The sequence below is a fragment of the Hyperoodon ampullatus genome (genome assembly GCF_949752795.1).
Source record: "Hyperoodon ampullatus genome assembly, chromosome: 14".
Lineage (NCBI taxonomy): Eukaryota > Metazoa > Chordata > Mammalia > Artiodactyla > Ziphiidae > Hyperoodon > Hyperoodon ampullatus.
This window is the reverse complement of record NC_136927.1, coordinates 54025433-54097521: the sequence shown is the minus strand read 5'-3', so window position 1 is coordinate 54097521 and position 72089 is coordinate 54025433. Positions and strand designations below refer to the sequence as shown.

Here is a 72089-nt window from a genome sequence, read left to right as displayed (position 1 = left end):
TTTAAAAAGATCACAGTTTAAAAAAAAAAAGGAATAATGGCATTTAACAAGCAGAGCCAAGTCCCCTGAGTCTGCCCACCAACAGCATTGAGATCCAGGCCTTAACACAGAGAAGCACCGAACAACAGAACAAGAAGAGGTCCTAGAGATGATTTATTTCAGAATTTTTCATTTTACAGTTCACAAAGTCAGTAGTAAACAACCTGGAGTATTCCATGGATTCTAAAACACCATGGAATTATAAGACGCACCATTATTTTTTGTGCCACCAATAAAGAAAAAACACTGCCAACTAAATTATGACATAATATTTTATTATCACTTTGACCTTTTATTTCATGTTATTAATAGATCCCTTTTAGACTTACTTAGACATAATTTTAATCAAACATTTAAAATATGACGCTTGTACTCACATAAAGAGGAAAATAAAATGGTTAAGGCATTGCTAAACTCTTCACACTCTGAATCCTATTCTGAATCATTTTTCCACTCAGTGTTGTCTGTGCCCATGTTTTCTTCACCCAGTATCATTTTCCTTGTCACCAAGAATATTGTAATAAAGCAATTCTTAAGTATGTTCCACTATTGTCTCTGGGATTTTCTTCCAAGCTGTTGACACCCATTCTGGTGTGTCTGTGTACATTAAATAATAGAAAAAAATGTATGATCATAAATTGTGGCAATTCTATGCAGAGAAAGAACAGGGTTCTGCAAGAGAATTAATTTGAATTAAAGGGAAGGCTTCTCTGAAGAAGTGACATTTGAACTGAAATCTGAAGGGTAACTAGAGGGAGATATTCTAAACAGAATGTGCAGACTAAGGGAAAGCAAAAGTTTGGGACGTGAGATACTAAAAAGCCCATGTGATCTGAGTATAGAGAAAGGTAGGAAGGTAGCCACAGATACTTCAGGATTGGCAGAGCCAGATTATGCAGGGTTTTATAAACTGTGTTAAGGAGTTTACACCTTACTCCAGGGCAGAGGGAGCCACTGAAGCGTCCTGGGAAGAGTGACATAAACAGATTTAATTTTTAAATCTTCATCTAGGCTGCTTTGAATAGCACAGATTGAAGAAAGGCAAGATTAGATGTGGAGACTGTTCAGGTGACTATGGTAATTTGGACTAGAACGGCAATTGAAAAACAATGGGTTTAGGCTTCCCTGGTGGTGCAGTGGTTAAGGATCCGCCTGCCAATGCAGGGGACACGGGTTCCAGCCCTGGTCCGGGAAGATCCCACATGCCACAGAGCAACTAAGCCTGTGCGCCACAATTACTGAGCCTGAGTGCCACAACTACTGAAGCCCGCACCTAGAGCCCGTGCTCTGCAACAGGAGAAGCCACCCAATGAGAAGCCCGGGCACCGCATCGAAGAGGAGCCCCCGCTTGCTGCTTAGCCCGCACGCAGCAACAAAGACCCAACGCAGCCAAAAATAAAAATAAATAAATTTATTTTTTAAAAAAAGGAAAGAAATGAGACGGGTTTCCCTGGATTTCTGTGAAGAACTAGAAGCTAAAGCCCCGAGTGTTTCTGACACTGTGGGAAGAAGTATCTTTTATCTTGGTTGATCTTTGGCTCCAGGAAGTGGCCCTCCCGGTATAGTACTAACGTTCCTAGGTCCGCACAATCCTCCACTTCAGAGCCAACCTCCCTACTTGCTTCTTTCTCACATCTAACTTTCCTTGTGAACTCATTCCTAACCATGCTTCTTCTTTTATATCTCTCCTATCAGGACAACGGCTGTTCACCCGTGACGATGCTTTTTAAATCAGCCAAAATGCTTTCAACAAAATCAGCACTAGCGCTCGGTGTCCAGATTTGAGGCTTTATTATAAGAAAGAATGAGAAATACTAGGAAAAAGACTATGTGTCACAGGTCCCCATCGCCCACTCCCAAAGAATAATCAGACACTCAAATCACTCTGAGCTTTTAAACAACAGCTTCTCAGTTTATTCAGAAAAGAGACCTATCAGGTGGGGAATGATCTCCATTTCGAGGCCGACAGGAAAGGCCCGCAGTTCTCTCCCCTCGCTCTGCAGGCGCTCCCAGGACAGGCACCGGTGTTCCCGAGTCCTCTGGGAAGTGGAGTCCTTCCGCCGGGACCCCCGACCCGGCGCGGTCGCCTCCAAGTGCGCAGATGCGACTCCAGACGGAGCCTCGGGCTCGAGCCTTTTGTCTCCCCGCAGCTCCGTGGGTCCGGAAGGCGACTGTGTCCGCCCCTCCCAGAGCGCAGCCCGGCGGGAGTCTAGCCCTGGGGCGGGAGCCGGGTCCACAGCGCGTCCGGGGGTAAGAGAAAACCGGGTTAGAGGCGCGGATCTCCGCGACCCGCTCGTCGGGCGTGCGAATCTAATGCCTCCCGCCGCAGCGCGGGCCGGGCTCTCAGGTCCCGGCCTCGGCAGGGTCAAGGCTGGGCCCTGCCGGCGTCCCGGTCCCAACCCCGGGAGCTCCGCGCGCTCCTTTCGGGTATTTCCGGCTGGGTAGCTAGCCGGCTTCGGGAGCCTTGTTCTGAGCAAAGGGGAGTCCCGGAAGCGAGGTTGCCGCTAAGCGCTCTGGGAAATAGAGTCCGGGAGCCTGAAGGGGGCGTGGCACACCAAGGGATTCTGGGAAGGGGAGTGCGGAGGCCTGAGTGCTCGGCTTCCGAGGTGTGGAGGGAGGGAGTGAGTCCCTCTCGTTGGTGTTAGCTTTAGGTTTTGTCACTCCACCTAGGTTCTTAAGGTTCTGAACTTCGGGGACAGAAAGTAAAGAATGGGGTCCGTGTCTTACTCATTCCCCTTCTGTGCTTTGCTCTATCAGAGTTTTTGGGCCTGCCTGTATTTGGGGTTTCACTCAACGTGGAAAGGAATCCCGGCCTGTATGTTTTCAGGGTCTTAATGCGTAAGCAAGGGCCCCATCTATCAATTGCCTGGTGTTTATGAATAGGAAAAGATAAGGCAACTGTGGGAGCCCTGCTTGCAGTTACTGCTACATTATTCACAGGCCAGCTAATGGCCACTTCTGTGCTTGAGGGTCTCATGAGAGTTTGTGCACCGTCTGGAACCAGGTGTGTGACTGAAGCTCACAGTTCACTGCCCCGGTGCTCTCCTGTTTTTGCCTCGGTGTGGAATCCAGTGACTGACCTTAGTACTCCAGAGGAGGGTCTTCCAGCTGTGAAGGTTGATTTACGCTAAATTATAAGGGTTCTAAGCAAAATAATAAGCCTCCTAGGAGTAGAGGTAGAGGGAGATGCCCCAGGGAGTAGGAATCAATTCCAGAGGGGGGCAGGCCTACCCCAAAATCTCTCTCCAGAGCTTTCGGGTAGAGCTGAATGATATACAAAGAAGCAGACTATGTATTGCTGAAAAGTCCATGTTTATCTCATCTAAAACAGTGAATAAGGAGGAAGTCATAGCAATAACAGGACAACAAAGAGAAGCTGATCATGGATTATCTGACCATTGAAGTTGAAGAAAAAGGTAAGAATTACAGAAATAAACATGGAGTTGAAGGTGGGGACAAGTGGAGGAAATACCCTTGATGAGAATGAAAGGGTTAGTTGCCTCTGCATGAAAGAAAAGGGAAGCAGACACATGTCAGGAGAAGGCCCCAAAGTAGAGAAACTCAGTAAGGTACCATGTTTGGAAATCCATAAGTAGGCTCCTTGTATAGCATCCCCCTGTCTCATCTTCCTCTTTCCACATTTCTGTTCTCATCCACATTCCCTTCCCTCTGAATCCGTGGAAGGGAGAATATTCCATAGTGCTTGCTTTTGTGATAAAGAACAGGTCATACTCTTCCACCCCCATTAGATTGTTCCAAAAGGTTGAGATATTATGGGTCCATGAGTTTAACTTTTTGGTCAAAGCACTTTCATGTTATTGTCTTACTCTATCTGAGCTTTTTGAGTTAAGTGGAGTAGGCCTTATGTATATAATTCATCTGTCTTGTGATAGCTTTTGTCCTAGTGAATTTGGAAGTGGGAAGCTATAGTTTATCTCCTTCATGGCTTTTTTCCTACTCCTTCCAGCTATGACTACTGAGGATGCCTCTCTGCCCCAAAAACAGAGCACAGAAGAAGTGGAGCCTACTGTAGAGCCCCTTCCTGTTGAGTTCCAGGCAAGTTTGAATTTAATCTCCCTCCCGTGAAATCTCAGCTTGGTGTTCATAGTGTGTCCTCATTTCTTTCTTTTATCTTGCTGCAGAGGTTCATGGAAATCCCATCTGGAGGACTGAATGAAAGTGAATTTTCCTTGGAAACTCAAAGCTCTGGGAAGAACTCCAGTTGGAACTTTAAATTTGGGAGTAATCTGTGTGAATGGTATTTTAAACTATGAAACTGTGATCACTAAGGGAATAAGTATAGATGGAAAAAAGGTGAGATCTTATTACTGAGGCCTGTAGCTTCCAACACTTCCAGGTCAGGGGTAGTGGAGCCAACAAAGGAGACTGAGATGATGTGGCCAGTGAGGCAAGGGGAAGCCAAAAGTCTGGCATCCTGGTAACGAGTTGAAGAAAGGGTTTCAAGGAGCAGGGGGTAATCAGCTGTGTTAAATGCTGCTGCTAAGTCAAGTAAGATGAAGCCTGAGGATTGACAATTGGATTTTAAAATAGGAAGTTCATTGGTGACTGCCAAGAACAATTTCAGGGATCGGTAGGAGAGAAAGCCTGATTGGAATGGTTTCAGAAGAAAATAGGAGGAGAAAAATTGGAGCCAGGGACTACAGATAGCTATTTTGGAGAGTTTTACTCTAAAGGAGAGAAGTACGGTGATAGCTGGAGGGAATAGTAAGACCAGTAGGTTGGGTTTTTTTTTAAAGATGGGAGAATCAGCAGATTGTTTATAGGAATGTAAGAGCAGATGAAAGAGTAGATGCCTAAGGGCTGGCTCTGGGGAACTCCAATATTTAGAGACACTTTTCAAACATTACTTCATTGATTTTAAATTAATAATCCTGTGAGTTACAGGTGATAATCTATTCTATTGACTGACTTTCCCAGAAAGCATTCTCCAATTAATTTTGGTCAACAAAGTACAGTCGTGTGACTGTCAATATAACATAAGTGTTTGAATCTTAGAACAGTTGATCATTTTCAATTTCAAGTCAATAAATCCACTCATTCAGAGCAACTTTAATTACTAAAGGAGAACTAGAAGTCATGACCCTAAGTACAGAGAAAGAAGAAGCGTCTATTAGAGTAGCATGACTATCTATTCAGTATATCAAGCTGAATTTCTATTAAATCTCAGAACATTCCAGGAATCAAGTATAAATTACATTTCTGAGACTTATCCCATCTATGACATTATTAGTAACTAACATTTGTTTGTCATTCAATGGTTACTTTATATTCAATTTATTTAGTAATATATGTAAGAGACAGAAGAGCATAATTAAGAGTATAGCTTTGGGCTTCCCTGGTGGCGCAGTGGTTGAGAGTCCACCTGCCGATGCAGGGGACACGGGTTCGTGCCCCGGTCCGGGAAGATCCCACATGCTGCAGAGCGGCTAGGCCCGTGAGCCATGGCCGCCAAGCCTGCACGTCCGGAGCCTGTGCTCCGCAACGGGAGAGGCCACAACAGTGAGAGGCCTGCGTACCGCCAAAAAAAAAAAGAGTATAGCTTTGCAGGGGAATTCCCTGGAAGTCCAGTGGTTAGGACTCGGTGCTTTCACTGCTAGGGCCTGGGTTCAATCCCTGGTCAGGGAACTAAGATCCCACAAACCGTGCGTCTAGGCCAAAAAGAAAAAAAAGGGGTATAGCTTTGCAGACACACAGATGTAGAGAATAAACTAGTGGTTACCAGTGGCAGGGGAGGGGCAATATACCCGTGGGGGAGTGGGAGGTACAAACTATTGGGTGTAAAATAGGCTCAAGAATGTGTTGTATAGCATAGGGAATATAGCCAATATTTTGTAGTAACTGTAAATGGAAAGTAACCTCTAAAAATTGTATAAAAAATAAGTTAAAAAAAGAGTATAGCTTTGGAGTCAGGATGCCTGGGTCCAAATCTCAGATCTGATCCTTACATCTGTAAATAATGTTAACAATAGTGCTTACCTAATATAGTTATTACAAGAGGTAGTTCAAAGGACTTAGTACGTGGAAAATAAATTATAGATGTTAGCTATTATTATTTTCCCTATCACAGACTAATACTTAGAAAATTTAGAATATTCCATTAAAATGGTTAAAATAAGCTTTAACCTTCAGATTAAAATACACTTCCTGTTCTAGATTGTTCTCTTCCCTCAAGGATTACCAAGTCCTACAAGAATGTGCTTATTCTTCCAGGAATTGACAACAGTCAAGGATGAGGAAATGAACTTCACCCATGTGGAGGAGGAACAGCTGAATTCTGCCCAGCTGAATTCTGCCCAAAAGTACATGGGCATGGATATGAAAGTGGAGAATTGTGGGAGCCTAGTATTTTGGGCTAAAAAAGTTATTTCATGCATACTGCTTACTGGGACATAAGCTTCTTCTATAACTAATGACATCTAAATGCCATAGTTTTGCTTAAGATCCAGAGAGCCCTGAGCCCCTAGGGGATGCCTGGTCACTTTGAGCTCATAACTGGGTTTGTTTTCTCTTTTGGCAAGTAAAAGCCCACCATATGTGGAACTAAAAAAGGACAGCTTCATTATATATTGATTTTAAGACTTATAAAGCGGTAGTAATTAAAACGATGTGGTATTGGTGAAAGGATAGAGGTAAATCATTGGAACAGAACAGATAGTCCAGAAATAGACCCACGTATATATGTTCAGTTAATTTCTGACAAAGATGCAAAAGCAATTCAATGTTAAAATCTTTTCAATAAATGGTGAAAAGAATCTTTTCAATAAATGGTGAAAATAATCTTTTCAATAAATGGTGCTGGAACAATTGTACATCCACATGCAAAAAAAAAAAAAGAACTTCAATCCATATCTCCCACCGTATATAGTAAGTAATCAAATGTATCACAGACCTAAGTATAAAACCTAAAGCTATAAAACTTCTAGAAGAAACATTAGTGACAGTCTTTATGACCTTTTTTTCAAATAAATTTATTTATTTTATTTATTTATTTTTGGCTGCGTTGGGTCTTCGTTGCTGTGTGCAGGCTTTCTCTAGTTGCAGTGAGCAGGGGCTACTCTTCATTGCAGTATGCGGGCATCTCATTGCGGTGGCTTCTCTTGTTGTGGAGCTCGGGCTCTAGGCACGTGGACTTTCAGTAGTTGTGTCACACAGGCTCAGTAGTTGTGGCTCACAGGCTCTAGAGCACAGGCTCAGTAGCTGTGGTGCATAGGCTTAGTTGCTCCGCAGCATGTGGGATCTTCTTGGACCAGGGCTCGAACCCGTGTCCCTTGCCTTGGTAGGTGGATTCTTAACCACTGCGCCACCAGGGAAGTCCCCTTTATGACTTTTTATAAGGCAAAATTTTATTAGATATGACACTGAAAGCTCAATCAAGTAAAGCCATCTGGGTCTTGAATTTGCTTTATTGGAAAGGTTTTAACCTTGAATCCAGGTCCCTTGCTAGTTATAGGATGATTCAAATTATCTATTCTTTTTTTTTTTTTTTTTGCGGTACGCGGGCCTCTCACTGTTGTAGCCTCTCACGTTGCAGAGCACAAGCTCCGGACGCGCAGGCTCAGCGGCCAGCCGCTCCGTGGCATGTGGGATCTTCCCGGATCGGGACACGAACCCGTGTCCCCTGCATCGGCAGGCAGACTCCCAACCACTGCGCCACCAGGGAAGCCCCAAATTATCTATTCTTGAACTAGCTCTGGTAATGATTTCCCATCTTTCATTCCTGATATTGGTAATCTCTGTCTTCTCTGTTTTAATTTTGTTGGTCTTCCTAGGAGTTTAACAATTTTGTTGTTCTTTTCCAAGAAACAGATTTTGACTTCATTGATTCTATTGTTTTCTGTTTTCAATTTTATTCACTAAGCACTTATCTTTATTATTTTTCTCCTCTAACTTGCTCTCCTTTTTTAGTTTCTCAAAGTGATCATTTGTATAAGATCTTTCATCTCTTCTAATATGAACACGTAATGCTATAAATTTCCTTTGAGTTTAGCTGCGTTCCACAATTTTGATATGTGGTGTTTTCAGTTCCATTCAATTCAAAATAATTTCTGTTTCCACTTGCGATTTCCTCTTTGACTCATGGATCGTTTATAAATTTCCCAAATTCTAGGTAATTTTCAATAAATTTCTGTTTTCAATTTTGTAGTGATTCTGTTGTGGTCAGAGATGCTATGTATGATTTCAATTCTGTTAAATTTTTGAGTTTTGTGGTATTATCCATAATGTAGTCTTGATGAATGTTCCATATGCACTTGAAAATAAATATTAATTAAGTCAGGTTGGTTGACAGTATTATTCAGGTCTTCTGTATCTTTATTGATTTCCTGTCTATTGGCTTCTATTGATTACTGACAGGAGTGTGCATTTTCTAACCATAGTTGTGGGTTATCTATTTATCCTTTTAGTTCTATCAGTTTTTCTTGATGTATTCTGAAACTCTTGTAAGGTACATACTCATTAAGAATTAAGTCCTTGTACACACTGCTACTTTTAAAATGGATAACCAACAATGACCTACTGTATAGCACAGGGAACTCTGCTCAATATTATGTAACAACCTAAATGGGAAAAGAATTTGAAAAAGAATATACACATGTATATGTTAAAAAAAAAGAATTGTTATGTCTTCTTGGTGAATTGACCCCTTTATCATTATACAATGTCCCTTTTTGACCTTGGTAATACTCCTTGTTTTGGAAGTTTACTTTGTCCTATATGAATATGGCCAGTCTAGTTTCCTTTCAATTAGTGTTCACATACTATATTTTCCTGTTCTTTTTGTTTAACTATTTAGAGTGAGTTTCTTTTGGGAAGCGTATAATTGGGTGTGGTTTTTAAATCCATTCTGACAGTCTCTGTGATTTTCAGTTGGTATGTATAGACCATTTACATTTAAAGTAATTACTGTTATTGTTGTATTTAAATTCCCCATACAGCTAGCTGTTTTGTTTTTGCTCCATCTTTTTTTTTTTTTTTTTTTTTTTTGGTGTGTTGGGTGTTCGTTGCTGCATGCAGGCTTTCTCTAGTTGAGGCGAGCATGGGCTACTCTTGCTTGCGGTGCGTGGGCTTCTCATTGCAGTGGCTTCTCGTTGTGGAGCATGGGCTCTAGGCACGTGGGCTTCAGTAGTTGCAGCACACAGGGTCAGTAGTTGCGGCATGCGTGTCCTAGAGTGCGCAGGCTTCAGTAGTAGTGGCACGTGGGCTCAGTAGTTGTGGCTCGCAGGCTCTAGAGTGCAGACTCAGTAGCTGCGGCACATGGGCTTAGTTGCTCCAAGGCATGTGGGATCTTCCTGCACCAGAGATCTAACCTGTGTCCCCTGCATTGGCAGGCAGATTCCTTTTTTTTTTTTATAAATAGCATATAATATTTATTAGTTTCAGATGTACAACGTAATGATTTGGTATTTGTTTATATTGCAAAATGATCACCACAATAGGTCTACTTCACATTGTCCTCATAGTTACAAAAGTTTTTGTGTTGAGAACTTTTATGATTTACTCTCTTAGCAAGTTTCAAACATGCAATACAGTATTATTAACTATAGTGACCATATTCCCTGCCAGCTAATAGAAGGAGGGTGGCTACTGTAATACACATGGTCAGTGACAGAACTCCAGTCACAGACCCAGGCAGGTGTGAAAGTGCAACTGAGTTCACCAAAGTTTCCCACGAACCTGGCCCTTACTGCGAATCTCCCTAGTGAGCATTTCTGGATGTACGAGATGCAGTTTCTGGGGGGTATCTCCCTCACAGGGGCTAATCTCCAGAGCTTTCATAGGTTATTATGTTAAAAAGCCAAGAGCACAGTGGCTGCACATGTAATGTCTTTCTCCAGTGTGAGCTTCCTGGTGCTGAATGGAGACAGACTAGTGGCTGAAGACTGTCCAACATCTGGCAGGTGGATTCTTAATCACTGCACCACCAGGGAAGTCCCTCCATCTTTTCCTTCTTCATTTTTATCTGTTTCTGCCTGTTTTTTTATTATTTTTTATTATTCCATTTTATCTCCACTATTAACTTACCATTAAATATTTTTAAAAAATTTAAACGGTTATACAACAGTTGCCAATATCCTTCTTTATTTAATAACAGTATACCTTTAAAGAATATTATACCACTTCATGTATAGTATGAGGAACCTTACTCTGGTAAACTTCTAATTCCTCCCTCCCATCTTTTGTGTTGTTGTCATGCATTTTACCTTTGCAGATGCTGTAAAACCACAATACATTTCTACTATTTTTGTTTAAGACAGTCAATTGTCTCTTACAGCAATTAAAAATAAGAAAAAATGTATAACTCATTCACTTTGCTATACAGCAGAAACTAACACAGCATTATAAATCAACTATATTCCAATAAAATTTTTAAAAAACACAGCTGTCAACAAAAAAAAGAAATAATGACTTTTATATTTATTTTCATTTATACCATTCCCAACACCCCTCATTTTTTAAAATATAGATCAAGAGTTGGCAGACTTTTTCTGTGAAGGACCAGATAGTAAATGTTTTCTGCTTTGTGGGCCATTTAGTCTCTGTTGCAACTACTTAACTCCACCATTGTAGCATGAAGGCAGCCATAAACAACATGTAAATAAATGGGAGTGGCCAGATTTGGCCTGTGGGCCATAATTTACTGACCCCTAGTTTAGGTCCAAGTTTTTGACTGGTATCAGATATTTTCTGTTTGAAGAACTCTCTTTAACACAAAAAAGAAATAATTGTACAACAATGATAGAAGTGCTAACTATTGCTACAATGGCAATCACATTACAATAAATATATGTGTCAAATCACCATGTTGTATACTTTAAATTTATAAAATGTTGGGGCTTCCCTGGTGGTCCAGTGGTCGAGACTTCGCCTTCCAATTCAGGGGGTACAGGTTTGATCCCTGATCGGGGAGCTAAGATCCCACATGCCTCACGGCCAGAAAACCAAAACATAAAACAAGCAATATTGTAACAAGTTCAATAAAGACTTTTTAAAAAAATGGTCTACATCAAAAAAATCTTTAAAAAAAATAAATAAATTTACAAAATGTTATATGTCAAATATATTTCAATAAAAAAGGCAGTTAATGCCATGGAATGGATGATGTCTTCAAAGAAGACAATGGGAGGGGGCAGGGGCCAAAGAGGGGGGCCTAAGACAGAACACTAAGAAGCATCAACATTTCAGAAGAAGAAACAGCAGGAAAAGTTCTAAATAAATAAGGATCAGGAGAAAAAGCTGGAGAGCTTAGAATCACAGAAGTCAAGAGAGAATATATGTTAATTATATCTGAATAAAGATAGGGAAAACCAGCAGCAGGAGAATGTTGTTAGGAGGAAGGCATGGTCAACACTGTCAAGTGCTGTTGAGAGGCCCAGGTAAACTACGAATGAAAAAGATCTTCTGGATTTAGGTGACATATAGTGACTTCAATGAGAGCAGTTTCAACTGAGTGGTGGGGAGAGAAGCCAGACTGCGGTGAGTCAGGAGCAAGTGCGTAATGAGACAATGTCCAAAATCTGAGAAATTTGGCTCTGACAAAAAAAGGAGGAAAAAAGGAGAGAGAGAGAGGGAGAGGAAAGAAGGAAGGGAGGAAGAAAGGAAAAAGGAAGGAAGGGAAGGAAAGGAGGGAGGGAGGGGGCAGTGGTTAGTGGAGACACAAAATCATATGTAAAGCACATACTAAACAAACAAAAATCTGTCTTTAAAAAAGGACGAGGGACTTCCCAGGTGGTCTAGTGGTTAAGACTTCGCCTTCCAATGCAGGGAGTGTGGGTTCGATCCCTGGTCGGGGAGCTAAGATCCCACATGCCTTGTGGCCAAAATACCAAAACGTAAAACAGAAGCAATATTGTTACAAATTCAATAAAGACTTTAAAAATGGTCCACATCAATGCAGTGGTTAAGAATCCGCCTGCCAATGCAGAACATGGGTTTGATCCCTGGTCTGGGAAGATCCCACATACCTTGGAGCAACTAAGCCCGTGCGCCACAGCTACTGAGCCTGCGTGCCACAACTACTGAAGCCCATGCACATAGAGCAGAGCCCATGCTCTGCAACAAGAGAAGCCACCGCAATGAGAAGCCTGTGCACCACAAAGAAGAGTAGCCCCTGCTCGCTGCAACTAGAGAAAGCCCATGCGCAACAATGAAGACCCAGTGCAGCCAAAAATAAATAAATAAAATAAATTTATATAAATAAATAAAAAAAATGGTCCACGTCAAAAAAAAATCTTTAAAAAAAGGACTAGAGATGATGAGTTAAAAAATCAAAAGTAGTTGTCTCCATGTGATATTATTATAAATGATTTTTCTGTCCAATACTTTTTCAAAGCTGCCCAATCTCCACCTGTGTTTTCATCCCTCCCTCCACTTCCTCAGTTATTTTAATGTTAACATTTATTCTCATCCTGTCTGCTTATCCTCTTCCCTGGTTAGTCTGTTCAGTTGTCCATTTTCTCAGGTGGAGCATCCTCATGTCTGACCTTTTATTGTGCCTCATATTCATCATTCTCCCATCTCTATTATTCACTGAAACTTTGTCATCTGCCATTGCCATGAGGCTTTTTCTGAGAACATTCAAATAAACATTTTTAATAGGCATCATTTTAATTTTCTTTAACTTCTTGCCACCTCAACAGTTTTCTTTCTCTCGGCATGGAGAACACAAACATTTGTACTTTTTATTTATTTCAGATTCTGAATCTATCCCTGAAATGTAAGTGTCCCTTTCAAAGCAGGAAGTTTATGAAGAAGTATCATCTGAAAGGGAGCTGATAATAGGAAGACTTACAAAGGATGATTCCTGGAACTTCAGATTGATAAAAGTCTGGGAATGTGGAGGCACATTACAAAGGCATCAGGGAAATTGGCAAGTCATAATTAAACTCGAGAAACACTATGGAGGATTGTAATGAAATCAGGGAAGGTTCAAACACAATTAAACATCAGAAAGTTTACTCAGTGAAAAAGCCTTGGAAATGCAGTGAGTGTGGCAAGTCCTTCAGTTACTACTCATCAGAGGATTTATCCTACACCAGAGGATTCATACAGGAGAGAAGCTCTATGTATGTTCTGAATGTAATGTGGAAAGGCCTTCAGCTGGAGCTCGTCACTTATCCAGCATCAGAGAATCCACATTGGAGAGAAAGCCTATGAGTGTCATGAATGTGGAAAAGCTTTCAGTCATTGTTCAGCCCTTATTCAACATCATATCATTCATACCACAGAAAAGCCCTGTGAGTGCAACGAATGGGGGAAGGCGTTCAACCAAAGCACATACCTTATCCAACATCACAGAATACATACTGGAGAGAAACCCTATAAATGCAAGGAGTGTGGGAAAGCTTTCAGTGACACCTCATCCCTTATTCAACATCAAAGGGTTCATACTAGAGAAAAACCCAACGGATGTAAAGAGTGTAGGAAAACCTTTAGCAACAGGTCAGGCCTTACTCAACATCAGAGAGCTCACACAGGAGAAAAGCCGTATGAATGTAGCAAATGTGGGAAGGCCTTCAGTTACTGTTGAGCGCTTATTCAACATCAAGGAACCCACACTGGGGAGAAACCTTACAAATATAATGAATGTGGGAAAGCCTTTTGTGAGCGCTCAGCTCATGTAGGACATCAGAGAACTCATACTGGAGAGAAACCATGTAAATGTGCTGATTGTGACAAAGCCTTCAGCCAGAGTTCTCCTCTTGTTCAACACCAGACAGTTCATGCAGGAGAAAACTCCTACAAATTTAAGAGATGTGAGAAAACCTTCGGTGTGCATTCAGCCTTTCATCAACATAAATTCATGATGAATAGAATGCAGCAAATTCGTGAAATAATTATGTATTCTCTCCTGATTGTATAGAACTGCTCTAAATATTACAGGGCATATTACAAAAACATATGAGGCTATGTCACACAAAAATTGACCATCTTCCTTGAAATGTTATTAGGTATGGAGGAGGACAAGAGGTACATGTAAATATCTCAGTTACAAAACCAAATGGCTGAAGCAGTGAAGAGAATTTCTAGGGGAGCACAGAAGGAGAAATTCTAGTTTGGTCAGGGAAACAGTAAGGAACTGAGCATCTAATATCAGTAGAAAAAGTAATGAGAGGAGCAGACTGAACATTGAGGCTGATGGCTCTATAAATAGTAGTTTCAGCCTGAAGCCAAAGTGGGGAGGATCAGGATCCCAAAGAGGAAAATTACCAGGAAATAAATAAGAGAGGAAATAAAAAGAGAAATAAAAAGAAATAAGAGGGGGAAAAAAAGAGAGGAAATAAAAAGAGAGGAAAAAAATCTAAACCCAGAAAGTCCTCCTTTTCTGTGTCCCTACAGTCTATCTGTTCATTTGCACATTTGCAAACACTGAAACCAATATTTATTTACCTTGGATGCACATTGAAATCACCCAAGAAGCTTTAAAAACAATACTGGGTCCCAGGGAATTCCCTGGCAGTCCTGTGGTTAGGACTCAGCACTTTCACTGCTGTGGGCCCAGGTTCAGTCCCTAGTCAGGGAACTGCGATCCTGCAAGCCACGCAGTCTGGCCAAAAAAAAAATAAATAAATACTGTGTCACAGCACCAGAGTTTCTGATTAAACTGGACTGGGGTGTAGCCTGAGCATTAGGAATTTTAAAACTTCTTGGGGGACTTTGCTGGTGGTCCAGTGGTAAAGAATCCACCTTCCAATGCAGGGGATGTAGGTTCGGTCCCTGGTTGGGGAACTAAGATCCCACATGCTGTGGGGCAAGGGGCCCACACACCACAACTACTGATCTTGCACGCCTCAACGAGAGAGCCTGCATGCCACAAACTACAGATCCCACGTGCCCTGGAGCCTGTGAGCCACAAGTAGAGGGAGAAAACCTGCATGCCACAACTAGAGAGAAGCCCATGCGCCACAACGAAGATCCTGCGTGCTGCAACTAAGACCCAATGCAGCCAAAAATAAATAAAATTAACAAATAAATAATAAATCTTTAAAGAAAAAACAAACCTTCTTGGGTAGGATGGACCTAGAGATGATCATACAAAGTGAAGTAAGCCAGAGAGAGAAAGACAAATATCATATGATATTTATACGTGGAATCTAAAAAAAATGATAATATTATTTACAAAACAGAAACAGACTCACAGACATAGGAAACAAACTTTTGGTTACTAAAGAGGAAAGGGGGTGGGGAGGGATAAATTAGGATTTTTTTTTCTTTTTAAATTTTATTTATTTTTGGCTGCATTGGGTCTTCAGTGCTGCACACGGGCTTTCTTTAGTTGTGGCGAGCAGGGGCTACTGTTCTTTGTAGTGTGCGGGCTTCTCATTGTGGTGGCTTCTCTTGTTGCTGAGCATGGGCTCTAGGTGTGCAGGCTTCAGTAGTTGTGGCATGTGGGCTCAGTAGTTGTGTCTCGCGGGCTCTAGAGCACAGCCTCAGTAGTTGTGGCACATGGGCTTAGTTGCTCCGCAGTGTGTGGGGTCTTCATGGACCAGGGCTGGAACCCGTGTCTCCTGCATTGGAAGGCAGATTCTTTACCACTGCACCACCAGGGAAGCCCCCATTCACATTGTTGTGCAGCGACCACCATGGTCCATCTCCAGAACTTTTTTCGTCTTCAAACTGAACCTCTGCACCCATTAAACACCAACTCTCCATTTTCCCCTCCACTCAGCCCCTGGAAAGGACCCTTCCACTTTCTGTCTCTATGAATTTGACTACTCCAGCTACCTCATATAAGTGGAATCATACAATATTTGTCCTTTTATGTCTGGCCTATTTCACTTAGCATAACGTCCTCAAGGTGCATCCATGTTGTAGCAGGTGTCAGAATTTCCTTCCTATTTAACACTGAATAATACTCTATTGTCTGTAGACCGCCATTTGTTTATTCATTCATCTGTCCAGGATGCTTGGGTTTCCTCCATCATTTGGCTCTTGTGATTGATGCTGTGAGGAACATGGGGGTACAAGTGTCTGTTTGAGTTGCTGCTTTCAGTGATTGGGGTATTTAGATGAGGTTCATTGGCCCTGTTGGAATTCCTTGTCCAGGGCTGCCTGGTGAGAGAGCTTTAAATCGGGGCTGGCCTTACGTGTGCTCTTTTCCTCTCCTTCAGCTCAGCCTGATGGCCAGGAGCCTGCACCACCTCAGAGGCCAGGCCATGGAAGCCGTGTTCCTGCCAGTCCTGTGGAAGGTGAGCAGGGTTCCTCCTCCCCTTCCTTGGTGTAGTCTCAGCGCCGGGCCATGGCGTTCACATGGCTTTAACTCCTCTGTTCAGGTTGAGCCATCTTTATCAGCTGGGGTTTTTCCTTCTTGGAAGGTAGGATGTAAAGAACTTGAACTTTGGGGGCGAGACGGGTTCAAATCCAGGCTCTGTTTTAGATGTGATACCTGATCTCTCACGGTTTCCTTATCTGGAAAATGGGATAATGATAGTAGCTGTCGCAGAGTTGTGAGGATTCAATGAAACGGGGCACGTGGAGTATCGGCAGGATATCTAGTGACATGTGGAGCGCTCTGTAAGTTTTAGCTGTTGTCACCACAGTTGCTCCTTGTTTCTGTCAGTGAGCATTATTGTGTACCTACTGTATACCAGATAATACTGCCTTTGTGCTGGAAGAGAAGCTCTTGCCTAAGGCGCTTACAAGCCATTTGGAGAGGGAGCTATGGAAACAAAGTCCCACAACACAGGATAAATTCTGATCTGTTGGCATCAAAGGGTACACTGGAAGCTTAGTTACTGAACTCGTAACATGATGGAGGGTGATTGTGAGAAGCTGAGGAGAAAAGTGAGGAGACACGTGAGGAACCATCGCGACCATTTGGAAAGAACAGTCTTGGACGGGAGGGAGGCAAGAGGGAGTTCGAGGGGCAGCTCTTTGACCCATTGGCCCAGCGTGTCCGCATTTGCTGAGGGATCACAGAGCTCTGTCTGCCCTTCTGGTGGCATCTCCCGCCTTCCCTGACGGCCAGAGGACCCGCCCGCAGAGATGTGGACTCCCTTCTGTCCCCCGGCCTGTGTGCCTCCTGTTCTCCCTGTCCACAGGCCACCCACCTCTGCATATGCTGAGACTCAGCTCAAAACTCCTCTCTGTGAAATCTCTCTGAGGTCCTGCATTAACCCCGTTACTCTCCCTTGTGTTCCCATGTGGGCGGAGGGCTGAGCTCAGGAGGAGAGCTTCAGAAGAGCCACTGGGTGGGTGTGGGGTGACTGGAGGTGAGTGTGTAGGGTTTTCTTTACAGAAAAGGCCCAGTAAGGGAAGGAGAGAGGACGGAAGCAAGAGGGAGCAAGGCACCAGGAGCATCTTTGTAAAGGCAGGAGAGGCGGCAGCATCCTGCGGGCCACGGGCAGGAGTGATAGTCTGGGAAGGAACGCGGCTGTGTTGCTCTGCTTCAGGACACCTCACTTCTGACTGTTCGGACACCAGCTGGGTGCCCTCAATTTAACTCATTCTGACACTGTCCCCCTGGAGTTAGCATCGGACCCACAGGGTAAGGGCTCAGTCCCCGCAAGACCACCCCCCGCCCCGACCTCAGACGCCAATCACAAGTGCGGGCTGTCACCTGTGCTTCTGACCCACTGGCTCTAAATCGGGGTTCCCACAACCCACTCCGCGGGTGCCACTGATCTGGTAGCGTGGCTCACGGAACTCTGAAAACGGTTTACTGAGCAGATCCTGGTTCATGTAAAAGGCGACAACTCAGGATCAGCCCGATGAAAGAGAGGCACAGGGCAGGGGGAGTGGGGAAGGGGTGCAGGGCTTTCCTCTCCAGGCAGACACCCCCCAGCACCTCCGTTTCTGCGTTTTTATGGGGATTCATTACATAGGTGTGATGGGTCGAGTCACTGACCTTTGGTGACTGACTGAACCCCAGCCTCTCCCCGCCCCTCAGGTGCTAGGGGTGAAGGTTCTAACCCTCTCATCGCATGCTTGTTCCCCTGACATCCAGCCCCATCCTTAGGAGTTTTCCACATTAACATGAACTCAGGTGTGGTTGAGGGATTTGTTAAGAGTAACAAGACGTTCCTCTCACCTGTATGGCCCTGGAGCTATTTCAGAAACCGAGGACAAAAGCCCAAATATTAAAAGATGCTCCTCTGTTCTTATCCCTTAGGAAAATCCAAGGGTTTTTAGGAACTCTGCCAGAAGTAGGGAGGAAGACCAAATATATATTTCTTATTTAAATCACAGTATCACAAGGGGGAAAAGGGCAAAGACAGGAGAGTCGTGGTCATTGGATTAAGACCCTGGAGGAGACAGGAGAGAATGGAATCGGGCCGATGAGGAGGGCTCACCAGGAGGGAGAAGAGGGGAGGGGTGAGGCCCAATGCAGGGAATGTCTGGGAGCCGGTGGGGAGGCGGGAGGAGGTGAGGGCCATGTGCCCCGGGCGCTGTTTTCTGGGATGTGACTGGCAGTGCCTCCTGAGAGGAGGGGGTGGGGTGAGCCCCTGTCCTCACAGCCCCTGTCGCCCCCCGTGTACCCCTGGATCGTCACCGTGTTGACTTCTCCCACTTCCCCACTGGACCCTTCACTCCCTGAAGCGGGGCTGGGGCTCCGTGGGTCGCGCAGGCTGTGCACTTAGCAGCTCTGGGGGCCCCGTTGTCACAGCTGCCATGTGAACAGTGTCCCCTAGAGTCGAGCAGTGCTCAGCCCGAGGGGCTGGTCCTTTGGGCCCGGCAGGAGCTGTCACCTCTGTGCGTGTACTGTCACTGGCGTGTGGCACGGAGGCCAGCGACTTCTTGGTGCTCAGTAAATGCTTCCTGAAGGAACGGGAGTGATAAAGGGGGAGAAGACCACTGGTGAGGACCATGAGGGCGAGAACTGTGGGGCCACACGAAGGGCCCAGCTAGAAAACCCCACGCACAGAGATAACTCTGGGGGTTTGAACCGTTGTATCCCAGCACCTGGGAGCCTCCACGCAGGTGCAGAGAAGGCAGCGGGTGGGTGTGGCAGATGAGGGCATCTACAGGCAGCCCTAGGGACGGAGGATATTCGGGATGGGGGAGGGGGCTTGAGACCCTAACCCTGGACCAGGTGTGGGCAGGAGGAAAGAAAGGCCTGTCGTTTGGGAGACTCAGGGTCTGTCTGCAGAGGGAAGCGGCGTGAAACATCTCGGGTGGGGCCGGTATTCCTATTGCTGAAGCCCTTCCGCACGAACACCCCCTGAAGCACAGCGAGTGTAGGGGGCAGACGCCAGGCCTCTCGGCCCCCAGGAGCTGGATACACAGTTGCAGGTGGAAACTTCTGCCGTGGGCACGGTGCTCAGTGGTCTGTGTTTGGCCCCGTGGAGACACTCTCCACCGTTCCCCACTTTGTCTGCGCCCTGGGAGGCTGGCCTTTATATTCTCCATCCACGGGTTCCCTTACTCTTGCTTCAGGTTGGCTTCTGGCAGGGGGATGGGGTGGGGACCAGAGGCCTGGAGGGGATCGCTGTTGGGGGTTTATCCCTCAGTCCCTCCCTGCTGCGCTGCCCTCCGCTCTGGTCTTGCTTCTCCAACAACTTTCTGGATCCCAGTGTCCCCTCCTGTCCTCCCCCTTCACACCTAGTGTGTAGCGGTGCCTACGACAGCCAGCCCTGCAAGCTCCAGCCCGCCTGGTTGGTTCCCGTTAGCCTGCCCATCCCTGTGTCCCATTAGCCTGTCCATCCCTGTGTGAATGGCCCGCACGCTGCCCCGTCCTCAGTGACCTCATGGGAGTGAGCCATCTCTTTCCTGAGAGATCCGGGCAGAAGAAATGCAGGATGTGGAAGGTAGGGTTGTACAGAGCAGGGTCGGCAAACTTATCTGGAGCCGGGAGTAGTTTTATTGGGTCACAGCCACACCCGTTTGCTCTCCTGTTGTCTGTGCTGCATCTGTGCTACCAGAGCAGAGCTGAGTGACTGCAGCAGAGACCAAGCGACCAGAGAAGCCTCAAATATTGACCATCTGTATAATAATACTGTAGCTCACAAAGTTTTTGTAAGAATTGCAGCTGCAGTTAGTCGCTGTGTTTCCAGGGGTTGCTGTCCTTTGAGGACGTGGCTCTGTACTTCACCAGGGAAGAGTGGGACACACTGGACTGGGCTCAGAAGGACCTCTACAGAGATGTGATGCTGGAGAACTACAGAAGCGTGCTCTCCTTGGGTAATGAGTTGGCTTGAAGGTGAGGGGAATGGGGTTAGGGAGGGCACATGAGTGTCCCTTACAGTGGGGGTCCCCAATCCCAGGGCTGAGGACCGGTACCGGAACCGGGCCACACAGCAGGAGGTGAGTGGCAGGCGAGCGAGTGAAGCTTCATAGGCCACTCCCCGTAGCGTGCCTTACTGCCCAAACCATCACCCCCCTCCAACTCCCATCCATGGAAAAATTGTCTTCCACGAAACTGGTGGAAAGGTTGGGGACTACTTCCCTGGTGCTGGAAAGGTTGGGGACCACTGCCTTACAGTATACATTGTTGTTGTTTTTTTAAATTAATGTACTTATATTTTATTTTTGGCTGCGTTGGGTCTTCGTTGCTGTGCGCGGGCTTTCTCTAGTTGTGGCGAGCAGGGGCTACTTTTCATTGCGCTGTGCGGGCTTCTCATTGCGGTGGCTTCGCTTGTTGTGGAACACCGGCTCTAGGTGCGAGGGCGGTAGTTGTGGAACACGGGCTCAGTAGTTGTGGCTCGCGGGCTGTAGAGCGCAGGCTCAGTAGTTGTGTCGCACGGGCTTAGTTGCTCCGTGGCTTGTGGGATCTTTCCCGGACCAGGGCTCGAACCCATGTCCCCTGTATTGGCAGGTGGATTCTTAACCATTGTGCCACCAGGGAAGTCCTGTATTGTTTTATTTCCTTAAAAATGATATGAAGGGAATTCCCTGGTGGTCCAGTGGTTAGGACTCTGTGCTTTCACTACAGGGGGCCCAGGTTTGATTCCTGGTCGGGAAACTAAGATCCCACAAGCTGTGCGGCACAGCCAAAAAATAATAATAATAATAATATGAAACAAATATGACATATTAAGAATTGATTAATCGGTGTGGTGCATATGTGAATGTTCTTTAAAATTGTTCTCTCTAGTCTACACTCGTGTGTATGTTAGCAATATTTTACAATAAACTTTCCACATTTTTTGTGAGATATCACAGTTCAAAAGTATATGAATATATATGACAGTAAACAGTAACACCCATGCCTCCTCATCCTAGTTAAGGAATAAATCACCTTCAGAATCACAAAAGTCCCTTATATTCTCTCCAGTCTCATCTCCCTTCCTCTTCAACAAAGGTTAATCATTCTCTTGCATTATGTAGATATACCACTTATCTCTGTCTGGACAATATATTACCTAGTTTTGCTTTGTCTGGAACTTTATGTACATGGAAGCATACTCTTGTTCTTTCACTACATGTGTGTTGAGAATCATGCATCTCTGTATAGCTGTGGTTCAGTCATATTCACTGACACTGAGTATCCCACTGCAGGAATATAGCACAATTTATGAAACTCTTCTTTGGCTGATCAGTTTTCAGGATGTTTCCAGCTTGGGGCTTTTACAAAACAGCATGTCAAATGCCTCTTGGTTCCCTGTGAAAAGACCTAGAAATAAGTTATATACATGTTCAACTTTAAGAAGTAGCACCAAATTATTTTCCCTAATAAATGTAACAACTTACACACCAATAGCTGAGGAGAGTTCCCACCACTCTACATCTCTGTTAGTACTTGGTACTGACAGATTTTGAAAGGTTTGATAATCTGTAAGGTGTGAAATAGTATCTAATTGTGGCTTAATTTGCATTTTTTTATTACTAATGTAATTGAGTATGTTTTCATCTTCATGGGCTTAATTCCTATTTTGTCTTTTCCTACTATAGTGTAGTTAAATTTATCAATCTTTTATAGTTAGTGCTTTTTGAGTCTCGCTGAAGATTGCTACCAGTTTATCAAAAATGTTTTTTTTTTCTTCCTGGGTACACTCATAATAGAATGTAATTTGGCACTTGCTTTGGGGGAAAGAAATTGGGAAGGTGTATTGAAAGCCATAAAATAAGTAAAACACTAATCAAGGAATTCTACTTCTCTGAACCTAGCGTTAGATTCTAAAGAACAATCCAAATCCTAAAATTACACTGACATTCACTACAGCATTTTTTGCAACAATGAAAAATGAGACAGACCTGAAACTTCCAACAAAAGGAATTGTTACATCCACTTGATGGAAAATGACCAGCTATTAAGCATAACGTTTAGGAAAACCATGTAAAATCCTTAAGACATAATACTAAAGAAGATATAAAATATAAACACTGTGATTTTTGTTATATAGAAAAATATGCATAGAAAAAGAATCAGAAGGAAATACACCAAAATACCGGTATCAAATGGATTGTGGTGTTGGGATTTTGGGTAATTTTTCCCCTATTGTTTTCCCAGATATCCAATAATGTACTTGTAGTCCCTTAATTTTAAAAAAAGTTCCAAAAATTTGGATGCAATGCATATTATCAGTGGGTAGCACTAGAAAGATAATCAGATAGATTTAGGCTGTAATCCAAGTTCTTAGCTGTGTTTAACGCAACAAGGAAAGAATGGGAAAGAAAAAGGGACTCTGCAAAATTAATTTTTAAAAAAGTCTAATATATAGAGTGCCTCTTGTAGGCACTGAACTGTACAAGGTGTTCTGGAGTATAAAATATCTACCATCTAAGTAGAAAGACAATTCTAGTGACTGCAATACATTCTCAGGGAAGCAACAGGAGGGACAAGATTTGGTCCAAAAGCAGAGGTTCCAGAAGAGTGACAAGGACAGAACTCTCATGGTTCTGCCCTTGCTCTGCTGGAAAGTGTGTTCCGGTGGGGCTCCTGACTCACGCAGTCCTGCTTCAAGGCAGTACGCTACCAAAGGGCGTCCCTAGACTCTAGCTGAACTCAATCTTTCTTGGGTGTAATGCCCAGGGCAGTATGACCCACAATTACTGAAATACTCCAAAAGCCAAAGAATGTAGTTTCTGGAAAGAAAGAAAGAGAGAGAAACAAAACAGCTCATGCAGAAGCATGTCAAAATGATGGGGCTTTATTTCTATGGATTCTTTGGTGTCGGATGAGGTGTGAACTCTGTCTAAAGCTGTCCCCACATTCAAGACATCTGTAAGGCTTCTCTCCAGTGTGAGTTCTCTGGTGTTTAACGAGGGTTGCACTCTGACTGAAGCTTTTCCCACATTCTTGGCATTTGTAGGGCTTCTCCCCGGTGTGGATTCTCTGGTGTTTGGAGAGGTCAGAACACCGTTTAAAGCTCTTCGCACACTCTTCACACGTGTAGGGTCTCTCCCCCTGGTGTGTCCTCTGATGTCTAAAATGGTTGGAGATACGGCAGATTTCCCCACACTCGTGACACGTGTAGTGCTTCTCCCCCATGTGGACTCTTTGATGCCGGCTGAGGTGTGAGCTCTGTCTGAAGCTGTCCCCACATTTGGGGCACGTGTATGGCTTCTCACCTGTGTGTGTCCTCTGGTGTTTAACGAGGGTTGCGCTCTGACTGAAGCTTTTTCCACATTCTTGGCATTCGTAGGGCTTCTCCCCAGTGTGGATTCTCTGGTGTTTGGAGAGGTCAGAACACCGTTTAAAGCTCTTCGCACACTCTTCACACGTGTAGGGTCTCTCCCCCTGGTGTGTCCTCTGATGTCTAAAATGGTTGGAGATACGGCAGATTTCCCCGCACTCGTGACACATGTAGTGCTTCTCCCCCATGTGGACTCTCTGATGCCGACTGAGATTTGAGCTCTGTCTGAAGCTGTCCCCACACTTGGGGCAGGTGTAAGGCTTCTCTCCAGTGTGAGTCCTCTGGTGTTTAACGAGGGTAGCGCTCTGACTGAAGCTTTTCCCACAGACAGAACACCCGTAGGGCTTCTCCCCGGTGTGGGTTCTCTGGTGTTTAAAGAGGTCAGAACGCTGTTTGAAACTCTTCTCACAGGTGTCACACGTATAAGGTCTTGCTTCATGGAACTGCCTCTGGGCCTCAAGTAGGCTTGAATGATGGCAGTTTTCCCCACTGTCAAGAGATTCATGAGGTTTCACGGTATCTAACCTGTGTTTGCAATTGCTCCCACATTCATCACCGGTAATGGGTCTCTCTGCTGTCTGGACGTGCTGAGCAGGAACAAAGTTTGAACTTCTGGCACTAGTCCCAAATTCATTGTTTTTGGAGTCTCCCTCTTCTCTGGGAGCACTCTTGAGATCTGAGACGCTGGTGACTCCCTGATCTTCAGGAGGCTTTTCAAGTTTCAGCAATGAGGGGTCGCCTGATGGCTTTTCTATCCTGTCCTCATGGGCAACCCCACACTCAGAAGACAGGGGCCCCTTCTCCTGGGACCCTTGTGGCTCCACTTCTTCTAGAATTTCTTGCTTTAGAATCAACTCTTTGTTCTCAATTCTGGTTTCCAAACCTGAAACATTAAGATACAAATTGCTGACATTTCATCCTTGCGCAAGAGTGAGTAAGAAAGTGCTAGCAGAAAAACAACGCCCCCGCCAAAGCCCTTTTAATGTCCTCCATGAAACCACTCCTGAAGTTAAATTATTTTAACTAACCTGTCGGATGTGCTCACATTTACCTGTACAAACCCCGTTTCTTTCCTTTTATACTTGTGCCTCCGCCGGCCAACCCGTCTCTCCTGCCCCAGCCCCACTGCGCTGTCGTGTGAATCACTGTATTACACGAGGCACTACTGGAGAAGGTGTCAACACGGATGGTACAACCTTTATCCCATGCATGCAGGATGCTTTACTAAGAGAGATTCGTGGGTGAGTTACAGTAACAGACACACCAGGTGCCTCCAGTCTGAAGGCAGGCTCTGGGTAGGCAGTAAATCTGGGACTGATGGAAAGTCTGTGAAGGATTCCATCCCCCAGTCCAGAATTCTTGCAGTTTACTCTCCAGGAAGGCTGAACCAGATAAATTCGGGACTGGGGACATGAGGCACAGCTGAGAACAGGGGACAGGTACCACCTTCCCATGAGGAGAGTCAAGTGAAAATGGACACACTGACTGGTGGAACCTCCATGCACTGTCCTCTGTTCAGGCTCAAACTGTCGGCCCCGAGCCTGACATCCTCCCGGCAGAAAGGGCAGGGATTTCATAGGCTTTAGTCCCTACTGGATTCCCACCTAGAACTGCACCTGGCTTATCTGCAGACATGCAATGAAATATCTGTTGACTGAATCTCTCTATGGGAAAACTTAGCAGCTTGGGCCAAAGACCCAGAGACACTGACATGTGGGAATTCCCAGGTAAAATAGCGCCTGATGCCTGACCCTGTCCTGAAGATCACAGTTCACAAGTCCTTCCCAATAGAGTTTCCAGTCAGAATGCTTGGGTTTAACTGCTAAACACAAACAGAAAGTGAAAGGTTACCAGCATTTCAGGAAAACCTCTGATAGAAATGCCAATGAAACATGCAATCCATGAAATGAGAGAAAACTGAATAACCTATAATTAATATTCTCAGATAAATAAGAGACAATACTGCACCCAGGAAACAAGGAAGCTATAAGAAAAGGGATATGGCTTCCCTGGTGGTGCAGTGCTTAAGAATCCGCCTGCCAATGCAGGGAACATGGGTTCAAGCCCTGGTCCGGGAAGATCCCACATGCCATGGAGCAACTAAGCCCATGTGCCACAACTACTGAGCCTGCACTCTAGAGCCCCCGAGCCACAACTACTGAGCCTGAGTGCCACAACTACTGAAGCCGCAGGCTTTGAGCCCGCGCTCCGCAACAAGAGTAGGCACCGCAATGAGAAGCCAGCGCACCGCAATGAAGAGTAGCCCCCACTCGCCACAACTATAGGAAGCCCGCGTGCAGCAACGAAGACCCAACGCAGCCAAAAATAAATAAATAAATAAATAAATCTGTTTTTAAAAATAAGAAAAGGGATATTTCAGGACTTCCCTGGTGGTCCAGTGGTTGGGACTCTGCCTTCCAATGCGGAGGGTGCAGGTTCAATCCCTGGTCAGGGAGCTGGGATCCCGCATGCCTCGCAGCCAAAGAGCCAAGACATAGAACAAGGGCAGTCTTGTGGCAATTTCAATAAAGACTTTAAAAAAAAGGGGTCCATATCAAAAAAATCTTTAAAAAAAAGAAAGAAAGAAAAGAAAAGGGATGTTTAAAGAACAAGAAAAATCTCTTCAAAATATTAATGAGAGCAGAAATATTTCAACCTAAGAGTTGGAAAATAAAGCTAAGGAGATTTCCTAGAAAGGGAAAGAAAAGATAAGGAAATGGGAAGGAGGCAGGGAACCCTACAGGATCAGCCCATGAGTTCCAACATTCAACTGGAAGAAATCCCAGAAAGAAAACAGGAAAAAATGAGATAAAAATAAATAGATAAAATGAAAGAATACTACAAAAAGTTTCTCACAACTCAAAGACGCAGGGGTCTATATTGTCAGGGACCGCCAACTACTCAGAACAATGAATGAAGAAAGAAACCTCACACCCAGCCACACCCATTGTGAATTTCATACCAGCAGGAATAAAGAAAAGCTCCTAAAGGCTTCTGCACAGAACAGATCACACACCAAGGATAAAATATCACAGTGGCATCAGATTTCTCAATTGCAACATGGCAAGCTAGTTACAAAATCCACCGTCTTCAAAATTCAAAGGTAGAGTCATTTCTAAAGTAGAATGCTACATACAGCCACACCATGATCTGGATGTGAGAGAGGAATAAAGGCGTTTAGACATGCATTGAGTTCCCAAGTATATGCTCTCTGTAATATACTGGAGGTCGTTCTATATCAAATGGAGGGCGTAAACCAAGGAAGAAAATTGTATGGGATCCGGGAAAGAGAAAAAGGTGAGAGTGAAGGAACGTTCTAGGACAACAGCTGTGTAACTGACCTGGAGAAGCCCATCCACCCTGGAGCAGAGGAAGCTTGCGGAGGAACTCTCCAAGGGGAGAATGAAACCGATGGTCCATCTGATGAATCTGAACTTACCGAGAGGGGTTTACATTTCTAACAGAGAGTTTGTGGGTGAACTAGTGCTCAGGAGTTAGAAAAGGAGGCGCGTGCAGAATGAGGCATTATTAATTCTGGGAAAAACTAAAAGCTGTAAAGGAAAAGACTTACAGTCATATATATTAGGTGGGTGAATATAGATAATATTTATATAGGCATAATACTGAAACATTCCCTTAACAAAAACAGACTGATTTAACTATGCTGAGAGAATTATGGACTGCTAAATGTGAGCATGCTGGGGAGACAGGACCCTGTCTTCCTTAGCAGGCAGTCAAGAGATAATAACTGAAACTGAGAAAAAAAAAACCCCAGCAGAATAAGCATCTTATTTAGAAATATGAAAATAAATACCACTGGAAGGGGTGAAAAGATTTTAAAGTTGTTGTCCCTGCAAAGTTGGAATCAGGACTGAGAAGGGCCTATTTTCCTAAGAAGATTCGAAAACCACAAACCATAAAGTAAAAGATTGAAAAATCTGACTATATTAAAATTTCAAAATTTTATATAACAAAAACGCCATGGTTAGAAAGACAAGCCACCTCTATAACCAATAAAATAACAAAGGATTAGTATCAAAAACATAAAGAACAGCCACAAAACAATTTAAAAGATAGTGGAGGAAAGGAGAGGAGATAAGGATACGACATTCATTAATCCTAACAGTATTACTTATTGAGCACCCACTCCGTGCCAGGCACTATTCTTGGCACTTGGGATATAAATGAACAAAACAGACAGAAATCCTTCCCCCTGTGGAGCTGACATTCCAGAAGGGGTGGTCAGACAATAGATGAACATAAAGTCAAATATACAGGATGTCAGAGGGTAATAAATGCTATGGACCAGGTCAGGCAAGGCGAGGGATCTGTGAGGTGGCTGATGGCAGAAATCATGTATTAACATGACGGTCAGGTCAGACCTCGCCGAAAAGTGAGATGTGAGCACAGGCTTGAAACAAGTCAGGGAGTCTGTTTGGTGGAGATCCGGAGGAATAATATTGCAGGCAGAGGGAACAGTCAGAGCAAAGACCGTGAGGCAGGATGCCCACCACGCTCAAGGAGCAGCAAGGTCAGTGAGGCTGGGGGCTGGGGGCTTAAGTGAGGGGAGAGCAGGAGGGAACAGGGCCACGTCCCATCAGGCACCACAGGCTTTTACTCTGCGTGAAATGAGAAGTATTCAGGTTCTGAGCAGAGGTGTGATGCAAACCAACATTCTAAAAGGAACACTTGGGCTACTGGGTTAAGACATCGTGCTGTCAGCTGAACACCAAATGTTGCCAAGGGTGTGGAGAAAGAAGAATTCTCATATACGGCTGGTAGGAGTACAAACTGGCTCCCATCATTTTGGACAGCAAGATGGGCAAACATCCCTAAGTATATTCTCTTCAGAGACTCCTACATATGAACACAGGGAGAAAGAGACAGGAATGTTTGGTATAATACTGCGTGTAATGGTGAAAAACTAGAAGCCTTAACGTCCGTTGACAGGAGAATGGATAAGTAAATATTGGAATAGTCATACAATGAAATATATAGATGTTAAAATGAATAAACTAGAGCTACACGTATCAACATGGATAAATCCCAAAAATGTAATGTTGAGAAAAAAGCCAAGGTGCAAAAGAACCATACAGTAATATAACTTAAAATTATATTACATGTAAAAATACTATATACATTTACATGTTTACATATTTATGTGTTTACCCACATTTATATATAGAGAGTGTGTATATGTGGCTACATGTATATGTAGAAAGAATATAAAACAAGCATGGAAATGGTAAGTCAGGATATTGGTTACCACTGGAGAAGGATCAAGGGAAGAGCTTTCAGGGAGGGTACACAGAGCTTCACCTATAGCTATGGCTGTAATATATTATCTCTTCAGAAAAAAAAAAATGAAGCCATGGCCAATATTAAAATTCGATAAACCTGGGTGGTGAATCCTCAGGTGCTCATTATATGTTTTTATACTTTCTTATGTATTTTTATTAAAAATGAACCAAAATAAAAAGCTGACTCTATCACCTAACAATACAGAACAGAGAGGTCTTGCCTGGGTCACAAAAGGGACTCGAAGGCTCTCAACCTGTGTCTGAATGGCAGGCTGGCTGGGGGATTTATTGAAGCAAGCCCTCCATGAATCACACAGCTGGAAACAAGCAAAGGCAGGGCACTTACTTGGCGAGACTGCGTTCCCATAATCCTTCGGCGCACTCTCCCTGTAGAGGTCCCTCTGTGCTGGGCCCAGACGCTCCCACTCCTCCCAGGTTAGAGACACAGCCACATCCTGGACTGTCACCAACCCCTGAAACAACACAAGACCTCCCTCAGCACCTGCCTTCCCAGGATGGCGTCACCAACAGTGCCAGGATGAAGCCGGACTCCAGAGAGGAGTCTGCGAGCGCTGAGAAACCAAGTCACGACCAACGGAGTCTTTGTTAGTGAGCCTTGTACTGATGCGGGAGTTGCAAAGTGACCAAAACCAGAAGCTGGCATTCTCCTGCAATCCTGAAAAGCTTTTCTATGAACTGTCTACACTAACCTGGGGGGAGAGCAAAACATTCATTTGGGTTATACTGCTGTGATTTATCAAAGCAGAAACCTGATATGGATTGAAAATATACAGGTTAACCAGAGTCCCGAGTTGCAGTGCTGGCTCTCAGACGCTGTTTCCTCACCTGTGAAATGGATACAAAGATCTATCTTCAGAGGAAGGTACCTCACCAACAGCAGTAATGTGTTTTCCCCTGAGCCTCTCCTTTCCTTGTAAAGGAAAACCACACTCCTGTGTGTCTCCTCTGCTCTCAGTACTCTGAATATTCACTACAACACTCATTCACTTCTGACACCAGATGTGTGCATTTCCACAGGTCAGGCAATTCTGCGGCACCAGCTGGGTGTCCTGCAGTTTAACAACTCTGACCCTACCTACCTGGAGATGGTGTGACATCCCATTAGGTTAAAGGGCTCATGTTTCATACACATCCTAAAGTTCACACAAAATGTAATAAGGAAATAACTTATAAAGCCCACAGCATCCCTCACACCTCCATTCCCACCACCAGAACACGTTCACTCCTCACCTGGCGTGAGGTCCCATCAAGCTCTCTCTGTAGAGCCCAAACCAAGGCGGCAGCCTCCTCCCCGCTCTCCGGGCAGTGCTTGCGCACCCAGGCCTGGAGCTCCTGGGGCAGGATGGTCAGGAACTGCTCTAGCACCAGCAGCTCCAGGATCTGCTCTTTCGAGTGCACCTCGGGCCTCAGCCACCGACGACAAAGTTCCCTGAGTCGGCTCAGCGCCTCTTCGGGTCCGTCCACCTCTTGATAACGGAACCGCCTAAAATGCCGTCGGGAAGTTTCGGGATCCGGACAGTCCCCTGGTGAGTCGGACTCCTCACCTCCGGGTGAATCTTCCTCCACCTTCACTATCCAAGGTCCGTCACTCAGGGGCAGAGCAGCGACCCTGCCTTGACTTGCGGTCCAGATCCAACTCATCCTTCTGCAAGTGCGCACTTTCCCGGAATTATGCCTTCAGGTGAAATGACAGCAAACCCAGCAAAAAGCCACGGAGCTCATCGGATCTCCCCAAAGCAGCGGCTGTCCACCGTCCCGTCCCTAACAAGCCCCCACCTTGCCCAGCCCCCTTCTACCCGCAGCTACCCCTCCCAGAAGCTGCCAACTCCTGTGACAAAAACCAGCAGGAATAGCCCCAGCAGGAAGTGCGTCTCCGACTCCCTGCGGTGCCCACCCCTCCCGGGCATTTCCGGGGCCTCTCTAGGCTCCCCGGAGGAGTGAGGTGCATCTCTGTGGTTCGCTGTCCTCACCCCTCAGAGATACTCTGCACGAGTACCTTGCAGTGTGGCGTTTATTGTCCTTAAGGTTACCGAACTAAAGGATATTCTTCCTTTAAGAATGAAGGGGCTTCCCTGGTGGCGCAGTGGTTGGGAATCCCCCTGCCAATGCAGGGGCACGGGTTCGAGCCCTGGTCCGGGAGGATCCCACATGCTGCGGAGCAGCTGGGCCCGTGTGCCACAACTGCTGAGCCTGCGCTCTAGGGCCCGCGCACCTAGAGCCGGTGCTCCAAAACGAGAGAGGCCACCGCAATGAGAGGCCCGTGCACAGCAACGAAGAGTAGCCCCTGCTCACCGCAACTAAAAAGAAAGCCCATGCTAAGCAACGAGGACCCAACGCAGCCAAAAATAAAAATAAAAAATGAATGTCATTCTTTAACACATTATCTGTGAATAAAGCTGTGTAAATTTTGTTTTAGGGAAAGTTCAAGTTCCAACTGTACAATAAGTGGTCATTCATCCACTGGGTATTCATTTAATGCAAGAAAGATTTGTTGAGTATCTTCTACATGCCAGGCATCATGCTTGACACTACAGACACAAAACTGGGAAGACATAGTCCCCATCCTCCGTTGTTCAGTCTCCTAAGGGAGACAGACACTTAAACAAATCCTTGCAGGACAGTGTGGTAAATGCAGTACTTTGAGGTGTATGCAGTGTCTATTTGTATAACCAGAGGTGGAAATAATCAACCATGCCTAATGGAGAGGGTACAGTGAAAGACTTCACAGATGAGATTAAGCTTCACAGAAGAGATAAAGCTTAAAGAGTCCATGTGGACTGAGGACATATTTGAATTTAAAATTTATTATTTTAAAATTTATTTATTTATTTATTTATTTTTGGCTGCGTTGGGCCTTCGTTGCTGCACGGGGGCTACTCTTCGTTGCGGTGCGTGGGCTTCTCATTGCGGCGGCTTCTCTTGTTGCGGAACACGGGCTCTAGGTGCATGGGGTAGTTGCCTTGCACGGGCTCAGTAGTTGTGGCTTGCAGGCTCTAGAGCACAGGCTCAGTAGTTGTGGCACATCGGCTTAGTTGCTCCGCTGCATGTGGGATCTTTCTGGGCCTGGGCTCGAACCCATGTCCCTTGTATTGGCAGGCGGATTCTTAACCACTGTGCCACCAGGCAAGTCCCTTTAATTTTAAAATGGGTTAAATTTATAGGCAATAAATCTATAGTAGATTGTATCATCCCCTCCAACTTTAGATTTCCTATGCCCAGCTTCCTTGCAATGCTTCACAGTTAGTATCCATGTTGCCAAGGATTTTGTCCTATTCTAAGCCCTACTCCCCTGTTCTATCATTTACTCCCTCTTCCTCACTTCATTTTAAGTATCTGCATGGACACTGCCACCCCACCTCTTCTTTTCTGTGCCAGTGTTCAGAAAAATAAACCATGCAACTGAAATGAAGGATACTATACATTAGTTTAATATTTACATTAAATCATCTGCATTATTTAACAAATGAAGAATTATCTAAGTTATATTATGGGTAAATTCATTTAAAATATCATTTATTTCAATAAGTATTGTACAATTAATGTCCTGATTTATGAATGCAAAGTCCCAGGCAGGGTCAGGATTCCATATGACATACCTGTGGACTAAAGTTTAAATTATAAACTAATGATTTAACCATAGTTTGTGCAAAAGCACAAGCAATCAACCCCTACTTTAGGCTCTAGCAGGTAAGTGGCTGTATTAGTCTGTTGTGATCTGTTTTGATTGGACATTAACAGGACAAAAAAACAGGAAAAGGCAGATTTTGGGGGATTAATTTTTATGTCAAATCCACTTACACAGAAATAATTCACTACTCACAAGGCTCCTATTCATCATTTTACAAATTTAGAGCAACATGTAATAATTTTTAAAATATATATTTATTTGGCTGCACTGGGTCTTCGTTGCTGCATGCAGGATCTTCCTTGTGGCCTGCGGGATCTTTAGCTGTGGCCTGCAGGATCTTTTAGTTGCGGCATGTGGGCTCTTAGTTGCAGCATGCATGCAGGATCTAGTTCCCTGATCAGGGATCAAACCCAGGCCCCCTGCATTGGGAGTGCAGAGTCTTAACCACTGGACCACCAGGGAAGTCCCAACATGTAATAATTTAATGACATAACTTGTCACATGTTTGCATCTGATCTCTCCAGGCAGTTTGAAAGTCCCTGGAGAGCAGAAACTTTGCACAAGTCTGCTTTTTCATCTGTGTGGGAATGCTATCACAGTCTGGCAGGAAGTCAAAAGCTCTTTTCCCAGTATTGCAGGACAAGGCTTTGAGTAGGATCGGGTGGCCAAGGATGGCAAGGGAATTGGACAGAATGCAAATTCACAAATAAGAGAACCCTTTATAGTATAGGCAAATCTAGCTCCAGACAATATCCACCTATATAACTAGTAACGGAATACAGAAGAGAATATCATGTTCTATGAAGGCAGTACAAGCCTTTTTCATCTCCTCCCAGTGAGAGGAGATGTAGGTCTCCTTACTAGCTGATTACCAGTCCGGGCTCCACTAGTTCCTGCTTCTGGGTTGTGTGACTGTGGACTCTGAGCATGATATAGTGATTTGCTTAGCTCTTATCTCCCTTTCTCCTGTAATGTAACTTTTGCCTTCATCTGCAGAATGTCAGGTGCTTTCATCTGCTCTCACTGATATCATTGAATGACATATTTCTCTGTTCCCCATGGCTTTTCTGATGCTTTGTTCAAAAAAGTTAATTGAAGAATGCTAGCTGCCTCATCTTTTAAAAATAATTAAGTGAGGAGAGAAAGTGAGAAAAGGAAAACAGGGCAGGAATAAATAAGATGGAGCCAGGGATAAGATGGGATTAGAAATTGCCCACTGTAAACTGCTGTTTACTGGCAAAAGGTAGCCCACAGTTTGGCTTTGAGAAACCTCAGCAGCCAAAGCAAGAAGAAAACAAGATCAGTTACGTGATTTGCAGTGTATCTCGGGTAAAAGAAAACTACTATAGTGGCTTAGGAGAAATCCAGCTATTCTTGGTACCAAGAAGGAAGAGAATTTATACCCATAAGAGCAAAGCTTGGGCTTCCCTGGTGGCAAAGTGGTTAAGAATCCGCCTGCCAATGAAGGGGACACAGGTTTGAGCCCTGGTCCCGGAAGATCCCACATGCCGCGGAGCAACTAAGCCTGTGCGCCACAACTACTGAGCCTGCGCTCTAGAGCCCTTTCTCCACAACAAGAGAAGCCACCGCAATGAGAAGCCCGCGCACCGCAACAAAGAGCAGCCCCCGCTCGCCACAACTAGAGAAAGCGTGCACGCAGCAACGAAGACCCAACGCAGCCAAAAATAATAAAATTAAAAAAAATAAGAGCAAAGCTTAACTTAGCGTACTTAATTTGCAAGACAAGCCAGGTTACAGTGACCTGGGTATTTCCTGCTTATGCCTCTGAAAATCATAAGCAAAACTTAAATTGTTACCCCAAATTGATATGAAGTAACCGCTAACCAATTCCCTTTCATTTAAGAAAATTTTAATATTGTAACCAATCGCTGTGAAGAATAAACAGTCACTGCCTCCACACTATATAAGATACTTTAAAACAATATACTTCTGAGCCTCATTCCTTGTTTTGGTTTGAGTGCTCCCAGCTTGCTAACTGTCTTTTTGGTGTGTGCACAATAAACTTTTACTAATTACCACTTCAGTGATTCATTGGTTTTACTTTTTTTTTTTGTCTGAACTTTTGACGATTCTAAATGTAAAAAGGGAAATACAGATACTACATTGCACCAAACATACCGCAGTGTCAATTTAAGCGTCTCCAGGTCTCTCTGGAGATAGTAGGGGATTTTTCTGCATTTCTTCATTCCCATAAGGTAGACCACGGCGCGAGCAAGGCATTCTCAAAACTCCATCCCTGATTTGAGTGAAAATTCACAACATACGCTAAAAAAACAACGCCTGGAGTATCCAAGGATATATGCCACTCAGAGTGGAGTCGGTGAGCCTCATTCATCTTCGTCACTTGTAAAACAGTGACTCTTGTGCCTGTCGAAGAGCTTTGCAAACGGATACAAAAATGAGACTATTAAAGATGGGATCCCGAGAGGGTAAGTTGCTTATCTCTAGTGAAAATCTGTGCTTCGCGGCTCCTCTTGCTGCAACCTGTTGGCTTCGGAGTTACTATGAACCTCAAATCCCAGCACCCGGCCCTCCTACCCAATAAATGCAGACGTCGCCGTTAAAATAATAAAAAGGATGGGATCCCCTTGGCTAGAGAGGGCCTGAATAGACGGCTTCTCTCACTTTGCAAGGATGCAGAGCTTCATTCCCCACTCTCCCCAGCCCGGAGGGGTTACTCTCTCCCGACGCGCTCAGCCTTCCACTGGGGGCGCCGAGGAAACGCCTCCCTGCTCTCCCGCATTCTGATAGGCCCGCAAGACTGAGGCTGCGAAAAGAGTCACGGCCGTATTGGCTGGGGGACGCGGCCCGCGCGAGGCTTCCTGGGAGATGTAGTCCCCGGAGCGGCTGGGGACTCAGGGGTCTGACATCAGAGGAAACGGCCGCCTGAGCTGACGGCGGTGGTAAAGCGGTGGGTGTGTCTGGAGACGGGGTGAGGGGAGTGGCGAGGATTCAGGTGAAGAAACCGAAGAGTCCATTCAAGAGAAGTGAGGGTTGCGGGCTCGCAGAAAGGTACGGACGTACTTCGAACTGGGGCGCAGAGCGTTGGGGGTGAGGGATCGCAAGTTCCACGGCCAATCAGACACTAGCAACTGTTGTCTTAGCAAGCGCTCCGGACACCTAAGACCCCGCCCCCTGCCCCCATTCTAAGAAAAGGGACGGGCTCGGGCTGTTTAAATGGCTGTGGGGTTGGGTGGGGAAGAGGGTGGCTGGGTTTTCTCCCCGGCTCTAGCGTTGTTGTACTTGCGGCTCGGTGGGCGGGGAATGGCCGCGTTACTGGAGGTTGGACTGGGATCCCGGGCCGGCGCCTCATCTCCCCGCCGGTTGGCCCACAGCCCCTCTGGGGCGGGGCCTGGGGCGGGCACTTTCCTCCCGCGGTGAGGCGAGGACCTCCGGGATTCCTAGAGAGGACTCGGAAGTGCTCTTGGGGGTGGGATTTATGGCTCTACCCGCCGGTCAGGGAAAGCTTGGGCTTGCTTACTTCCGGCGAAGAAGTGTTGCGAAGTGTCGGCTTCGGCTTTCTCTCTGTTTGTAAGAAGAAACCCGTCTTCCCAGCCTTGGCTGCGGGAGCTTGGTCTTCCAGGGGAGCTCCCCGGGACTGTGGCCTTGAGGAAAGGGAATGGCCTTTGTGTACAGACGAGGGTCCTGTCCCTAACCTTGACCGGGCCGGTTTCCGTGGATCGGCGTCAGGAGCGATTGTGGGCAATCCAGGTGCAAAATCTGTACTTAAAACCTTGGCTCTCTTCGGGACCCATGAAGTTTCCCGTTGGTCTGTCAAGCTCTTAGGGCTTGAGGGACAGGACCAATTTTGACCATTGTAATGTTTTTGACCTCCGTTCTGACTTAAGTTTGGCTTGTGGTAGAGAGAAGGAGCGGCTGCGTCTGGACTAGTTAGTAAGTCTCGTCTTGTTATTTACATGAAATTTAATGTTCTTCACCACAAAAATTGTATTTCATGAGGCCGTACGTCAGAGTTTTATTGCTCTCCTTTACACTTTTTAAATGTTGGAAATATTCTCCGTTGGTCATTATTTTGTGGGTGGAGTGATGGCTGTCTTGTAATTTTTAAGGAAATTACTCTGTTGGGTGATCATCTTTAGGATAGATGACCTCTTTGTCACCTCTTTGCTAATAACGATTTCCAATATATCAGTAGGTTGCACGCTAAGGAAAGTGTCCTTCAGAAGATCTCAAAGAGCAGAAAACAAGTTTGGTCCGTGTAACCCAGTTTACCTGGAGAGAGATCCCTCTAAGTTGGAATGATAATGACAGGATCTGGGGAAGTTATAGACTTAGACCCTCCCGCGGAGACTTCACCAGAGCAAGAAGACCTTCTGATAGTGAAGGTGGAAGAAGAAGATTGCACCTGGATGAGGGAGTACAATCCACCCGTGTTTGAGACTTTCTACCAGCGCTTCAAGCACTTCCAGTACCATGAAGCGTCAGGCCCCCGGGAGGCCCTCAGCCAGCTCCGGGTGCTCTGCTGTGAGTGGCTGCGGCCCGAGCTGCACACCAAGGAGCAGATCCTGGAGCTGCTGGTGCTGGAGCAGTTCCTGACCATCCTGCCTGAAGAGTTCCAGACCTGGGTGAGAGAACATCACCCGGAAAATGGAGAAGAGGCTGTGGCCGTGGTAGAAAATATAGAAAGAGAACTAGAGGAACGCAGACAACAGGTGAGTGAAAGAGGAGACCTTCGGGCAATGAGGAAGGAGAGGAAGAGAGTTGAGGAGCTGCTGAGCAGGGGTGAGATCCTGAACGCCCTGGTGCTTCATTCATATTCTTTTGTTCTCCTGGGATTAGGTGCACTATGGAGATTTCCTGCCACTCCAGCAAAGAGAAGCAGTATGCAGTTTGTTAATCTGGAGAAGACAGTCTGCGATTTTATTTCTATTTTAAATTACTGTATTTATTTTTTGAGTGGTGACATAATACAAAATTCAAAAGGTACATAAGGTTATAATGAAAAGTAAGTGTCCCTCCCACCCCTAATTCCCCAGCCTCCTGAGTTATCCTCACCAGAGGTAACCATTGTCCCATGATACTTGTCTATCCTTACAGAGATACACTCTATTCTGTGTATATTAGAGTATATGTGTATGACTTGTTTTTAAAAAAACACAAATGTTTTTACATCATTGTGCACTTCTGCCTCTTGCTTTTTTTCTTATAGTATATCCTGGCTTGTTCTATGTTAGTGCAAAGAGAGCTGCCTCACTCTTTGAAACTGCATTGTGTTCTACTGTATGGATGTACCATAATTTAACTCCTGCTGAAGGTCATTTACGTTGTTTCTTTAGATTGTTTCTGAATCTTTACTGCAACAGACTTTGCTGCAATGAATATCCTTTATATACATCATTAGTTGTAGAATCAAAGCTTAGAAGTCAAATTGTTGGCTCAGAGCCCGTACGCGTTGCATTTGTAGTTTGGACAGCTGTTGAGAGATTGCTCTCTGCAGAGGTTATACCAGCTTATATTCCCAACAGCCATATATGAGAGAAAATTTTTGCTTGCAGCCTGATAACACGATGTTATCCAACCATTTGATTACTGTCAATCTGAAAGATGCAATATTTCTGTGCAATTTTAATATGCATTTTTTCTTATTATGAGTGAGTTTGATCGCTGTACATATTTTAAAAGGCTGTGCATATACCCTTTTCTGTGACCTATCTCCTCATATTAACCTGTTAGAAAAAGTAAGCACTGTGTCTGCCATCTGAGTTGCAAGAGTTATTTTCCCGCTTTGTTGTTTGTCTTTGCTTATGGAGATTTTTGCTTTGCCGGGTTTTTTTATTTTTATGCAGTCAGTTTAAATCTTTTAATTTATGGTTTCTGGGAATTGTGCCATAATTAGAAAGCCCCTCTCCACTACAGTATTATAAGAAACTTATCATTTCTTCTCTATGTTTTTTTTATGGTTGTTGTTGTTTTTGTTTTACCCTTTGAAATGATAGATCCATCTGGAATTCATTTTGGTGTAGGGTGTTTGGTGTGGTTATAGCTTAACTTTTTTTCCAGATGTCTGTCCAGTTGCCCCAGCAACTTATACAGCAATCCCTTTTTTTTCCTTCTCTGATTAAAATGCCAACTTTATTACATACCAGATTTTTACATGTATTTGGGTCCATTTCTGGTCTTTTTATTCTATTTTATTGATCTGTCTGTTTACATATCAGTATTTCAATTATCTGAGTTATATAAAGTGTTTTGGTCAATATAGGTCTGCCCTCCCCCTTCCAAATTTTTTTTTCAATATTTTAATTTTTCCATATGAACTTTAGAATTATTTACCTTCTACCACTCCAAAAATCCTGTCGGTATTTTTTACTGGGATTGCATGAAATCGGATGTTAATTTAGGGAGGTTCCGTATCTTTACATTGTTACGTCTTCTTGTCCTTTCTTACTCATTTATCACCTGACTCTGTCTACCTCCCTCTTGTTGCTAGGCTCACATTTCTGAAACTTTAATTTTTTTTTTCATAGCAAAGAAACAAAAATCATGGGATCCTAGGTGTACAAGACTTTGAAGCTAGTTAGAGAATTTCCCTCATTCTTCAGAGCCATTGCCCTTCAGTGTAAGGTACCAGTCTCATTATTCTTCCCCTCTGGGTCAGGGGTACTTCAATACTCCAGAACATCCTCAGGCTCTTCAGCTGGGTTAGCTCACTCCATGAGGCAAGGGGACAGCAGAGGGAGTTGCTGGGGACCTGCTGCCAGACCCCGCAGCTGAGCTGAATGATTGTCTTGCAGACCAGAGTGTTTGAACCTTTCTATTGCTTCTGTCAGGACAGGAAGTAAAGGTTCCTGGTGCCATCTGGTTATTCCTTTTTTAAACCTTTTTGGGACATTAGCGGACAAACCTTTCCCTACTTTTTTATGGTAATAAATATTCAAAATCATAGTTTAAAACAGAAAGCATTTTTAAATGGATGACTTACAGCAGATATTACGCATTGACCCCTGTCATTGGGATATGCACCCCATCTGTGGAAGGAGCACAGAGATCATTTCTTGATGGTAGGTCAGGGATCTGAGGCCCAGAGAGGGGGGTTTTCCTGAGGGCCTGCACAGGGCCTGCACAGCTTTCTCTCTGCCTGCCCTCTCTATCCCTGGCATTGTTTCTCACCTTTATCTCCAGGTAGTTCTTGTCTCTAGCAAGCCTTTTCTCAGGCTTTATCCTCTACCCCTCCTCCTTGGTTTCTCTGTCCTACTTTCAGGGGTCCTCAAGGGCTGCTTTGCTTCTTCGTTGCCCAGGGACCCTTTGACGTACTTGGCATCATCTTAACTCTTGTCCTAAGCAGGTCCACAAGGACACACACACTTCCGTGTAGAGTCATATTTGCCACAACTGTGTTGCCTCCGCCTCTTAATGTAACACTCCTGTGCCACGTTTTGCCAGTACTGGGAGAGTTAAAACTGAAAGTGCTTTGAAACATAAGGGACGGCGGCGGGGTTGGGGGGCGCAATTCTATCTCAGAGCCTGATCTTATTACCTGCTAGGATGGCACTGAGCTAGTACCTTCCAGAAGAGGCAGATTTTAGAGACTGGTTGTGTACCCTAGGGTTGTGCAAGAACAAAGAGCAGAAAGACAAGAGACACACCGCTCTTGCGGTTGGTCTGTCCTACTTGAACCTGGTCGTCTGGGACTTTGAGGGTGACTTCCTGTGTCCTGTGTTGACCTTTCCGAGCTCGTTTCTCACTCTCTCCCCCCTTCACTAAACTTGGCCCACACTGGCTTTCTGCCTGAGGGTCTTTGCTTATGTCATTCTGTCTGCCTGGGACACTCCTGACTTTTCCCTTGGCTGGCTTCTTTCCTCTTCTACGTGTTGACTTCAGTGACACTTCCTCAGAAGAGCCTTCCTTGGCCACCCAGTCTAAAGTAGGTCTCATCTGTTTTGCCTCGTGGCACCACTTTCTTCTCCTTTTTCACATATAACACAGTTTGTAGCTGTGTATTTATTGGTGTGTCGATATGTCTAATGGAAGTCGTCTTCAACTACAACGTGTTTATGCAGCAATTGGGTAATTAGTCCTGGCTCGTTGTAGATGCACGTGAAATACTTGGCCAAGGAGTGAATGAAAGAGTAACGTGACCTTGCTGGGTTCCTTCATAGCCTTTCCTGTAATGTGCTGACTGGTGTGATTGTGGTTGTCAGATCGTGGCGTGTGCTGAAGTGCTTCCTCCGAAGGTCGTGCCACCTGGAGCCGGGCCCGAGTCCTTCAGTCACCAGCTTCTGCCTGTGGACCCGCAGCCTGAACACGAGCCGCAGAGGCCTCATCTTCTGGAGGAAAACGGTGAGGATCTGGGCTTTAGTGGAACGGATGTGGGCTCCCTGGCCGTGTGGGTAAGCGGTATCTGTAGAGAGACCTGGGGCTGGGCAGCCTCTCCGCAGTCAGTGGATCTGGAGGTTGGGAAGGGCTGGGGGCCTGGAATCGGGTCCCTGGTCAGCTCACAGGCTGGCTAGGAGTCGTACCAGTAACCAGTGTCCTTCGAGAGCTATGCTGCAGATGACGACAGCTCTAAGTACAGGTACTGTTAAAAGATGTACAGAAGTCTTTTACAAAAGTATTATCATGGTTTTGCAACAGTTTTCCAGCTCTATCTCATTCATTTTGTTGTCCTAAGGCTCAGGTAGACAAAGCTCTCCAGTTCCTCACTGCACTTCTGGCTGTTCAGCCATTCATGTGAAATCTGATTTTAAGCCATGCTTCATGAGGACCTGTAGAGCGTCTGTTCTCTCTCTCCTTCCCTCCCTCTTGCCCTCACTGTTATTAACCAGTATGAGATACATCAAGGAAGAAAAGTGCACAGCTGAGTATCTTATTTATGATGATATATGTCCACAAGTCTAATATCCCTAATCGGAAACTCTTGCTATCAGATATATTTTAGAATTTAGAATTATTCAGATTTAGTAAGATGATCTGATTTACATACAGTGCACTACCATCAGGATTTGAAGGGTGACCCCACAATCACACATTAATTTAGTATTTTGGCAGTGAACTGTATGCCTAGTTACAGTAAGTGGATTAAATAAAAACTTCAAATAGCTTCATATCAGTTCTGGTCAGGTTTTGCTGTCAAATTAGTTCAATGGCCAACTTAATGAAAAAAAAAAAAAACTTTTGGTATTTAAAGCTTTGGGATTTTGGAATGTGGAGAAGGAATTGTGAACTCGAATTTCCTGTTTGGCCCCAGCCTTTCTTCCGGGCTCCTCTTAGTGGTCGGCCTTGAAGTCTCACTGCTCTAAGCTTTTCCAGCTTTCCTCTCACTGTGGTAACAGTAACTATTACTTATGTGGTGTTTACTGTGTCAGGAGCTGTTCTAAGCTGCTTTACCTGTATGAACTCATTTAACCCTCAGTGTAGTGCCAGGAAAAACAGTCTTCACCATTTAACATCTGGGGCCAATGGGTCCTTTCTATTTTTTTTTATATTTTTAAGTCATTTTATGAATACTTACAGAAGAATCAAAAGATAATGAAAAATAAATCTTAAAGGAACTTTAGTAAGAATTAAACCTCTTTGTATCAAGTATGTTTTGATAATATAAAAATCATAAAAAATGAGAGAATACCGTCACTCAATACCACCCCTTTAGCAAAATGAATATGTCCTTTTAGCAAGATGGGATGGTCCAGAATCTTGTTGCAAAATATTACGTGATGAAGTCCTTCCTGTTGAATGATCGGATAAGGTGTCATAGCTCCTTTTTGGAATTAGAAATGTAGCATTTATCATTGTTTCTTGAGTGTGGGAAGATTCATCTAGGATATTGTCATTGGCAGACTCTGTCAGCTTTCTCCTGTGCCTTCAGTTTCATACTGTCTTTAGCACACTGCTCTCTGTGTCATCTTCTCATTCACCTACTAGTAGTGAAACGTCTTCCACGGCACATTTTCTTCTCTTTGTCGATATGGGTGGGTGGAAAGTGAGAAATTCTGAATTCTCGACTATGGTCAATGACAACTAAAAAACAAGTGTCAACAGCCTTAAACCTTCTTGAAGATAATGCAGAACTCTGGGGAATGTATTTAATACTTTGAGAACAGTGAAGAACAGTGGTTTATTTCACTATTGCCTGATCCTGAATATTTCTTTTATTCTCCCATTTTCTTATAATTTTAGTCTTTTCGTGCTAACATTAAGACTCATTAATGAATAATTAGTGAAAATGAAAAAATTCCTAGGATGATGAACTAGAAGAGTGCTTTGATAGAAGATCATTCAGATCCCAAAATGTATCCTAGATTTGTAAAAAGGTCCAATGGATCTGTATGGAAATTACAAAATAAGAGTTTTCTTTTATTTTTTAATAATACTAACATTTTCTTTTCGTTCTTCAGAAGACCTCTAAAAGAATAAAAGTCACGTCATTCCAGTCTTTAAAAATAGTTGAAACTGTCCAAAAAAAGGGAACCCCCAAACCCAAAATTGTACCTAGTAGACCTAGCTGGCATTCCAAGGGTTAATGCCCACAGTAACCCCATGGACTAGGTATTATTGTTACTCTCATATTAGAAATTAAGAAGCTGAGGCCCTCAGAGGTTAAATAATTTGTTCAAAGTCCCAAAGCTATTACACGGCAGAGCTGGGATGTTACCCCAAGCAGTCTGGCTGTAAGTCTGCACATTTACCCTGTCCTGAGCTGCGCTGCCTGCTTTACCTCCAGGCTCACCCAGTGCAGAACCGTGTCCCCTTCTGATCACTGTCATCTTCCTTCACACGCAGAGTCTCGTCGGATCAGGCTGCTCGTCTTTGCTCCCTCAGTGCTGCTTCTCTTTGCCCTGTTAGCTAGACCCTGGCCACTTTCCTTATTCCAACAAAAAAAATACTGGGTTGGTTTGTTTTACACCCTGGAAGATGCTGCATCCTTCATGCTTTGATGGCACTGAGAGCTGGCTTTCCATCTCTGGGACTCATTTGATCTTGAGAGGGCCAAAGTTGTTTACTTAAAAGTTAGAAACAACAGGTTTCACAGGAACTTCAAAAAAAAAATAAGTGGGATTATTTAGAATGTAATTATTCTCATTTTTCCAATTATGACTGGAACATAATTACTGTTTGTGTATAGCCTATGTTCATCCCTCTCTTTCACGTCTTACTTTGACTGTAACCACACTCCCGGGTTCAGATCCTGTGTCTGTTTTCGGCTTTCATTTCTAACCACGATCTCCTCTATTTTGGGTCTTTGCTCCTTACTTCCTAGTCCTTGGACACAAGCAAGCTACATATGCACATACATCTCTGGGACCGGGGACACCATAGAAAGGTCTAAATCATCGTGTTAAAGGTTGATACCAGGTGGATCTCCAAGTCAGGGTGCATGGAGACAGATCCAGATGCACCATGAATCTTGGACAAAGGAGAGCAGAGGTGACAGCAGAGGGTCAAATGTGCACTAGCATCTAGAGACCAGACCCTCCGGGCCTTGCACATGTGATTCACTCTACCCAGAAAGCACCCTCATCCCGCCTCATCCCGCCTCACCCCACCCCACCCCTGCTTCTAGAGTCACTTCCTGTGGAAGGACTTTCCGGGTGCTCTCACCTCCTGCTCTCCACTCTGTAGATGCCCCTACCTCTGTGTTCCTGCAGGAACTTGGGTGAACTTTGAGGATAATACTCTTTACCCTGTGCCAGGAGTAAAGCTTCCATGTCTGCCCTCCCCATCAGACGGTGCGGTTTTGGAAGGCAAGAATTGTTTTATCTGCCTGTTCTTAGAACACACAGAGTAGACTTAATACAAGCTAGTTGGCTGACTATAAACCAACCGCAGTCATTTTTTGAAGGGAGAGAACGTGAACTAAGGCCTTGCTGATCAAAGTGTGGTCCAAAGAGCTGCAGCACCAGCATCACCTTTGAGCTTGTTAGAAATGCAAAATATGGGGGCCACCCTGGAACCACTGAGGCAGAGTCTGCCCTGTACCAAGACCCCCAGGTGATTTGTTTGCACATTAGAGCTTGGGAAGCCCTGGGCTCTAGGCAGCGCTTCAGCTTCACGGAAGAGTGGGCCTTTGGAGGTTCTTTGAGGTGACTAGGTTTGACCTGGGCAGAGCAGAGAGCATCCTTTATAGGGGAATGGTACCATCCCCAGTCAGCAGCAGGATTAGTCTGGCCATCACAGGGAGTCTAGTTTTTTTCAGGGGAAGGGTGAGTATAGGGTAGATGTGGGGGGCCCAGAATGTAGAGGGTCTTGAAGGCTGAGCAGAAGAATTTGGTCTTGATGCCACAGGGCGCCATTGTGGATTCTTGAGCAAAAGCGGAACATGATGGCAGTTGGAACTGGGTAGAGAGATTCTCACTGACACCTCTTTTTCTCCCCCCCTCAGCCCTTCCTGCTCTCCAAGTTCCCTCCCTTCCCCTGAAGGACAGCCAGGAGCTGACAGCCTCACTTCTCTCAGCTGGGTCCCAGGTGAGCCGGTGTCCCTGTGCCCACATTGAGGACCCACGTCTGATTTTGGACAAGTAGCTGCCTTAAGCCTGAGTCTTTATCAGGGTTCCGTCTCTTTAACCAGAGACCGGGCCCATCTTGGGTTTGTGCTTTTCTGTCTTTTTCTGTTCTGCTCCCCCATCCTCTGTGAAGCACAGTCCCTCCCGTTTTTCTTTCCTTAAGGCTCCCAGTTCCTCCCCTCGCTCCAAATTTGAACGTAGGGAATGGGAATTTAGTGGAGATCTCGTGTTTCAGAAGTTGGTGAAAATTGAAGATGTGGCTGACGTGGCTGTATCCTTCATCCTGGAGGAATGGGGACATTTGGACCAGTCCCAGAAGTCCTTCTGTAGGGATGACAGGAAGGAGAATTATGGGAGTATTACTTCCATGGGTAAGAATGATTTCGTCTGCATGGATTAGGACATCTCCATTTTGTTATTAAGAATATTTATAGCACATCCTGTAAAAGCATGTATGTTTTGGGCTTCCCTGGTGGTGCAGTGGTTGAGAGTCCGCCTGCCGATGCAGGGGACATGGGTTCGTGCCCCGGTCTGGGAGGATCCCACATGCCGTGGGGCGGCTGGGCCCATGAGCCATGGCTGCTGGGCCTGCGCGTCTGGAGCCTGTGCTCTGCAACGGGAGAGGCCACAACAGTGAGAGGCCTGCGTACTGCAAAAAAAAAAAAAAAAAAAAAAAAAGCATGTATGTTTTAATCGCTGTGACTTTGCATATTTTTTTTTGTCTGTGAAAGAGTAAATCACCCTTCTCTCTTTTTTTCTTATTCAGCTTATTCTGATTATCTCCATCATAATAAGAGGAAGATTGAGGACTGTTAATGCTTTGGGATAGTATTTGCAATCCAGCAAATGTTATATTTAGCTTAAAACTAACAGGATTGGGTCTTAACAGAGTTGTAGTAGTGATTGTACTCTGTTCCTTGACAAACTGAATCATGGTTAACTGAATAATTCTCATTTGTGAAAGCATCTCAGACTTTGCTGAATAACCGTTCAGTGAAGTAGTTATTACAGTGTCTCAATAGCATTCATTCTTTTCTTTTCCTCTCACGCATGGGTGGCAACTTGTTCACTCTATTACCATTCTCACATCACCGGTACTTGTTTTATGATGTTTGCCTTGGCATCTGCATTTTACATGTCTTATCCCTTCTTGAATTTTGCACCCCAGATAAGATTCTGAACCTATTTCTAAGTTATGATCTTGGAAACTAATATTTGATTGTGCTGCCTGGAGCAATTGTAAAAAATCTCAGCACTGTGGCAGACCTTTTGAAGCTTATGAATTTTATCTTCTTTTGAGTGAATTCTTTTGGAAGAATCACTATCAAGCACACTGGTAGACTTTAGATGGAATACATATACTATAATGCCAAATTTCTTTTGAAAAACATCTCAGTTTGTATCGTTAAGGATTTAGTTCACTCACAGGCTTTTATTTAAAAAGTAAAATTGACTTCTCTCTCAAATTTTTCCATTTCCTTTATTACTGTTGATATATATTTGTATTTTCTTTGATTTATTTGCATATGCCCTCTGCTTATTTATCTATTGGGATCTTAGTGGTGGTCTCAAGGAATTATTTATGTAGTATAAATATTATCATATTTAATGCAAATTTTTTTCATTCTCTTTTTTTTTTTTTTTTTTTTTTTTTTTTTTTTTTTTTTTTTTGTGGTACGCGGGCCTCTCACTGTTGTGGCCTCTCCCGTTGCGGAGCACAGGCTCCGGATGCGCAGGCTCAGCAGCCATGGCTCACGGGCCCAGCCGCTCCGCGGCATATGGGATCCTCCCAGACAGGGGCACGAACCCGTATCCCCTGCATCGGCAGGCGGACTCTCAACCACTGCGCCACCAGGGAGGCCCTCATTCTCTTTTAAAATTAATTTCAAATACCTTTCTTGTCTGATTTGAGTTGATTAGTATTGTTTTATCTTTTTCAATTACTTTATAGGTATTTAATGGGTTTCAGAGTTGCAGAACTTGGCGCAGTTTTTCTGTACTATTCTCCAAGGGGTTTTGAATTGTTACTTTCTGATTTTTTTTTTTTTTTTGGCCGCACCACGCGGCATGTGGAACTTCCCAGCCCAGGGATCAAACCCGCACCCGCTGCAGTGGAAGCGCGGAGTCTTAACCACTGGACCGCCAGGGAAGTCCTGATTTTTTTTTCTCATTATTCATCTTTTTCTTACAATATCTTTACAACTTGAGTAAACTCTTCTACACTAAGAACATGTTCAGTGGTTTCTGCCTCTTCAGCTTCTTTGGGAAGACCACATTCGAGAACTTTCATGCTGTGGGTTCCTAACAGCATCAGAGATGGTCACGATTTTTAAAGTATCCATCAAATTTAGAAGTGAGATTTTTAAAAATTAGTGAATGAATCGTGGAGACAGCCGTTTCAATGGAGTGGCTGGGATGTTGGGGAACAAGAGACAGTTTCTTGGAAGATTGCACAGGAGAGAATTTGAGAAAGCTATTGTAGATAAACTTTCAAGAACATTGTCTGTGAAGGTGAAACAAAAGAGGGCTGGTCACCGACAGCGTACCTGGTGTAGATGGATGGGTGGTTTTTGTATGTTGTCTTTGTTAATGGGAGAAGTTTTAAGCACACTGAAATGTCACTGGGCGAGAGCTGGTGGGGAGTGAGTATGAAATACTAGAGCGAGGAAGAGCAGGTAATTGGTGTAGGGAGGTCCCTGGAAAGCAGAATGGCCTGGTGAGGCCCCATGGGGAGGAAAGATTGACCTTGGTGAGGGGGAGGGTCCGCTCTTCAGCTCTGAGGCAAGGGGAGGACGGGAGAATCAGGCTGCCAGCACGCTGACACTTGTGGTTGTAGGATGTTCAGGGAGGTCTTGACTGGATAGTTTAGACTCTCCCTGAAATAGGAGACAGAGTCACCTGTTGCGAGTGAGCAGGTGATGGTGTGGGTGGTGGAGCAGAGGTTTGAGTGCAGAGAGGACTTTGGTTCGCACGCACGTGGTAAAAATTATCCGAATAGTTTAAGTGGGTTTAAAGTGAGAAGTGAGTCTCCCGACCCTCAGTCCCTCAGTTTCCCGCACAGAGGCAGTGACTGTTACGCTTCCTGATTGCAACTCTAGACACAGTCTGTGTGTAGACAAGTTTATGCCAAAACAAACACTCTTTTATTTTTAAATACAGTGATCTATCTTGGAGATCACGATGAAGACGTTTTGATGTAGCTGCTGAGAAGAATGAGTGGGAAACCAGCCAGCCTTAGAAATGTAGGATGCCAGTGTGGGGTACCAGTGAGGTTGACAAGCGTGAATTTGTAAAGCACCGAATCTGCTGATTGGGTGTTTTGGAACCAACTGCCTCCTCACCCCCCGCCCCCAATGCGTTACTAAGCAGCCGGGCATCGTGTTGAACAAGGAACACAGCTCTCTGTCAAACATACAAATAAATCAGGAGAATCAACGGAAAGCTCCTCATGTACTCAGAGAAGGGGAGGGGAAAGAGGAAAGAAACAAATCTGTAAGCCAACTGGCATATCAACCTGTATCATCACCTTCTCTGGAAAAGGGCGATTGTGAATAGTCCCAAAGAGATACATAGAGCTCATCTGATTTTTTTCAAATTCACCCCTGGAAAAAGAAAGCCATGAGCTTATTTGCCTTGCTGAATGGGAGAGAGCTCTAATAAGAATAAAATGTGTGGACATAAGTAAATGGGAATAAAAGAAAAAGAAATATTGTGATAGCTGAGATTACTTGCCTAGTTAAATGCAGGAGGAAAAAACATCTAAAAAGTTTGGTTTTGTGATAGAGTTCTTTTGTTTATATGTTTGTTTCCACTCTTAAAATGTCTTTTTAGGAAGAGAATTAAGTAAAAATAGTTAGAAAATAAATTTAAAGTTGCCTTCATGATACAAGAATTACAACTTCTCGCTATATCAAAAAACGGATAGTAATAGTATCTCCCTCAAAGGGTCATTGTAAGGATTAAATGCCATAAAACTGAAAAACACTTGAAGGCATAGTGTCTGGTCCATAGTACACACTCTGCAAACATTAGTGGTTAATACCATTTTTATGTAATGTTTGAAAACTACTTTTCTTTCTACAAAACAGCCTTACTGGAAAGTTCTCAGTAGGCCATGATCTATCTCTCTATCCTTTAAAAAGCATTCCCTATTTTTTGTTAACTACTGAAGGTTTGTCCTTGCTAACTATATTAAATGTCAGTGTTTTGAGTGAAATACGTGCTGCTGATCCAGTTACACAGGGAACCGATTGCAGCCTCTTAAATGTCTCTGTTCATCAGTGACCACTGAGTGGTGAGCTAGCTCTCGACAGTTGTAGGACTTCTCTGGGTACAGAAAGAACGCCTTTTCCCCTTTAGACTAATTCACACCAAACTGAGATTCTTTGGGGATTGAAAAAGCTAGAAAGATCCTCTTTCTTCTCCAGGCTATGAATAAACAAGAAGAGGAAGGTGAGGACTGGGTTAGCTGCATCACCCAGTATCAGATTTTACTGAGAACAGTTGACATGGCACAGGTGTTCCTAAACAGGTACTGTACGGATGTACTGTACCCAGAGGATGTGATTGTCATTAAATGGAATGACTGCTCTCCCAGTCTCATCCCCTTGAACCATTCTTGCCGGCTCTGTCTTCCCTAACCTGCCTCAGTTTCCTGCTTCAGTGTTCTTCATCCCATCCCTGTATTGTGAAGTCATTTTGCAGATGGCTTTACAAAGTCACTCCTTGCTTGCACGTGTTGGTTTCATGTTATTATCCGCTATTTCTGAATGCGGGGAATAAGCTCATGTTTCCATTTTCCCTCTATTATCTCAGATTACGAGTCCAGGAACAACAATGTGGAACTCATAGTAAAGCAGATTTCTGATGAAGCCAAATCGCCCTGGATGACCTCAGGAAGCCCTGAAAGAAATGTCCCCCCGAGTCAAGAGTTTGGAGGAGTTAGCAACCCTCACAGCGTGGTAGAAAGGTGGCAGGTCAACCCCCCCATGGGGAAATCAAGGCAGACCCCTCCTCAGAAAAGAGATCTCGGCGCCATCACAGACGTGAACCAGAAGCCAAACACCAACGGCGAGAGAGGGCACCGATGTAATGACTGCGGGAAATTTTTCCTTCAGGCCTCCAACTTCATCCAGCACCGGCGAATCCACACGGGAGAGAAACCGTTTAAGTGCACCGAGTGTGGGAAGAGCTATAACCAGCGCGTGCACCTCACCCAGCACCAGCGCGTGCACACCGGCGAGAAGCCTTACAAGTGCCAGGTGTGCGGGAAGGCCTTCCGTGTCAGCTCACACCTGGTCCAGCATCACAGCGTGCACAGCGGGGAAAGGCCCTACGGCTGCCCCGAGTGCGGGAAGAGCTTCGGGCGCCACTCCCACCTGATCGAGCACCTCAAGCGCCACTTCAGAGAGAAATCCCAAAGATGTAGGTGTGAGCAGTTTGTCTTCGGAGCATAAACGAGGCAGAAATTGCCTTATCAGCTTAGAACTATCGGACAGATGGGTGGTGATCCTAGCAGCAGTAGCAGGAAGGGACAAAAAGTTACCGTCTATTTTATTATCACGTACTTTATGGGGTTTTAAAAATTCTTATTTTTTTACTGAAGGTAGTTGATTTACAGTGTTGTGTTGATTACTGCTGTACAGCTGAAATTCAGTTATACATATATATACTTTTTGATATTCTTTTCCATTATGGTTTATCATAGGATATTGAATATAATTCTCTGTGTTCTACAGTAGGACCTTGTTGTTTATCCGTTCTCTATATAATAGTTTGCATCTGCTGATCCCAACCTCCCAGTCCATCCCTCCCCCACCCCCCTCTACCTTGGCAACCACCAGCCTGTTCTCTATGTCTGTATCACTTGTACTTTAATTAATTGTCAGATTAGTTGGCAAAACTCTATGCCCTCCCCACCATCCCCACAATTTCTCTTTCCCCAGAGGTGCTGCTCTCAGCAATCTTACCTGTTTCTTCTGATAATTCCACATTTTAAAATAATACGGCTGTTGCTTGACCCATCAATTTTAGACATTATCTGTTGACTTTCTATTTCATAAATGAGGACTTTGGCTCTCTTACATGCTTCTTCCCTCTTCCCCCTTTTCCCAATTTAGTTATTTCACTTACTTTAAAATGATAAAGTAATAATAGTATGGTTGACTCCTGAAGAGCAGAGGGATTAGGGGTGCTGACCCCCTCGCAGTCCAAAATCCACATGAAACTTTACAGTCAGCCTTCCGTATTGCTGTTCCACATCCTCGGATTCAACCAACTATGGGTTGTGTAGGACTGTAGTACATATTTATTGAAAAATATCTGCATATGAGCAGACCTGTGCAGTTCAAACCCGTGTTGTTCAAGGGTCAACTGTACAGGAAGTTTGGGGGAAAGAAAGTGGGAGGGGAAAAAATCACCCATAATCCCACCATCCTAACTAGTAGAACTGTTATTACTTAGTGTGCTTCCATTTTTTTTTTCATAAGCCTTTTTTATATGGGGCTACTCATAGGGTACAATCAAATATTAGACACACATATTTTCTAGCGTTGCTTGGCCCTCCTGTTTGTTATTTTTGACAACCTGGCATTATGTAGAAACATCATGGTGTACTCAACTGTTCCCTAGCTGAAATTCTAATTTTTTTTCTCTTGTCCTGATAACTGTGCTTATGCCTTGTCCTATACTTGGGAATATTTCCTTATAATAGATGCCCAGAAGTGGGACTAGTGGATGAAAGGTCAAGGACATTTTTATGGTTCTTGATACATATGGCCAAATTGCTTTTTAAAACTATTATACCATATATGAGCGTATCAGTTGTACTAAATTTCTTCCAGGGCTATCAAACTTTTTTTTTAGCAAATTGTGTAAGCAGAAGAGAATTCTTTGCTGTATTCATTTTCAGTAATTTAGTTATGAATCAGGCTGAGTAATTTTCCTGCTTGTACTTACCTTTTTATCTGCTCACATGACTTCTGTAAGGATGAGATCACTGTAAACTGTGCTGTGAACTTAAAGGCTTTTATTAATATTCTTCAGAAAACTCGAAGACTGGCCAAAGTGTTTATTTTTAAATTATGCCTTTGGTGTCCCCAAGCCCAGCTACTTGTCATTCACATTAACAGCTGCTGTCACCTATTCCAACATGGAATAGAAGCTTATGAAGCTCATGGTGTCTTTATGGTCTGGGTCAAGCTCAGCCCTCTCCTCAGCCAGTTTGATCCCATTCTCCTTCCGCCTCTTGGCGGAAATCCATCCAATAGCACTCCAAACCTGGGAAGCAACTGCTTTAAAATAGTATCTTTTATATCTTCCCTGTAATTGTTCTTCGGCCTAGTTTCCTAGTTAATACTTCCCCCATTTTTTTGATCGAAGGAGGGATACTTTGTGTGCTCATCCAGCTGTATTTATTGAGCGCCTCCAGTGCTAGGTGCTTGGGATTCAGCAGTAAGCAGAACAGACACTGTTCGTGCCCTCATGGAGCTGACGGTCTGATGGGAGGAGCATTCAAGGTGATGAGCATTCCCAAAGAAGTGTCGGGTGCCCTGGGAGGGAAAAGGAAGCTGGGGTGTTGGCTAAGGGCATAGAGCAGAGGTTGATGTGTCACCCTTCGTATTGACAATATTTTCTACTGGCTCATTTCTCTTTTTTCCTGGCTCCTAGTCGGGTATTCTTCCAACTCTGTATCCTCTTCATACTCCTTTCTTGTAGTTTTCATCAGTTCTCACTGTTCACTTGTGTATCTTCATTTTTAAAATTTATTTTTTATTAAAAAATTGTTTTTTGGCTGCTGCCACGAAGCTTGCAGGATATTAGTTCCCCGAACAGGGGATTGAACCTGGGCCCACGGCAGTGAAGGCACGGAGTCCTAACCACTGGACTGCCAGGGAACTCCCCATTTTGTGTATCTTTGTTCTGTCTCATTCTGCCTCCCTGACTCATGTTGAGGTAATGATCCCTTCCACATTTCCTACCTCCTCTCCCATTTCAGAATTCCCTTCTCTCTTTCCTATGTAATAAAAGTGTCTGGCTTTCCCCTATGATTCCCTAACCTCAGTCGTTCTCACCACCCTCCCAAGTAAGCTTTCTCTTCACTTTGTTCTTTTCACTGGACAGACACCCAAAGGTTCTTTTCATTTCTGTTAGCATCAAGCACGTCCATGCACCCATCACCCCGCCTTTGTTACTCCTATTACAGCGTAGTTTCATTTGATTATCCTCTTTTGCCTGATAGTTTATTTTTCTTCTGTAAAAGAACTGATAACATTTGTGTTTCCTCTTTATCTTTTCAGGCAATGATAAAAGAAGTAAGAGTACAAAATTGAATGTTAAGAAGAAAATTTCAGAATTTTCAGAAGCAGACCTGGAACCAACAGAAATAATCCCAAGAAATGTTTCTCAGGTTCAAGATTTTGGAGAAGGCCATGAACACCAGGGCAAATTGGATAGAAAGCAGGGAATTCCCATGAAAGAGATACTAGGACAACCCTCTTCAAAGAGGATGAATTTCAGCGAAGTCACGTATGTCCACAAAAAGTCCTCCACCGGAGAGAGACCGCATAAATGTAACGAATGTGGGAAAAGCTTTATACAGAGTGCACATCTTATCCAGCATCAGCGAATACACACTGGGGAGAAACCATTTAGGTGTGACGAGTGTGGGAAAAGCTACAATCAGCGTGTGCACCTAACTCAACATCAGCGGGTCCACACTGGGGAGAAGCCCTACACCTGTCCATTGTGTGGGAAAGCATTTAGAGTGAGGTCCCACCTTGTTCAGCACCAGAGTGTGCACAGTGGGGAGAGGCCTTTTAAGTGTAATGAGTGCGGGAAAGGCTTTGGGAGACGTTCACACCTTGCTGGGCATCTCAGGCTCCACTCAAGAGAGAAATCCCATCAGTGTCATGAATGTGGAGAAATCTTTTTTCAGTATGTTAGCCTCATTGAACACCAGGTGCTCCACATGGGCCAGAAGAATGAACAAAATAGCATCCGTGGGGAAGCATACAGCTGGAACTTAACGGTGATTGAGGATAAGAAGGTTGAGTTGCAAGAGCAGCCTTATAAGTGTGATGTGTGTGGCAAAGCCTTTCATTACAGTTCAGAGCTCATTCAGCATTACAGAACTCATACCGCAGAGAAAACCTATAAATGGGATATGTGTAGAGAAAGCGTTGGCCAGTGTTCCCACACAAAACAACATTCAAAAAGCTATTCCAACCTGAAAGCCCATCAATGTAACGAATGTGGCAGAGGCTTTGCTCTGAAGGCACATCTTAACCAACATCAGAGGATCCATACTGGTGAGAAACCCTTTCAATGTAAAGAATGCGGAATGAGTTTCAGTTGGAGTTGTAGCCTCTTTAAACATCTGAGAAGTCATGAGAGGACAGATCCCATAAATACCTTAAGTGTCTAAAGGTTTCTATTGTAGAACAGCTCTTACACGATTTTAGAGAAGCCTTCCTGAAGACAAACCCTACTCCTATAATGAATGTAATAACAACTTCAAGCATCTCCTCCAACTTAACCATCAAACCTATGGATCTGTTAAGATCCTTCAGTTAGAACTTAGGACACTGGAGCATCCACAGCAGATAGATAGCTGCTTTTCCACTGAGAAATGTGTTCGTTTGCATCTTCAAGCTTGAGAGTCTAGACAGGAGAGAACCTAAGGATACAGTGGACGAAGGGAAGCCTTCAGATGGCAGTCATTCTTCATGCGACTCTCAGAACATTGACAGTGGGAAAAGCCTCACAAATGCAGTAGGAATAAGCTTCATTTGTAGTTTCTGCCTTGTTTGACAGCTTATCTATTCAGGGAAGAGCACAGTGAAAGAAAGAACCCTTCAGCATGATCTTGGTTTTGGTACCTCAGCAATGAACCTTTTCTAGATGTGGTGATGCCAGCCACTGGAATGCTCCAGGCGATGTTCTCATCTTGAGTATTAAACCTTTTCAAAAGAAATTGACTTAAGGTATTTATATTTTGGCAAAATTGAGGTTCAGAGGCTGGATGGTATGTGTTTTCGCTGCCTTATTCAACCTACAACTTCTCCATGAAACACAGTCTACCTTTTTGTTTTGTCTTGATTCTCCTGGCATCATGGTTAGCTAGTAGAAAGAGAAGTTAAGTTTGTAAATTCAGGAGAAACTGTGTTGGTCAGTCACAGCCTGGGGAGAGGGGAGCGGGACCTCAGGGGAATAGAGAAGAGAAGACTGGCCAGACTGTGGACTGGTTATTCTATTACCCGCAGGAATGAGGGCAGCTGTATCCATAGAAGGAATTGGACCGAGTTGAATCAAGAATTGTCCAAGCAGTAGATGTACCAACTCCCAGTTGCCCGGGAGATAGATCTCCCCCATAGGATAATGGCATAGAGAAGGAGTTTCAACTTGAGTTGCAGCTGGATTTGAAAGTAAACGTTAGTAGATACAGGGAGGTCCTGGTCTGGTGAGCCCTGCCTGTGGGAAGGTCCGGGTAGGGGTTGTGGGGGAAGGATGATGACATGGAAAAGAGGGTAAACTTGAGCCTGTTTGCCAGAGAGAGGGAGAGGCGCTTCTTGGCGCCACCGAAGTCCTGCTTCTGCTGACTGCCTGGCTTACAAATAAACACCCAATAAATACCTGTTGATTTTGTGTGCTGTACACTGGTGCCTGGTCCAGATCCCCTTTACTAGGCTGCCATACCCATCCCCCAGCTGCTCTGAATTTTGTCTGCCAAGTGCTCACAGCTCACCCTGTTCTCTGGAGACTCTGAGGGAATTGCCCTCAGGTGATCAGAGCTGCCCCATCCAGGAGTTAGCTGTCCTCCCCACCCCCAGCCAATGACGGATTGATATGGGGGTACAAAGGGCTGATTCATGTGCCTCAAGGTGGGAAATTGGTGCAGTTTATGCTTCAGATCCACCCACTGTGGATCAGGCTGAGGCTAGACTTTATTAGGCTACATCCATGCTCCTGTACCATCCCCTCATCCCCTCCATGCCCTCAACAAATTACATGGCTCTGAATCCTTGTCTCAGGCTCTGCTTTAGGGAACGTGATCTGTTGTGTGGCACCATGAGTGGTCCTGTAAGAATGGACTATGGAGCTGGCCACTCACCATGAGGCAACGAGGACCGTGTCACTGATGGTGGGCACTGGTAGTTTCAGGCATGTGGCGGCCATTCAATTGGGAGACATTCACTTTGGTGAACTGGGATGGAATTCAGGTAGAAGGGGATGCACTGACTTGGGTAAGGTTTGGGGAACAAAATGAAAATAATGTAAGGATTATGGAATCGAATGGCTCTTGCTGAAAGCCACTGATTGTTTGAAGAGAGAAAATAACACACTCAGGACAAATATCCACCAACTTAATGCAACCTGTGAATGTCAGAGGGCCTCGTTGGTAGCCCTCAAGGGGACTCTTGTTGCCTGCAAACAGAATTACAGAGTTAAAGGTGATTAAGACTTAAAGGTGATATAGGACTTGAATGAGAATGACAACTTCAGTGAAGCCTGGTGTTAATGTCTGTCGAGCATTTACTGTGTTCTAAACATCATGCTTAGTGCTTTTTGTGGATAACCTCACTTAATCCTCACATTATGAGGTGGTTTCACTTTTTAGCGCCCTCATTTTACAGTTGGGAAAAACTTGAGGTTCAGAATAGTTAATTCACTTGCCCGAGGTCACACAGCCAATAAGTGGCAGAACAAGCATTTGAACCAAGGTCACTTTGTCTCCAAAAGCTAAGCTCTTAAGCACCAAACTTTACTATGTCTTAGATAATTAAACATCAAACATTACAGAGTGATGAAACGCTGTTCTTGTCAGTTTGTGTGACAGTTTTGATCCAAGATATGATAAAATCATACAGTAACAGAATCTTAGAATTGTAAAGGGTTAAATCATTCCTCCCACCCAATGGAGGAATCGCCATTCAATTGTAGGTATGTGCAGGCACCAAGTGCATAATTACTTTGTTGAGCTGGAGAAAACATTTCCTGGCATCTGACTATCCAGTTTCTGCATGAAATCCTTCCACTGATGGGGAGCTCGTTGCTTCCCAGGGCAGCCTCTTCCATTTAAAAACAGCTCTGATTGCCAGAAACTTCTTAGTGAGCTGAAAACTATGCTGATCCGGGGTCTTACACCTCCTGGTTGCAGAAAAAAGAGTTTTATGATTTGAACATTCGACTGTGAAGTTCTTTTCTGCCTTTCAGTCATCACATCCATCATCACCTTACCTTCTAAACCTCTGAAAGGAAAGGGAAACAAAACGTTAGGGTCATGTATTTTGTTTCCTCAAGTTTGCGGCAAGTTAGAGCAAAATCTGTTTGCTCAAGACGCTGTTTCGTTATCGTTTTTTAACATTAAAATATTGTAAAGGACTAAAGGCAGAAAAGGAACAGGACAGTAGAATCTGCATTCCAATCACATCAGTAAATGCGTGCCCGGAGCACGTTGGTTAAATTCTACAGAAATGTTTGCTACGGTATTGGGGCTGGGAGGAAGCCTGTGATTGATTCTATCAATTTTTTTGTTGTTGTTTTCACAAAAGTATCAGAGCCATCTGAGTGCGACCAGGTCAATGTCATCAGCTTGGAGTCCTTTCCCTGCAGAAGGAACAATTAGAGACACCAATGTGCTAGTTCTCAAAACTTGTGACTTGCACCTTCCACCCAGGAGGCTAGACTCCCCATCAATTCCTTACTTCTTTCCCATTAGTGAGGACGTGCCGCTAAATCTTGGTCTTTTTCCTCAACTGAGGAGGAGGTTAAATTCCCTAGATTTATAGAGGAACCACCGAGACAGCGAGACCTCCTGGATTCCTAGAGAACACCAATAGGGTTGGAGTTCCGGAACCGTGACGAGATTCCGGTAAGCTTTCCGGAACTCGTTCTATTTGTGCTACAGGTTGTTGTATCGTCTGCAGGTTCTTGGTTCCCGCACCAGCCCCGCGACCCGGAGTATCCGGCTGCGGGTAGCGTAGGGGACAAGAGATGCGTAGTTACTACCCCCGGCAGGATATGGGGAGATGCTCCTCTCCCACATTTCCCTCACCCACTCCCAGCCCAGCTTTGTGCTTTGACTTAACCTAAATGATGAGATCGATTAGGAAAGGAATTGGGGACAAAATCAAGACACTAGCGTTTTCTGAGGTGTCCACAGGGTCGGTTTCTCTGAGCCCTCTCCTGGGCTTGCCTACGGCTGACTTCTCACTGTGGCCTTTCCTCTGTGCCTGTGCTCTCCTGGTGTCTTTCCTCTTCTTATAAGGACACCATTCCTATCCTTGAGGACCCCACCCTTATGACCTTATTTAACCTTAATCACCTCCTTAAGTGCTCTGTCTCCAAATACAGTCACACTGGGGGTTAGGGCTTCCAGTGAATGGATTTTGCGAGGGGCACACAATTCAGTCCAGAACAGTTGGGAACTATCTTGTCACTATATTTTCCCATAGCACCTAACACAGCGCCTTGCAAAATGGTAAATCTAGGTTTTTGTTAACAAAGTGATAGAAGACCTGATGGGAACTGGGAGAGGAGTTATAAAGTCATTTAAATCTATTGTCTTAGCTCATCTTTGTTTATAAAATTTCTGAGCTCTATTCTGGAAGGTCCTAGTTCCTGCTTGGAACTTTAAAGTCTCCAGGACAATGGCACAGAGGTAAAAGGGAAGATCCTGGGGCCTCTGGGGTGGGAACTGCAGGGGCAGGGTCTGTGCGCTCCCAGTAACCCCAGCAGTGTAACAAGCATCTGTGGTTCCTAGAGAGGGTTCCGGGTGGGGCTGTCTACCAGGCAGGTGCGGTGGAGTCAGCCGAGGTGGAGCGGGTGAGCCCTTGCTTCGCACAGGCTTACCTTCTGGCAGGATTCTGAACAGTCCGCGGTAACCGGTATTGCCCCAGCGGGTGTCACAGTGGATGTAGGATCATTGGATGATCACAGCATGGCTTGGGGGCCTCCGTGTCTATTCATCTTGGTGAGCAGATATTGCATTGCCACTTTGAATGATTGGACTAGAACATGTCTTGGCATCCTGTCCCCTTCAGAACCCACGCTGGATTCTTTTTGGTGAGCAAAGGGCTTATCATAATTGGGCCCCCCATTTTAATGATTTTTAATTGTCCGAGCCCAACTTGCCAGATTATATCGCTTAGCTTTTGGTTACAGCCCAATAATCCATCCAGTTCTTTGTTGAAATTCTTCAGTTCTTTTGGAAAAGAAAATGCAGGAAGTATTGTTCTAATCTCAGATTTAATGAAGAATATCTTAAACATGTATTAAGTCAGTTTAATGACAACAGCTCTAACAAATAGACCTACAAAGGTCTAGCTGCTCAAACACAATAGCAGTTTTCTTTTTTTAATGAATTTTTAAAATATTTGTTTATTTTATTTATCTATTTTATTTTGGGGGCTGCATCGGGTCTTAGTTGCGGCATGGGGGGTCTTTGTTGAGGCGTGTGGGATCTTTCGTTGTAGTGCGGGCTTCTCTCTAGCTGTGGCGCAAGGTCTCCAGGGCGCATGGGCTCTGTAGTTTGCGACATGCGTGCCCTTTCGCTGTGGCATGGGCTTAGTTGCCCCGTGGCACGTGGGATCTTAGTTCCCCAGTCAGGGCTCGAACCTGCGTCCCCTGCGTTGGAAGACGGATTCTTTACCGCTGGACCACCAGGGAAGCCCCTAGAAGTTTACTTTTTACTCCTCTAACAGTGTAAGGCAGATATACATGACTGACAGGAAGGCTCTCGTCTGAGCAGTCAATCTGATGGCAGCCCTGGCATCTTCAGACGTGGCTTCCGAGACCTCCTTGGGGATTTTCTAACCTAGTCAACTGGGAGAAGAGAACACGGACGTGTGAGAGGGCTTTATTGGGCCAAGCCAAGAAGTGGCACACATCATCTTCACTATAGTCCATTGGTTAGAACTCGGTCACCTAGATGTATTTAACAATACAAGCTGCAAAGTGTAGTCTAGCTGTGTGTCCAGGAAGGAGAAAAACAAATTTTTGATAAACTGGTAGCAATCTGCAACAAGACTCAAAAATTACTAACTGTAGAAGACTGATAAATTCAACTACACTATATTAGGAAAAGACAAACAAAATGGGAAGCACAGCCCAGGAAGATGAAAAGATGCTCAGCTACATTAGTAATAAGAGAAATGCACATTAAACCACAATTGGATACGATTTCACAAAAGATTATCAAATCTTTCAAAATCTGTCAGTACCAAGTACTGATAAAGATATAGAATAGTGGAAACTCTCATCTGCTGTTGAGTGTGTAAGTTGTTACATTTATTAGGGAAAACAGTTTGCCATACTTTTTTTTTTGGCTATGCCACATGGCATGTGGGATCTTAGTTCCCCAACCAAGGATCGAACCTGTGCCCCCTGCATTGGAAGCATGGAGTCTTAACCACTGGAACGCCAGGGAAGTCCCTGGCCATACTTCTTAAAGTTGAACATGTATATATCTTATTTCGAGGTCTTCTCACAGGGAACCAAGAGGCATGTTGACATGCTGTTTTATAAAAGTCCCAAACTGGAAACATCCTGAAAACCCATCAATAAAAGAATAGATTCATAAATTGTGCTGTATTCCTGCAGTGGGATACTTATTGTCAGTGAATGTGGTTGAACCACATCTACACAGAAAGATGCATGATTCTCAAAACACATGTGCAGTGAAAGAGTATGACTCCATGTATGTAAAGTTCTGAAAAAGCAGAACTAAGTAATACATCATCCAGACATAGATAGGTGGTACGTCTACATAATACAAGGGGATGATTAACATAAAACTCAGAATATTTGTTAACCTTTGGACAAGAGGGAGGGAGAGGAGATTGGACAGAATATAAGAGGCTTTTGTGATTCTGAAAATGATCTATTTCTTACCTAGTATGAGGATGCATGGGTGTTCTTTTTATTATCATTTACTGTCATGTATCCTGATACTTTTGAATTATGATATTATTTCACAATAAATATGGACGTTTACTGTAAAATACTGCTAACACACAGACAAGTATAGACAACAGAGATTGATTTTAAAGAACATTCACATATGCACCAGATTAATCAATTCTTAACATATTTGCTTCATACCTTTTTAAAATATATATATATATATATTTATTTATTTGGTTGCACTGGGTCTTAGTTGTGGCAGGCAGGCTCCTTAGTTGTGGCTCACGGGCTTCTTAGTTGCGGCTTGCTAGCTCCTTAGTTGAAGCACAGGGCTCCTTAGTTGTGGCATGTGAACTCTTAGTTGCGGCATGCATGTGGGATCTAGTTCCCTGACCAGGTATCGAACCCGTACCCCCTGCATTGGGAGTGCGGAGTCTTATCCACTGCACCACCAGGGAAATCCCTCATATCATTTTAAGAAATAAAATAATGTGTACTGTAAAGACTCCCATTCCTTTCCCTCATCAGAAGGAATAACTATACTGAAATTGTGTCCTTCTTTTCCCCATTTTATACCACAAGATCTTGTATCCATAAACAATATATGTAGTGTTGCAGGATTTAAAATTTTATGCAGACATATTGTATTCTGTCATGTTGGAACTTGATTTGCCATTTTAAGATTGATTTATGTTTCTGTATATAAATAGATCCAGTTTATTCAAACTGCTGTAAATTAGTTCCCGAGAGAGACTTGGAAAAATGTTAAATTTGGTAAATCTGGGTAGATGGTGTAAAGGATTCTCTGTATTATTTTTGCAATTTGGAAATTATTTCAGAATAACAGTATCATTACTGAGTCATTTATATTGGCAATATGTACTTGGAAATGGAAGTGGGGGAAATATCCATTTATGACAATGACACAAATAATTGACCATAAATTTACTTGAAAAAAATCTAAGAACTTACCTGAAAATGTATATTTTGACAGGAAGTCATCTATTACTATTTTATTCTAAAATGTAGAATTTCATGTAGTATTTTCCTTTATGCTTCCCCTCCTCATTTCTACCAGCTAAGAAATGTTGTCAGAAAGAGAAGCCACCTTGATAAAAGTGTGAACTTGAACAAGATCTAGACCCACACAGGTATTGTCAAAGGTGAGCTGCATACTAGTCATATGACCATGTTATGTGACATTATAGTGAACTGTAATCCAAGTGTGTAAAGAGGAGAAAATGAAAGCACTGAACAATTTTTATATCTTATTTTTAGTCATTTGAATTTTAAGTCGGTTTTTTAATTTATAGTTTAGCATTATTAGCTAAAGAAGGAAATAACATTTGTATTATTTTTCACCTTGATTTAAATATGGTGTAAAAAGCTTCACTGGTCTTGTCAAAAAAAGGTGCACCTTTTCTAGTCCAGTGGAGTATTCTAGACTCTTCTGACCTTTGCAGTATGAGCTAATGGTTCTCCTGTGTGGCCAGGCATGGAGGACAGTGGGTCCAGCCCATTAGCTAAATAGAAAAGCCAAAACTTGAGCGTTTCTTCTCCATTACCTTCCCTGGAGGGCTAGTTTGGAGCTCCTGCCCTACAGCTAAATAGTGACAAACATGACCATACACTGACGATGACATCGCTGATCTGTGCTCCTGGCCTGGTGACCATCTAGCCTCTGCGGAAGGCAGGAAACCTGCCCTGCACGCCGGCACTCTTGAGCTGGGGACCCCTTTCTCCCAAGGCAAATTAGTTCAGCAAGGCTTCCAGACCAGCCCCACCCGTCCCCTTTGTGTCCCAGGAATTCTACTGAAAAAAATATTTTCAGCAAATAAAACATTTTATAGGGTCCATTTATAAAGGGAAAGGAAGGCCATTTAATTTAGTTGTCGAGAAGGAAGTGGCACCAAATACAAGCTCCCTTGTTCCTCCATAAGAAGTCCATAGGGTTTCTCCAGCAGTGCTGTCCAGTAAGCCTGGGATGATGGGAATGTTCTATAATTGTGCTGATCTTGAAATGTGGCTTTTGATTTGAGGAAGTTTTTTAACTTTTTAAAATTTTAATTTAAATAGGTTCATATGGCTAGTGGCTGCCATATTGAAGAGTGCAGCTCTTTTCTCCTCCTTGGGACAGATGTGGCTGAAGGTAGGCATTTCCATGTTACCTCTGGATCCTTAGCTATGCCCTCTCTCTTTCTGGAAAGCTGGAAGCATGTACACCATCTACACAAAACAGATTCAGTAGTCTGAGCCAGACTGTGTACTCAAGCCTGGATCTGCTTTCACAGGTCCTCAACTCCAAAGGTGGTTGTGAGCAAGAATTCTCTCATTGGTTTATTTCCTCTTGTCAGAGGCCTCGACTTCTTAATTTTGTTCGGGGAAATACAGTTTGGCAGCCTTTCCTTCCTGCCAATTCCTGCTGCTTGGTACCAAAGAACTGATACCGAACCCAGTATATAATCTAACACTTATTATTTTCCTCCTGCAAAGCTGAAGTTTCCTTTATTTTATGCGGTGCCACTTGCTTTCTTCTCATTCCCAATAGAACTTTGTTTTTATGTGCTGGGTAAGAAATCATGGAACTGGTAAGGACAAGAAAATAATAAAATCAAGGGATTTGATTAACATGAGAAGGTCTAACAGCAGCAATTTACTCGTGGGGAGAAGAGGTGTTGAAATACTGGTAGGGGAGTTAGAAGGGACACAGAGAAGGGCAGACAGCTAATAAAGCAGCTACCACGGAGAGTGAATGTGCATCATCCCATGGAAAGGCTCTGAAAACAGTGTGAAACACATGCTTCACAGCTGTTCCACCCTAGGGGAGAGGGAGATCTGGTATTCGCCAAAATCCCATCAAGCGTGGTTGAGGGCTGCCCCCAGAGCAGTGGTCTTTCGTGGTTTTCGAAAAAGCCCGCAGCCCAAGAGACACAGATAGTGCAAGTCAGATGAAGCACACAGCAGGGGCAAAGCCGGGGTGGGGGGGCAGGGCACTAACAGCATCTGCTCTGAACATTGACTTCAAACTCTCAGTAGAACCTAGTAGCACACTAATTTTAGTTTCTGGGTAAATTTCGGTAATTCTTAATATCTCAGTAGTACTAGTGGGTAGCCCTTACTTTATTTTTAAAACGTCTATACAATCTCAGGTGATTTTTCAGTATGAAACCAAGAAAGGCATTCTTAGATCATTCACGATCCAGAAAACGGTCTCCAGCCTGGGGGACCACAGAGTAAAACTTCTGTGCCTTCCATCTGCCTTGACTTAACTCGGGGAAATGAAGGTAAAGGGGACCCAGGGAGACTGGACACGACAGCCTATGACATTTCTATTAAGTAACTTTTTTAAAAAAATTTAAATCCAGTTCAATTGTTTTGTTTTTTGGCTGTGCTGCACAACATGTGGGATCTTAGTTCCCTGACCAGGGACCGAACCCATGCCCCCTGTGTTGGAAGTGCAGAGTCCTAACCACTGGACCGCCGGGGAAGTCCTCTATTAAGTAATTCTTTTATTTATTTTATTTTATTTTTGACTGTGTTGGGTCTTCGTTACTGGGCACGGGCTTTCTCTAGTTGCGGTGAGGGGGGCTCCTCTTCGTTGTGGTGCGTGGGCTTCTCATTGTGGTGACTTCTCTTGTTGTGGAGCACGGGCTCTAGGCGGCAGGCTTCAGTAGTTTTTGGCTCGTGGGCTCTAGAGCGCAGGCTCAGTAGTTGTGGTGCCCAGGCTTAGTTGCTCCGCGGTATGTGGGATTTTCCCGGACCAGGGATTGAAACCGTGTCCCCTGCATTGGCAGGCGGATTCTTAACCACTGCGCCACCAGGGAAGCCCCTATTAAGTAATTCTTGACTGTAGCAAGAAGGTTAGCTACAAAGAGAGGGTCCCCACAGAAAAACCATTTCAGTTCCTGTTTATTAATTTTCATAAAACAATTGAGTTACACCTACTTACAAGAGTGGTTAAGTTCTGGTCTTTAAATGGTAGCTTTTCTGATTACTATCACGTAGGTATCTGCTCTCTGTGAGTACCCTGATGCTTAATAAAGCTTGTGCGCCAACTGAAAGATTTTCCACATTTGTCACATCTGTAGGGTCTCTCTCCAGTATGAATGACCTCATGTCGATGAAGATTTGCCTTAAAACTAAAAGTTTTCCCACATTCGCTACATTCAAAGAATTCCTCCTTGGTATGGATTCTTTGATGCTGAATGAGATCTACATTCCGACCAAAGGATTCATCACATTCACTGCATTTATGAGTGTTCTGTTTATTGTGAATTTGTCGATGGATCATAAGGGTTGAATGCCGGCCAAAGGCTTTTCCACATTCAATGCATTTATGGGGTTTCTCTCCACTGTGGATTAACTGATGTCGAATAAGGGTTGAATTCTGACTAAATGTTCTTTCACATTCGCTACATTTATAGGGTTTTTCTTTGGTATGGATCCTCCTATGTTCAACAAGATACGCCATCTGACGGAAACACTTTCCACAGTCATGACATTTATATGGCTTTTTTTGTGAGTGACACTGTTTGTGGACAGTCAGAGCAGACTTCTGTTTGAAGGCCTGCCCACATATGTCGCACTCAAAGGGATCCTCTGAACTGTGAATTCTTTGATGTCGAACAAAATTTGCCTGACGCTGGAAGGCTCTTCCACATTCGCTGCATTCGTAAGATTTTGCATTTGTAAGAATTCGCTTATGCCTCAAAAGCAGTGATCTCTGATGGAAGGGTTTTCCATACTCATCATATTTGCCCTGCTTTGTCCTTGCCTGAGCTTTCCGATCTTGAATAAGGTTAAGGTTTTGAAGGAAGTCCTTACAGCATTCATCACCAATAGTAGGGAGTGAAAGTCGGTAAATGTCCACAAATTCGTTACATTCAAGTAACTTTTCTAAGGGTTTCCTGGCCATTTTCTGCTTTACCAGTGACATCTTACATGACTCTAAATCTTCAGAAATGTTCTGCTTTGGAGTTAGCTCTTTCATCTTGAATCTGGCTTCAGGACCTAGCCAAAAAAAAAGAAAGTATACAAATGACCTAACCGCCATAGAAGGAAAAAAAAGGAAGTAAGTCAGGAAGGTTGTGATACGAGAGACTCAAACGAGGCTAAGAAGTGCTCACCTAGTTAAATCATCATACTACAGAGGCCAGTATTCTGATTTCCTTCCATAGGACCCACAGCTTTCATATCAGAAAGAGCTCTTGACATCAGCTAACCAGCTGAAATGTGCACAAGAGTGTATGTCAGAGAATGTGAGAATTGAATAAATCCATCACCATTAGTGGGATAACAACTTACTCTCAGTACCCAGCAGTGTCACATAACTAGGAGAGAGGTAGCATCTTGTACTTTCTAGATAAGCATGTTTTTAATAATTCTGGGAGAAACAACTTCTTAAAAATGGAGAAAGTGTATAAGATAGATTAGAAAAGGAAACAAAGAGAAATAAGTACAAAACCAATGGACTAGAGCAGTGGTTTTTCAACCAGGGATGGTGTTGCTGGAACCTAGTGGGTGGAGGCTAAGGATGCTGCTAAACATCCTACGAGGCCCAGGACAGCCCTCACCGCAAAGAATTAAACAGCCTGAAATGTCAACGGTGCCGAGGCTGTGACACCATGGAGGGAGGCATGTGAAAAAGGGTAGAAGCAGCGATCAGGACACAGTACGTAGGAAAAAGGAACATCAGTAAACACCGAGAGAATTTGGAAAACAAAATGAGAGCAAGGGAACAAGAGCAAGTATAGAGAAAGGGTAAGTGATGAGGGTAGAAAAAAGGAGCATCTAGGATGGCACAAGAGCTGTCAGAAAACACCAGACCGGCTGCTTCAGAGAAGCACTTTAACTGCAGTAGAAAGAGGATGGGCTTTGCAGACGTGATGTCAAATCCCAACTATCAACCTACTAGCCGTGTGACAGACATCACAGTCCCTTAGTTTCTTCACCTGGGAATGGGGCTGATGATCACACCCACCACCTGCAGGGGGCAGAAGGGATAAAGAGCAGGAGAGACGCCAGACACCCGGCTCGGTATCGGCACAGGAAGGGCCTGGAGAATGGGGGTCCCTCCCTCTGCGTGACCCCCACAGGCCCGGGGCTTCTCCTCACCCACCTGGGCAAGCACTACTGGAAGCCTTCCTAGTCCCAGCTCTTGGTAGATCCAGGATCCACGGCTCTTCCCACTGCTCCAGCTGACAGATCACCTCAGGTTTGGGAAACTGAACTCCTACTCGTGGGGAAGTAAATGGGATGTGCTGGTTAGTGAGCAGCAGATGTCCCAGAGCTCATTTTACCCTTTGGGGTCTAAGCGGTGGGGGAACAGTGACAAGCAGAGATCAGGACAGTAATGAACAGGGCTAGTGAGGAGAGGACTTGGCACAATCTTTATTGAAAGCCTGAACAATATTCACACTCTGGGATGTGGTAATTTCACTCTTAGAAATATAGCCTAAGGAAAATTAGAGATGTTCAGCAGAGTTCTAACAAACAGTGCAAACTGGAAATAAAGTAAATGTCAACAGGGGAATGGTTAAAGTGTAGCACATGAATACAACAAAGGCAGAAGTATTAGGCAGATACTGAAAATCGTGTGCTCAAAGAATATTTCTTTTGGGCTTCCCTGGTGGTGCAGTGGTTAAGAATCTGCCTGCCGATGCAGGGGACACGGGTTCGAGCCCCAGTCCGGGAAGGTCCCCCATGCCGCAGAGCAACTAAGCCCATGAGCCACAACTACTGAGCCTGTGCTTTAGAGCCCGCGAGCCACAACTACTGAAGCCTGCGCACCTAGAGCCCGTGCTCCACAACAAGAGAAGCCACTGCAATGAGAAGCCCACGCACCGCAAGAGTAGCCCCCGCTCGCCACAACTAAAGAAAGCCTGCGCGCAGCAATGAAGACTCAATACAGCCAAAATAAAGAAATAAAATACATTAAAAAAAACTGAAAGAAGTTTCATATTAAAAATATATATATTTTTCCCCCCCAGTGCATCTGATACATTTTTCAAAGAATGTTTCTTAAAATAGGAAAATGCTCCCTAGATATTTTAAAGCAGAATACCAAACTCATGTAAATTATGATCCAAATTTTGTTTTTAAAAACTACGTGTGTGTCTGTGCGTGTGTGTGTGTGTACAGATCTTCCTCTACTTACAAAAGGGTAACTTCCTGATAAACCCAATCTAAACTGAAAATCCTAAGTCAGAAATGCATTTATTACACCTAACCTCCCGAACATCATAGCTTAGCCCCACTGACCATAAACACACAAAGAACACTTATATTATGCCACAGTTGGGCAAGATCATCTAACACAAAACCTACTTTATAATAAAGTGGTGAAAAGCTGTTGTAACTTACTGAATACTGTACTGAAAGTGAGAAACAGAATGGTTTTAAGTGTACTGGTTGGCTGCCCTCGTGATGACATGATCACATAGCTGTCTGGGAGCTGCGGCTCTGAGCCCAGCATCACCAGAGAAAACGGTCCTGTGTATCACTACCCAAGGAAAAGATAAAAATTCGAAGTGCACTTTCCACTGAATGTGTATTGCTTTCACACCATTGTAAAGTTGAAAAATCTTAAGCTGAACCATCATAAATAGGACTGTCTGTATAACATACATAAAAGTAAACCAAAATGTTAACAGGGTTAATGCTGGGCAGTGGGCATGCAGATGATTTTAATTTTCTGCTTTATGAGGGTTTTTAATAACATAGGGAAAATGCTGATACTATAATGTTAAGTTTTAAAGGGATTACAGAATTATACATAGACTATGCTCAGCTAGCTTTTTTTTTAAAAAACAGCACAGGAAAAAAAAACCAAGAAGGAAATATTCCAAAATATTAACAGTGTTAGCCCTGAATGTTTTCCCCTTCCCTTTATGCTTTCCTCTATCTTCCATATATTCAAGTATGCTCTTGTAATGCTTTTAAAACAAAAATAAACAGTAAAACATCCAGTGGTGGGTGGACAGTCTCACAAAAGGTGGTCAAGACTCTGTGCCAAGAGTGTCAGCATGGGAGCCAACACTCCCCAGAGAGAAAAATTCATTCAGGAACCTCCCACCCTAGGGAGACTCTGCATCGGAGTAAGACAAAGGCAGGCTCCTGGGAAGATGGAAGCTGTGAAGGTTCAGAAGTGAAGTCAGTGAAGAATCATTTCCTGGGTACCCAGTGATGTTGTAAACAAGGAGGGAAACCATTTTCAAACAGAAGGAAGAAAAAGACTCTTCAAGGGAGCAAGATGCTAGACTTGGAATCTGCAGTGACCACAGTCTTTTCAGCTCCTAGGAGTCTTAACAGGTGTGGAGGATTCAGGTCGGGGTGGGGAATGGGCTAATTGTCTCTGAACTCTAAAGCAAAAGGAAACTATTCATTGTCCACAATCCCTCATTTGAAAACTTTGAGGCCAGATGTGTTTCATGACTCAGAATTTTTCCAGGTTTCTGAACGGTGCCTTGGTGGGTATATTTTCACTTATGCACCATCCCCAACAGGGGTTGGAGCTGAAACCTTAATCAAACACACTGATATTTCTGATGCCATATATATATATATATATATATAAAGACCAAATGAGAAAAAGGATGATAAATAGCTTCCTGTACAATAAAAATCAGATTTAACCACCTGATGACTTCAGGTTGGGTCTTATAGCCAAATGAGTTATGAAAAAAGTCTGGTTTTCAGAGGTTTTTCTGCCTCTGGAATTGCAGATAAGAGACTGAGGAGATGTGCAGACACTCAAAGTGAAATGTTAAGCTGACTCATTACCCAAGGAGAGCACGCTTCTGTAGTTGTCCAGCATCACGTCTCTGTAGAGGTCCTTCTGAGCCCAGTCCAGTGTGTCCCACTCTTCCCTGGTGAAGTACAGAGCCACGTCCTCAAAGGACAGCAACCCCTGGAAACACAGCGACTAACTGCAGCTGCAATTCTTACAATAACTTTGTGAGCTACAGTATTATTATTACAGATGGTCAATATTTGAGGCTTCTCTGGCCGTTAGGTCTCTGCTGCAGTCACTCAGCTCTGCTCTGGTAGCACAGACGCAGCACAGACAACAGGAGAGCAAACGGGTGTGGCTGTGACCCAATAAAACTACTCCCGGCTCCAGATGAGTTTGCCGACCCTGTTCTGTACAACCCTACCTTCCACATCCTGCATTTCTTCTGCCCGGATCTCTCAGGAAAGAGATGGCTCACTCCCATGAGGTCACTGAGGACGGGGCAGCGTGCGGGCCATTCACACAGGGATGGACAGGCTAATGGAACACAGGGATGGGCAGGCTAATGGGACACAGGGATGGGCAGGCTAATGGGACACAGGGATGGACAGGCTAACAGGAACCAACCAGGCGGGCTGGAGCTCGCGGGGCTGGCTGTCGTAGGCACTGCTACCCACTAGGTGTGAAGGGGGAGGACGGGAGGGGACACTGGGATCCAGAAAGTTGTTGGAGAAGCAAGACCGGAGCAGGGGGCAGCGCAGCAGGGAGGGACTGAGGGATAAACCCCCAACAGCGATCCCCTCCAGGCCTCTGGTCCCCACCCCATCCCCCTGCCAGAAGCCAACCTGAAGCAAGAGTAAGGGAACCGGTGGATGGAGAATATAAAGGCCAGCCTCCCAGGCCGCAGACAAAGTGGGGAACGGTGGAGAGTGTCTCCACGGGGCCAAACACAGACCACTGAGCACCGTGCCCACGGCAGAAGTTTCCACCTGCAACTGTGTATCCAGCTCCTGGGGGCCGAGAGGCCTGGCGTCTGCCCCCCACACTCGCTGTGCTTCAGGGGGTGTTCGTGCGGAAGGGCTTCAGCAATAGGAATACCGGCCCCACCTGAGATGCTTCACGCCGCTTCCCTCTGCAGACAGACCCTGAGTCTCCCAAACGACAGGCCTTTCTTTCCTCCTGCCCACACCTGGTCCAGGGTTAGGGTCTCAAGCCCCCTCCCCCATCCCGAATATCCTCCGTCCCTAGGGCTGCCTGTAGATGCCCTCATCTGCCACACCCACCCGCTGCCTTCTCTGCACCTGCGTGGAGGCTCCCAGGTGCTGGGATACAACGGTTCAAACCCCCAGAGTTATCTCTGTGCGTGGGGTTTTCTAGCTGGGCCCTTCGTGTGGCCCCACAGTTCTCGCCCTCATGGTCCTCACCAGTGGTCTTCTCCCCCTTTATCACTCCCGTTCCTTCAGGAAGCATTTACTGAGCACCAAGAAGTCGCTGGCCTCCGTGCCACACGCCAGTGACAGTACACGCACAGAGGTGACAGCTCCTGCCGGGCCCAAAGGACCAGCCCCTCGGGCTGAGCACTGCTCGACTCTAGGGGACACTGTTCACATGGCAGCTGTGACAACGGGGCCCCCAGAGCTGCTAAGTGCACAGCCTGCGCGACCCACGGAGCCCCAGCCCCGCTTCAGGGAGTGAAGGGTCCAGTGGGGAAGTGGGAGAAGTCAACACGGTGACGATCCAGGGGTACACGGGGGGCGACAGGGGCTGTGAGGACAGGGGCTCACCCCACCCCCTCCTCTCAGGAGGCACTGCCAGTCACATCCCAGAAAACAGCGCCCGGGGCACATGGCCCTCACCTCCTCCCGCCTCCCCACCGGCTCCCAGACATTCCCTGCATTGGGCCTCACCCCTCCCCTCTTCTCCCTCCTGGTGAGCCCTCCTCCTCGGCCGATTCCATTCTCTCCCGTCTCCTCCAGGGTCTTAATCCAATGACCACGACTCTCCTGTCTTTGCCCTTTTCCCCCTTGTGATACTGTGATTTAAATAAGAAATATATATTTGGTCTTCCTCCCTACTTCTGGCAGAGTTCCTAAAAACCCTTGGATTTTCCTAAGGGATAAGAACAGAGGAGCATCTTTTAATATTTGGGCTTTTGTCCTCGGTTTCTGAAATAGCTCCAGGTGAGAGGAACATCTTGTTACTCTTAACAAATCCCTCAACCACACCTGAGTTCATGTTAATGTGGAAAACTCCTAAGGATGGGGCTGGATGTCAGGGGAACAACCATGCGATGAGAGGGTTAGAACCTTCACCCCTAGCACCTGAGGGGCGGGGAGAGGCTGGGGTTCAGTCAGTCACCAAAGGTCAGTGACTCGACCCATCACGCCTATGTAATGAATCCCCATAAAAACGCAGAAACGGAGGTGCTGGGGGGTGTCTGCCTGGAGAGGAAAG

At 44.6% G+C, this 72089-nt stretch overlaps 1 protein-coding gene across 1 annotated transcript; it reads left to right on the top strand.

The window, feature by feature from the left end:
• Positions 1-36799: 36799 nt before the first annotated feature.
• ZKSCAN5 (zinc finger with KRAB and SCAN domains 5) lies at positions 36800-67052 on the top strand (the record flags this gene model as incomplete). Its single annotated transcript, XM_079719066.1, has 7 exons — positions 36800-37213; positions 40703-40841; positions 44881-44963; positions 45237-45372; positions 49817-50429; positions 57909-57975; positions 66894-67052. The coding sequence occupies 7 exons, from the start codon at positions 36800-36802 to the stop codon at positions 67050-67052; spliced, it is 1611 nt and encodes a 536-aa protein (XP_079575192.1).
• Positions 67053-72089: the final 5037 nt, after the last annotated feature.